This window comes from Schistocerca gregaria, unplaced genomic scaffold, assembly GCF_023897955.1.
Source record: "Schistocerca gregaria isolate iqSchGreg1 unplaced genomic scaffold, iqSchGreg1.2 ptg000169l, whole genome shotgun sequence".
Classification (NCBI taxonomy): domain Eukaryota; kingdom Metazoa; phylum Arthropoda; class Insecta; order Orthoptera; family Acrididae; genus Schistocerca; species Schistocerca gregaria.
The window spans coordinates 8,010,159-8,082,247 of NW_026061724.1; positions in this window are offsets into that span (position 1 = coordinate 8,010,159).

The following is a 72,089-nucleotide window of genomic DNA, read 5'->3' on the forward strand; positions in this document are numbered from 1 at the left end:
CGCATTGGTGACTGTTGTATTCAATGGCGATACACTTTCTGGGTTTCATCAACACCCGGATAGACCACAGATTACAGAGTGCATCCAGATGTGCATCGAAAATTACGACTGGTCTTCAGGGAACGTTCAAATCGATGACAGTTGAGACATTACTCCCATGGAGGAAAGGGCGCATGGTGACCATTGTATTCAATCCTGATATAATTTCTGTGTTTCATCAACACTCTGATAGTCCACAGATTACAGAATGCCTCCAGATGTGCATCGGAAACTACTACTGTTCTTCCAGGCAACGATCAAAGCGTAGACTGTTTGAGACATTACTCCCGTGGAGGAAAGTGCGCATGGTGACTGTTGTATTCAATCCCGAGGCAAATTCTGTGTTTCATCAACACTTTGAAGGTCCACAGATTACAGAATGCCTCAAGATGTTCATCGGAAACTACTATTGGTCTTATAGGGAACGATCAAAGCGTAGACTGAGATATTACTCCCATGGAGGAAAGTGCGCATGGTTACTGTTGTATTCAATCCCAATGCAATTTCTGTGTTTCATCAACACCCGGATGGACCACAGATTACAGTATGCATCCAGATGTGCATCGGAAACTACTACTGGTCTTCAGGGGACGATCAAACCGATGACAGTTTGAGACATTACTCCCATGGAGGATAGTGCGCATGGTGACCGTTGTATTAAACCCCGATGTAAGTTCTGTGTTTCATCAACACTCTGATAGTCCACAGATTACAGAATGCCTCCAGATGTGCATAGGAAACTACTACTGTTCTTCCAGGGAACGATCAAAGCGTAGACTGTTTGAGACATTACTCCCATAGAGGAAAGTGCGCATGGTGACTGTTGTATTCAATCCCGAGGCAAATTCTGTGTTTCATCAACACTTTGAAGGTCCACAGATTACAGAATGCCTCAAGATGTTCATCGGAAACTACTAATGGTCTTCCAGGGAACGATCAAAGCGTAGACTGAGATATTACTCCCATGGAGGAAAGTGCTCATGGTTACTGTTGTATTCAATCCTGATGCAATTTCTGTGTTTCAACAACACTCTGATAGTCCACAGACTACAGAATTCCTCCTGATGGGCATCGGAAACAACTACTGGTCTTCCAGGGACGATGAAACCGTAGACTGGTTGAGATAATACTCCCATGGAGGAAAGTGCGCATGGTGACTGTTGTATTCAATCCCAATGCAATTTCTGTGTTTCATCAACACTCAGATATTCATCAGATTACAGAATGCCTGCAGATGTGCATCGGAAACTACTACTGGTCTTCCAGGGAACGATAAAAGAGTAGACTGTTTGAGACATTACTCCCATGGAGGAAAGTACCCATGGTGACTGTTGTATTCAATCACGATGCAATTTCTGGGTTTCATCAACACTTTGATGAACCACAGATTACAGAATGCCTCCAGATGTGCATCGAAAAATACTACTGGTCTTCGAGGGAACGATCAAATCATAGACTGTATGAGACATTACTCCCATGGGGGAAAGTGTGCATGGTAACTGTTGTATTCAATCACGACGCAATTTCTGTGTTTCATCAACACTCTGACAGTCCACAGATTACAGAATGCTTCCAGATGAGCATCGGAAACTACTACTGGTCTTCCAGGGAACGATCAAAGCGTAGACTGTTTGAGACATTACTCCTATGTAGGAAAGTGGGCATGGTGACTGTTGTATACAATCCCGATGTAATTTATGTGTTTCATCAACACTCTGATATTCCACAGATTACAGAATGCCTCCAGATGTGCATCGGAAACTACTATTGGTCTTCCAGGGAACGATCAAACCGTAGACTGTTTGAGACATTACTCCCATGGAGGAAAGAGCGCATGGTGACTGTTGTATTCAATCCCGAGGCAAATTCTGTGTTTCATCAACACTTTGAAGGTCCGCAGATTACAGAATGCCTCAAGATGTTCATCGGAATCTACTAATGGTCTTCCAGGGAACGATCAAAGCGTAGACTGAGATATTACTCCCATGGAGGAAAGTGCACATGGTTACTGTTGTATTCAATCCTGATGCAATTTCTGTGTTTCAACAACACTCTGATAGTCCACAGACTACAGAATGCCACCTGATGTGCATCGGACACAACTACTGGTCTTCCAGGGACGATGAAACCGTAGACTGGTTGAGATATTACTCCCATGGAGGAAAGTGCGCATGGTGACTGTTGTATTCAATCCCAATGCAATTTCTGTGTTTCATCAACACTCAGATATTCATCAGATTACAGAATGCCTCCAGATGTGTATCGGAAACTACTACTGGTCTTCCAGGGAACGATCAAATCGTAGACTGTTTGAGTCATTACTCCCATGGAGGAAAGTGCACATGGTATGTGTTGTATTAAATCGCGATTCATTTTCTGTGTTTCAACAACACTCTGATAGTCCACAGTTTACAGAATGGCTCCAGATGTGCATCGGAAACTACTACTGGTCCTCCAGGGAACGATCAAGGAGTAGACTGTTTGAGACATTACTCCAAGGAGGAAAGATCGCATTGGTGACTGTTGTATTCAATGGCGATACACTTTCTGGGTTTGATCAACACCCGGATAGACCACAGATTACAGAGTGCTTCCAGATGTGCATCGGAAACTACGACTGGTCTTCAGGGAACGTTCAAATCGATGACAATAGAGACATTACTCCCATGGAGGAAAGGGCGCATGGTGACCGTTGTATTCAATCCCGATATAATTTCTGTGTTTCATCAACACTCTGATAGTCCACAGATTACAGAATGCCTCCAGATGTGCATCGGAAACTACTACTGTTCTTCCAGGCTACGATCAAAGCGTAGACTGTTTGAGACATTACTCCCGTGGAGGAAAGTGCGCATGGTGACTGTTGTATTCAATCCCGAGGCAAATTCTGTGTTTCATCAACACTTTGAAGGTCCGCAGATTACAGAATGGCTCAAGATGTTCATCGGAATCTACTAATGGTCTTCCAGGGAACGATCAAAGCGTAGACTGAGATATTACTCCCATCGAGGAAAGTGCACATGGTTACTGTTGTATTCAATCCTGATGCAATTTCTGTGTTTCAACAACACTCTGATAGTCCACAGACTACAGAATGCCACCTGATGTGCATCGGACACAACTACTGGTCTTCCAGGGACGATGAAACCGTAGACTGGTTGAGATATTACTCCCATGGAGGGAAGTGCGCATGGTGACTGTTGTATTCAATCCCAATGCAATTTCTGTGTTTCATCAACACTCAGATATTCATCAGATTACAGAATGCCTCCAGATGTGCATCGGAAACTACTACTGGTCTTCCAGGGAACGATCAAATCGTAGACTGTTTGAGTCATTACTCCCATGGAGGAAAGTGCACATGGTATGTGTTGTATTAAATCGCGATTCATTTTCTGTGTTTCAACAACACTCTGATAGTCCACAGTTTACAGAATGGCTCCAGATGTGCATCGGAAACTACTACTGGTCCTCCAGGGAACGATCAAGGAGTAGACTGTTTGAGACATTACTCCAAGGAGGAAAGATCGCATTGGTGACTGTTGTATTCAATGGCGATACACTTTCTGGGTTTGATCAACACCCGGATAGACCACAGATTACAGAGTGCTTCCAGATGTGCATCGGAAACTACGACTGGTCTTCAGGGAACGTTCAAATCGATGACAATAGAGACATTACTCCCATGGAGGAAAGGGCGCATGGTGACCGTTGTATTCAATCCCGATATAATTTCTGTGTTTCATCAACACTCTGATGGTCCACAGATTACAGAATGCCTCCAGATGTGCATCGGAAACTACTACTGTTCTTCCAGGCTACGATCAAATCGTAGACTGTTTGAGACATTACTCCCATGGAGGAAAGTGCGCATGGTGACTGTTGTATTCAATCCCGAAGCAAATTCTGTGTTTCATCAACACTTTGAAGGTCCACAGATTACAGAATGCCTCAAGATGTTCATCGGAAACTACTGTTGGTCTTCCAGAGAACGATCAAACCGATGACAGTTTGAGACATTACTCCCATGGAGGATAGTGCGCATGGTGACCGTTGTATTCAATCCCGATATAATTTCTGTGTTTCATCAACACTCTGATAGTCCACAGATTACAGAATGCCTCCAGATGTGCATCGGAAACAACTACTGGTCTTCCAGAGAACGATCAAATCGTAGACTGTTTGAGTCATTACTCCCATGGAGGAACGTGCACATGGTGTGTGTTGTATTAAATCGCGATTCAATTTCTGTGTTTCAACAACACTCTGATAGTCCACAGTTTACAGAATGGCTCCAGATGTGCATCGGAAACTACTACTGGTCCTCCAGGGAACGATCAAGGAGTAGACTGTTTGAGACATTACTCCAAGGAGGAAAGATCGCATTGGTGACTGTTGTATTCAATGCCGATACACTTTCTGGGTTTCATCAACACTCGGATAGACCACAGATTACAGAGTGCTTCCAGATGTGCATCGGAAACTACTACTGGTCTTTAGGGAACGATCAAATCGATGACAATTGAGACATTACTGCCATGGAGGAAAGTGCGCATGGTGACCGTTGTATTCAATCCCGATGTAATTTCTGTGTTTCGTCAACACTCTGATTGTCCACAGATTACAGAATGCCTCCAGATGTGCATCGAAAACTACCACTGTTCTTCCAGGGACCGATCAAAGCGTAGACTGTTTGAGACATTACTCCCATGGAGGAAAGTGCGCATGGTGACTCTTGTATTCAATCCCGCTGCTATTTCTGTGTTTCAACAACACTCTGATAGTCCACAGATTACACAATGCCTCCAGATGTGCATCGGAAACTACTACTGGTCCTCCAGGGAACGATAAAAGAGTAGACTGTTTGAGACATTACTCCCATGGAGGAAAGTACCCATGGTGCCTGTTGTATTCAATCACGATGCAATTTCTGGGTTTCATCAACACTTTGATGAACCACAGATTACAGAATGCCTCCAGATGTGCATCGAAAAATACTACTGGTCTTCGAGGGAACGATCAAATCATAGACTGTATGAGACATTACTCCCATGGGGGAAAGTGTGCATGGTAACTGTTGTATTCAATCACGATGCAATTTCTGTGTTTCATCAACACTCTGACAGTCCACAGATTACAGAATGCTTCCAGATGAGCATCGGAAACTGATACCGGTCTTCCAGGGAACGATCAAAGCGTAGACTCTTTGAGACATAACTCCTATGTAGGAAGGTGCGCATGGTGACTGTTGTATTCAATCCCGATGTAATTTCTGTGTTTCATCAACACTCTGATAGTCCACAGATTACACAATGCCTCCATATGTGCATCGGAAACTACTACTGGTCTTCCAGGGTACGATCAAAGCGTAGACTGTTTGAGACATTTCTCCCATGGAGGAAAGTGCGCATGGTGACTGTTGTATTCAATCCCGATGCAATTTCTTTGCTTCATCAACACTCTGATAGTCCACAGATTACAGAATGCCTCCAGATGTGCATCGGAAACTGCTACTGGTCTTCCAGGGAGCGATCAAAGCGTAGACTGTTTGAGACATTACTCCCATGGATGAAAGTGCGAATGGTGACTGTTGTATTCAATCCCGATGTAATTTCTGTGTTTCATCAACACTCTGATAGTCCACAGATTACAGAATGCCTCCAGATGTGCATCGGAAACTACTACTGGTCATCGAGGAAACGATCAAAGCATAGACTGTTTGAGACATTACTCCCATGGAAGAAAGTGCGCGTGGTGACTGTTGTATTCAATCCCTATGCAATTTCTATGTTTCATCAACACTCAGTTAGTCCACAGATTACAGAATGCCTCCAGATGTGCATCGGAAACTACTACTGGTCTTCCAGGGAACGATCAAAGCGTAGACTGTTTGAGAATGCTCCCATGGAGGAAAGTGGGCATGGTGACTGTTGTATTCAATCCCGATGCAATTTCTGTGTTCATCAACACTTTGAAGGTCTACAGATTACAGAATGCCTCCAGATGTGCATCGGAAACTACTACTGGTGTTCGAGGGAACGATCAAAGCATAGACTGTTCAGACATTACTCCCATGGGGGAAAGTGCGCATGGTAACTGTTGTATTCAATCCCGATGCATTTTCTGTGTTCATCAAAACTCTCATAGTCCACAGATTACAGAATGCTTCCAGATGTGCATCGGAAACTACTACTGGTCTTCCAGGGAACGATCAAAGCGTAGACTGTTTGAGACATTACTCCTATGTAGGAAAGTGGGCATGGTGACTGTTGTATACAATCCCGATGTATTTTCTGTGTTTCAACAACACTCTGATATTCCACAGATTACAGAATGCCTCCAGATGTGCATCGGAAACTACTATTGGTCTTCCAGGGAACGATCAAACCGTAGACTGTTTGAGACATTACTCCCATGGAGGAAAGAGCGCATGGTGACTGTTGTATTCAATCCCGAGGCAAATTCTGTGTTTCATCAACACTTTGAAGGTCAACAGATTACAGAATGCCTCAAGATGTTCATCGGAAACTACTAATGGTCTTCCAGGGAACGATCAAAGCGTAGACTGAGATATTACTCCCATGGAGGAAAGTGCACATGGTTACTGTTGTATTCAATCCTGATGCAATTTCTGTATTTCATCAACACTCTGATAGTCCACAGACTACAGAATGCCACCTGATGTGCATCGGACACAACTACTGGTCTTCCAGGGACGATGAAACCGTAGACTGGTTGAGATATTACTCCCATGGAGGAAAGTGCGCATGGTGACTGTTGTATTCAATCCCAATGCAATTTCTGTGTTTCATCAACACTCAGATATTCATCAGATTACAGAATGCCTCCAGATGTGCATCGGAAACTACTACTGGTCTTCCAGGGAACGATCAAATCGTAGACTGTTTGAGTCATTACTCCCATGGAGGAAAGTGCACATGGTGTGTGTTGTATTAAATCGCGATTCAATTTCTGTGTTTCAACAACACTCTGATAGTCCACAGTTTACAGAATGGCTCCAGATGTGCATCGGAAACTACTACTGGTCCTCCAGGGAACGATAAAGGAGTAGACTGTTTGAGACATTACTCGAAGGAGGAAAGATCGCATTGGTGACTGTTGTATTCAATGGCGATACACTTTCTATGTTTGATCAACACCCGGATAAACCACAGATTACAGAGTGCTTCCAGATGTGCATCGGAAACTACGACTGGTCTTCAGGGAACGTTCAAATCGATGACAATTGAGACATTACTCCCATGGAGGAAAGGGCACATGGTGACTCTTGTATTCAATCCCGCTGCTATTTCTGTGTTTCAACAACACTCTGATAGTCCACAGATTACAGAATGCCTCCAGATGTGCATCGGAAACTACTACTGGTCTTCCAGGGAACGATAAAAGAGTAGACTGTTTGAGACATTACTCCCATGGAGGAAAGTAACCATGGTGACTGTTGTATTCAATCACGATGCAATTTCTGGGTTTCATCAACACTTTGATGAACCACAGATTACAGAATGCCTCCAGATGTGCATCGAAAAATACTACTGGTCTTCGAGGGAACGATCAAATCATAGACTGTATGAGACATTACTCCCATGGGGGAAAGTGTGCATGGTAACTGTTGTATTCAATCACGATGCAATTTCTGTGTTTCATCAACACTCTGACAGTCCACAGATTACACAATGCCTCCATATGTGCATCGGAAACTGCTACTGGTCTTCCAGGGTGCGATCAAAGCGTAGACTGTTTGAGACATTACTCCCATGGATGAAAGTGCGAATGGTGACTGTTGTATTCAAGCCCGATGCAATTTCTATGTTTCATCAACACTCAGTTACTCCACAGATTACAGAATGCCTCCAGATGTGCATCGGAAACTACTACTGGTCTTCCAGGGAACGATCAAGTCGTAGACTGTTTGAGAATTACTCCAAGGGAGGAAAGTGGTCATGGTGACTGTTGTATTCAATCCCGATGCAATTTCTGTGTTCATCAACACTTTGAAGGTCTACAGATTACAGAATGCCTCCAGATGTGCATCGGAAACTACTACTGGTCTTCGAGGGAACGATCAAAGCATAGACTGTTCAGACATTACTCCCATGGGGGAAAGTGCGCATGGTAACTGTTGTATTCAATCCCGATGCATTTTCTGTGTTCATCAAAACTCTCATAGTCCACAGATTACAGAATGCTTCCAGATGTGCATCGGAAACTACTACTGGTCTTCCAGGGAACGATCAAAGCGTAGACTGTTTGAGACATTACTCCTATGTAGGAAAGTGGGCATGGTGACTGTTGTATACAATCCCGATGTAATTTCTGTGTTTCATCAACACTCTGATATTGCACAGATTACAGAATGCCTCCAGATGTGCATCGGAAACTACTATTGGTCTTCCAGGGAACGATCAAACCGTAGACTGTTTGAGACATTACTCCCATGGAGGAAAGAGCGCATGGTGACTGATGTATTCAATCCCGAGGCAAATTCTGTGTTTCATCAACACTTTGAAGGTCCACAGATTACTGAATGCCTCAAGATGTTCATCGGAAACTACTAATGGTCTTCCAGGGAACGATCAAAGCGTAGACTGAGATATTACTCCCATGGAGGAAAGTGCACATGGTTACTGTTGTATTCAATCCTGATGCAATTTCTGTGTTTCAACAACACTCTGATAGTCCACAGACTACAGAATGCCACCTGATGGGCATCGGAAACAACTACTGGTCTTCCAGGGACTATGAAACCGTAGACTGGTTGAGATAATACTCCCATTTAGGAAAGTGCGCATGGTGACTGTTGTATTCAATCCTAATGCAATTTCTGTGTTTCATCAACACTCAGATATTCATCAGAATACAGAATGCCTCCAGATGTGCATCGGAAACTACTACTGGTCTTCCAGGGAACGATCAAGTCGTAGACTGTTTGAGTCATTACTCCCATGGAGGAACGTGCACATGGTGTGTGTTGTATTAAATCGCGATTCAATTTCTGTGTTTCAACAACACTCTGATAGTCCACAGTTTACAGAATGGCTCCAGATGTGCATCGGAAACTACTACTGGTCCTCCAGGGAACGATCAAGGAGTAGACTGTTTGAGACATTGCTCCAAGGAGGAAAGATCGCATTGGTGACTGTTGTATTCAATGCCGATACACTTTCTGGGTTTCATCAACACTCGGATAGACCACAGATTACAGAGTGCTTCCAGATGTGCATCGGAAACTACTACTGGTCTTTAGGGAACGATCAAATCGATGACAATTGAGACATTACTGCCAAGGAGGAATGTGCGCATGGTGACCGTTGTATTCAATCCCGATGTAATTTCTGTGTTTCATCAACACTCTGATAGTCCACAGATTACAGAATGCCTCCAGATGTGCATCGGAAACTACTACTGTTCTTCCAGGGAACGATCAAAGCGTAGACTGTTTGAGACATTACTCCCATGGAAGAAAGTGGGCATGGTGACTGTTGTATTCAATCCCGAGGCAAATTCTGTGTTTCATCAACACTTCGAAGGTCCACAGATTACAGAATGCCTCAAGATGTTCATCGGAAACTACTATTGGTCTTCCAGGGAACGATCAAAGCGTAGACTGAGATATTACTCCCATGGAGGAAAGTGCACATGGTTACTTTTGTATTCAATCCTGATGCAATTTCTGTGTTTCAACAACACTCTGATAGTCCACAGACTACAGAATGCCACCTGATGTGCATCGGAAACAAATACTGGTCTTCCAGGGACGATGAAACCGTAGATTGTTTGAGACATTACTCCCATGGAGGAAAATGCGCATGGTGACTCTTGTATTCAATCCCGCTGCTATTTCTGTGTTTCAACAACACTCTGATAGTCCACAGATTACAGAATGCCTCCAGATGTGCATCGGAAACTACTACTGGTCTTCCAGGGAACGATAAAAGAGTGGACTGTTTGAGAAATTACTCCCATGGAGGAAAGTACCCATGGTGACTGTTGTATTCAATCACGATGCAATTTCTGGGTTTCATCAACACTTTGATGAGCCACAGATTACAGAATGCCTCCAGATGTGCATCGAAAAATACTACTGGTCTTCGAGGGAACGATCAAATCATAGACTGTATGAGACATTACTCCTATGGGGGAAAGTGCGCATGGTAACTGTTGTATTCAATCACGATGCAATTTCTGTGTTTCATCAACACTCTGACAGTCCACAGATTACAGAATGCTTCCAGATGAGCATCGGAAACTAATACTGGTCTTCCAGGGAACGATCAAAGCGTAGACTGTTTGAGACATAACTCCTATGTAGGAAGGTGCGCATGGTGACTGTTGTATTCAATCCCGATGTAATTTCTGTGTTTCATCAACACTCTGATAGTCCACAGATTACACAATGCCTCCATATGTGCATCGGAAACTACTACTGGTCTTCCAGGGTACGATCAAAGCGTAGACTGTTTGAGACATTTCTCCCATGGAGGAAAGTGCGCATGGTGACTGTTGTATTCAATCCCGATGCAATTTCTTTGCTTCATCATCACTCTGATAGTCCACAGATTACAGAATGCCTCCAGATGTGCATCGGAAACTGCTACTGGTCTTCCAGGGAGCGATCAAAGAATGGACTGTTTGAGACTTTACTCCCGTGGAAGAAAGTGCGCGTGGTGACTGTTGTATTCAATCCCGATGCACTTTCTATGTTTCATCAACACTCAGTTAGTCCACAGACTACAGAATGCCTCCAGATGTCCATCGGAAACTACTACTGGTCTTCCAGGGAACGATCAAGTCGTAGACTGTTTGAGAATTACTCCCATGGAGGAAAGTGGTCATGGTGACTGTTGTATTCAATCCCGATGCAATTTCTGTGTTCATCAACACTTTGAAGGTCTACAGATTACAGAATGCCTCCAGATGTGCATCGGTAACTACTACTGGTCTTCGAGGGAACGATCAAAGCATAGACTGTTCAGACATTACTCCCATGGGGGAAAGTGCGCATGGTAACTGTTGTATTCAATCCCGATGCATTTTCTGTGTTCATCAAAACTCTCATAGTCCACAGATTACAGAATGCTTCCAGATGTGCATCGGAAAATACTACTGGTCTTCAAGGGAACGATCAAGGCGTAGACTGTTTGAGACATTACTCTTATGTAGGAAAGTGGGCATGGTGACTGTTGTATACAATCCCGATGTAATTTCTGTGTTTCATCAACACTCTGATAGTCCACAGATTACAGAATGCCTCCAGATGTGCATCGTAAACTACTATTGGTCTTCCAGGGAACGATCAAACCGTAGACTGTTTGAGACATTACTCCCATGGAGGAAAGTACGCATGGTGACTGTTGTATTCAATCCCGAAGCAATTTCTGTGTTTCATCGACACTCTGATAGTCCACAGATTACAGAATGCCTCCAGTTGTGCATCGGAATCCACTACTGGTCTAACAGGGAACGAACAAATCGCAGAATGTTTGAGACATTACTCCCATGGATGAAAGTGCGCATGGTGACTGTTGTATTCAATCCAGATGCAATTTCTGAGTTTCATCAACACTCTGATACTCCACAGATTGCAGATTGCCTCCAGATGTTCATCGGAAACTACTACTGGTCTTCCTGGGAACGATCAAAGCGTAGACTGTTTGAGACATTACTCCCATGGAAGAAAGTGCGCATGGTGACTGTTGTATTCAATTCCAATGCAATTTCTGTGTTTCATCAACACTCAGATATTCATCAGATTACAGAATGCCTCCAGATGTGCATCGGAAACTACTACTGGTCTTCCAGGGAACGACCAAATCGTAGACTGTTTGAGTCATTGCTCCCATGGAGGAAAGTGCGCATGGTGTGTGTAGTATTAATTCGCGATGCAATTTCTGTGTTTCAGTCCACAGTTTACAGAATGGCTCCAGATGTGCATCGGAAACTACTACTGATCCTCCAGGGAACGATCAAGGAGTAGACTGTTTGAGACATTACTCCAAGGAGGAAAGATCGCATTGGTGACTGTTGTATTCAATGCCGATACACTTTCTGTGTTTCATCAACACCCGGATAGAAAACAGATTACATAGTGCTTCCAGATGTGCATCGGAAACTACTACTGGTCTTCGAGGAAACGATCAAATCGATGACAATTGAGACATTACTCCCATGGAGGAAAGTGCGCATGGTGACCGTTGTATTCAATCCCGATGTAATTTCTGTGTTTCATCAACACTCTGATAGTCCACTGATTATAGAATGCCTCCAGATGTGCATCGTAAACTACTACTGTTCTTCCAGGCAACAATCAAAGCGTAGACTGTTTGAGACATTACTCCCATGGAGGAAAGTGCGCATGGTGACTGTTGTTTTCAATCCCGAGGCAAATTCTGTGTTTCATCAACACTTTGAAGGTCCACAGATTACAGAATGCCTCAAGATGTTCATCGGAAACTACTATTGATCTTCCAGGGAACGATCAAAGCGTAGACTGAGATATTACTCCCATGGAGGAAAGTGCGCATGGTTACTGTTGTATTCAATCCCAATGCAATTTCTGTGTTTCATCAACACCCGGGTAGACCACAGTTTACAGAATGCTTCCAGATGTGCATCGGAAACTACTACTGGTCTTCAGGGGACGATCAAACCGATGACAGTTTGAGACATTACTCCCATGGAGGAAAGTGCGCATGCTGACTCTTGTATTCAATCCCGCTGCTATTTCTGTGTTTCAACAACACTCTGATAGTCCACACATTACAGAATGCCTCCAGATGTGCATCGGAAACTACTACTGGTCTTCCAGGGAACGATAAAAGAGTAGACTGTATGAGACATTACTCCCATGGAGGAAAGTACCCATGGTGACTGTTGTATTCAATCACGATGCAATTTCTGGGTTTCATCAACACTTTGATGAACCACAGATTACAGAATGCCTCCAGATGTGAATCGAAACTACTACTGGTCTTCCAGGGAACGATCAAAGCGTAGACTGTTTGAGACATTACTCCCATGGAGGAAAGTGCGCATGGTGACTGTTGTATTCAATCCCGATTCAATTTCTGTCTTTTATCAACACCCGGATAGACCACAGATTACAGAATACCTCTAGATGTGCATCGGAAACCACTACTGGTCTTCGAGGGAACGATCAAATCATAGACTGTTTCAGACATTACTCCCATGGAGGAAAGTGCGCATGGTGACTGATGTATTCAATCACGATGCAATTTCTGTGTTTCATCAACACTCTGACAGTGCACAGATTACAGAATGCTTCCAGATGTGCATCGGAAACTAATACTGGTCTTCCAGGGAACGATCAAAGCGTAGACTGTTTGAGACATAACTCCTATGTAGGAAGGTGCGCATGGTGACTTTTGTATTCAATCCCGATGTAATTTCTGTGTTTCATCAACACTCTGGTAGTCCACAGATTACACAATGCCTCCAGATGTGCATCGGAAACTACTACTGGTCCTCCAGGGTACGATCAAAGCGTAGACTGTTTGAGACATTTCTCCCATGGAGGAAAGTGCGCATGGTGACTGTTGTATTCAATCCCGATGCAATTTCTTTGCTTCATCAACACTCTGATAGTCCACAGATTACAGAATGCCTCCAGATGTGCATCGGAAACTGCTACTGGTCTTCCAGGGAACGATCAAAGCGTAGACTGTTTGAGACATTACTCCCATGGATGAAAGTGCGAATGGTGACTGTTGTATTCAATCCCGATGTAATTTCTGTGTTTCATCAACACTCTGATAGTCCACAGATTACAGAATGCCTCCAGATGTGCATCGGAAACTACTACTGGTCATCGAGGAAACGATCAAAACATAGACTGTTTGAGACATTACTCCCGTGGAAGAAAGTGCGCGTGGTGACTGTTGTATTCAATCCCGATGCAATTTCTATGTTTCATCAACACTCAGTTAGTCCACAGATTACAGAATGCCTCCAGATGTGCATCGGAAACTACTACTGGTCTTCCAGGGAACGATCAAGGCGTAGACTGTTTGAGAATTACTCCCATGGAGGAAAGTGGTCATGGTGACTGTTGTATTCAATCCCGGTGCAATTTCTGTGTTCATCAACACTTTGAAAGTCTCAGATTACAGAATGCCTCCATATGTGCATCCGAAACTACTACTGGTCTTCGAGGGAACGATCAAATCATAGACTGTTTCAGACATTACTCCCATGGGGGAAAGTGCGCATGGTAACTGTTGTATTCAATCCCGATGCAATTTCTGCGTTCATAAACACTCTCATAGTCCACAGATTACAGAATGCTTCCAGATGCGCATCGGAAACTACTACTGGTCTTCCAGGGAACGATCAAAGCGTAGACTGTTTGAGACATTACTCCTATGTAGGAAAGTGCGCATGGTGACTGTTGTATACAATCCCGATGTAATTTCTGTGTTTCATCAACACTCTGATAGTCCACAGACTACATAATGCCACCTGATGTGCATCGGAAACAACTACTGGTCTTCCAGGGGAAGATGAAACCGTAGACTGTTTGAGACATTACTCCCATGGAGGAAAGTGCGCATGGTGACTCTTGTATTCAATCCCGCTGCAATTTTATGTGTTTCAACAACACTCTGATAGTCCACAGATTACAGAATGAATCCAGATGTGCATCGGAAACTACTACTGGTCTTCCAGGGAACGATAAAAGAGTAGACTGTTTGAGACATTACTCCCATGGAGGAAAGTGCGCATGGTGACTGTTGTATTCAATCCCGATGTAATTTCTGTGTTTCATCAACACTCTGATAGTCCACAGATTACAGAATGCCTCCTGATGTGCATCGGAAACTACTATTGGTCTACCAGGGAACGATCAAAGCGCAGACGGTTTGAGACATTACTCCCATGGAGGAAAGTGCGCATGGTGACTGTTGTATTCAATCCCGATGCAATTTCTTTGTTTCATCAACACTCTGATAGTCCACAGATTACAGAATGCCTCCAGATGTGCATCGGAAACTACTACTGGTCTTCCAGGTAACGATCAAAGCGTATACTCTTTGAGACATTACTCCCATGGAGGGAAGTGCGCATGGTGACTGTTGTATTCAATCCCGAAACAATTTCTGTGTTTCATCAACACTCTGATAGTCCACAGATTACAGAATGCCTCCAGATGTGCATCGGAAACTACTACTGGTCTAACAGGGAACGATCAAAACGTAGAATGTTTGAGACATTACGCCCATAGGGGAAAGTGCGCTTGGTGACTGTTGTATTCAATCCCGATGCAATTTCTGAGTTTCATCAACACTCTGATAGTCCACAGATTACAGATTGCCTCCAGATGTGCATCGGAAACTGCTACTGGTCTTCCTGGGAACGATCAAAGAATAGACTGTTTGAGTCATTACTCCCATGGAGGAAAGAGCGAATGGTGGCTGTTGAATTAAATTGCGATGCAATTTCTGTGTTTCAGCAACACTCTGATAGTCCACAGATTACCGAATGCCTCCAGATGTGCATCGGAAAGTACTACTGGTCTTCCAGGGAACGATCAAAGCGTAGACTGTTTGAAACATTACTCCCATGGAGGAAAGTGCGCATGGTGACTGTTGTATCCAATCCCCATTCAATCTCTGTGTTTCATCAACACTCTGATAGTCCACAGATTACAGAATGCCTCCAGATGTACATCGCAAACTACTACTGGTCTTCCAGGGAACGATCAAAGCGTAATCTGTTTGAGACATAACTGCCTTGGAGGGAAGTGCGCATGGTGACTGTTGTATTCAGTCCCCATTCAATCTCTGTGTTTCATCAACACTCTGATAGTCCACAGATAACAGAATGACTCCAGATGTGCATCGGAAACTACTACTCGTCTTCCAGGGAACGATCAAAGCGTATACTCTTTGAGACATTACTCCCATGGAGGGAAGTGCGCATGGTGACTGTTGTATTCAATCCCGAAGCGATATCTGTGTTTCATCAACACTCTGATAGTCCACAGATTACAGAATGCCTCCAGATGTGCATCGGAAACTACTACTGGTCTTCCAGGGAACGATCAAGGCGTAGACTGTTTGAGAATTACTCCCATGGAGGAAAGTGGTCATGGTGACTGTTGTATTCAATCCCGAAGCAATTTCTGTCTTTCATCAACACTCTGATAGTCCACAGATTACAGATTGCCTCCAGATGTGCATCGGAAACTGCTACTGGACTTCGAGGGAACGATCAAAGCGTAGACTGTTTGAGACATTACTCCCATGGAGGAAAGTGTGCATGGGGACTGTTGTATTCAATCCCCATTCAATCTTTGTGTTTCATCAACACTCAGATACTCATCAGATAACAGAATGCCTCCAGATGTGCATCTGAAACTACTACTGGTCTTCCAGGGAACGATCAAAGCGTAGACTGTTTGAGTCATTACTCCCATGGAGGAAAGAGCGCATGGTGTCTGTTGAATTAAATCGCGTTGCAATTTCTGTGTTTCAACAACACTCTGATAGTCCACAGATTACCGAATGCCTCCAGATGTGCATCGGAAAGTACTACTGGTCTTCCAGGGAACGATCAAAGCGTAGACTGTTTGAGACATTACTCCCATGGAGGAAAGTGCGCATGGGGACTGTTGTATTCAATCCCCATTCAATCTCTGTGTTTCATCAACACTCTGATAGTCCACAGATTACAGAATGACTCCAGATCTGCATCGGAAACTACTACTGTCATCGAGGAAACGATCAAAGCATAGACTGTTTGAGAAATTACTCCCGTGGAAGAAAGTGCGGATGGTGACTGTTGTATTCAATCCCGAAGCAATTTCTGTGTTTCATCGACACTCTGACAGTCCACTGATTACAGAATGCTTCCAGATGTGCATCGGAAACCATTACTGGTCTAACTGGGAACGATCAAAGCATAGAATGTTTGAGACATTACTCTCATGGGGGAAAGTGTGCATGATGACTGTTGTTTCAATCCCGATGCAATTTCTGTATCTCATCAACACTAAGATAGTCTACAGATTACAGAATGCCTCAAGATGTGCATCGGAAACTACTACTGGTCTTCCTGGGAACGATCAAAGCGTAGACTGTTTGTGACATTACTCCCACGGAGGAAAGTGCGCATGGTGACTGTTGTATTCAATCCCGATGCAATGTCTGAGTTTCATCAACACTCTGATAGTCCACAGATTACAGATTGCCTCCAGATGTGCATCGGAAACTACTACTGGTCTTCCTGGGAACGATCAAAGAATAGACTGCTTGAGACATTACTCCCATGGAGCAAAGTGTGCATGGTGACTGTTGCATTCAATCTCAATGCAATTTCTGTGTTTCATCAACACTCAGATAATCATCAGATTACAGAATGCCTCCAGATGTGCAACGGAAACTACTACTGGTCTTCCAGGGAACGATCAAAGCGTAGACTGAGATATTACTCCCAAGGAGGAAAGTGCCGTTTCTAACTGTTGTATTCAATCCTGATGCAATTTCTGTGTTTCAACAACACTCTGATAGTCCACAGACTACAGAATGCCACCAGATGTGCATCGGAAACAACTACTGGTCTCCCAGGGAACGATCTACCGTAGACTGTTTGAGACATTACTCCCATGGAGGAAAGTGCGCATGGTGACTGTTGTATTCAATCCCGATGTAATTTCTTTGTTTCATCAACACTCTGAACGTCCACAGATTACAGAATGCCTCCAGATGTGCATCGGAAACTACTACTGGTCTTCCAGGGAACGATCAAAGCGTATACTCTTTGAGACATTACTCCCATGGAGGGAAGTGCGCATGGTGACTGTTGTATTCAATCCCGCAGCGATTTCTGTGTTTCATCAACACTCTGATAGTCCACAGATTACAGAATGCCTCCAGATGGGCATCGGAAACTACTACTGATCTTCCAGGGAACGATCAAGGCCTAGACTGTTTGAGAATTACTCCCATGGAGGAAAGTGGTCATGGTGACTGTTGTATTCAATCCCGAAGCAATTTCTGTCTTTCATCAACACTCTGATAGTCCACAGATTACAGATTGCCTCCAGATGTGCATCGGAACTGCTACTGGTCTTCGAGGGAACGATCAAAGCGTAGACTGTTTGAGTCATTACTCCCATGGAGGAAAGAGCGCATGGTGTCTGTTGAATTAAATCGCGGTGCAATTTCTGTGTTTCAACAACACCCTGTTAGTCCACAGAATACCGAATGCCTCCAGATGTGCATCGGAAAGTACTACTGGTCTTCCAGGGAACGATCAAAGCGTAGACTGTTTGAGACATTACTCCCATGGAGGAAAGTGCGCATGGGGACTGTTGTATTCAATCCCCATTCAATCTCTGTGTTTCATCAACACTCTGATAGTCCACAGATTACAGAATGCCACCAGATGTGCATCGGAAACTACTACTGGTCATCGAGGAAACGATCGAAGCATAGACTGTTTGAGAAATTACTCCCGTGGAAGAAAGTGCGGATGGTGACTGTTGTATTCAATCCCGATGCAATTTCTGTGTTTCATCAACACTCTGATAGTCCACAGATTACAGATTGCCTCCAGATGTGCATCGGAAACTAATACTGGTCTTCGAGGGAACGATCAAAGCATAGACTGTTTGAGAAATTACTCCCGTGGAAGAAAGTGCGGATGGTGACTGTAGTATTCAATCCCGAAGCAATTTCTGTGTTTCATCGACACTCTGACAGTCCACAGATTACAGAATGCTTCCAGATGTGCATCGGAAACCACTACTGGTCTAACTGGGAACGATCAAAGCATAGAATGTTTGAGACATTACTCTCATGGGGGAAAGTGTGCATGATGACTGTTGTTTCAATCCCGATGCAATTTCTGTATCTCATCAACACTAAGATAGTCTACAGATTACAGAATGCCTCATGATGTGCATCGGAAACAACTACTGGTCTCCCAGGGAACGATCTACCGTAGACTGTTTGAGAATTACTCCCATGGAGGAAAGTGGGCATGGTGACTGTTGTATTCAATCCCGATGCAATTTCTTTGTTTCTTCAACACTCTGAATGTCCACAGATTACAGAATGCCTCCAGATGTGTATCGGAAACTACTACTGGTCTTCCAGGGAACGATCAAAGCGTATACTCTTTGAGACATTACTCCCATGGAGGGAAGTGCGCATGGTGACTGTTGTATTCAATCCCGAAGCGATTTCTGTGTTTCATCAACACTCTGATAGTCCACAGATTACAGAATGCCTCATGATGTGCATCGGAAACTACTACTGGTCTTCCAGGGAACGATCAAGGCGTAGACTGTTTGAGAATTACTCCCATGGAGGAAAGTGGTCATGGTGACTGTTGTATTCAATCCCGAAGCAATTTCTGTCTTTCATCAACACTCTGATAGTCCACAGATTACAGGTTGCCTCCAGATGTGCATCGGAAACTGCTACTGGTCTTCCTGGGAACGATCAAAGAATAGACTGTTTGAGACATTACTCCCATCGAGGAAAGTGCGCATAGTGACTGTTGTTTTCAATCCCAATGCAATTTCTGTGTTTCATCAACACTCAGATATTCATCAGATAACAGAATGCCTCCAGATGTGCATCTGAAACTACTACTGGTCTTCCAGGGAACGATGAAAGCGTAGACTGTTTGAGTCATTACTCCCATGGAGGAAAGAGCGCATGGTGTCTGTTGAATTAAATCGCGGTGCAGTTTCTGTGTTTCAACAACACTCTAATAGTCCACAGATTACCGAATGCCTCCAGATGTGCATCGGAAAGTACTACTGGTCTTCCAGGGAACGATCAAAGCGTAGACTGTTTGAGACATTACTCCCATGAGGAAAGTGCGCATGGGGACTGTTGTATTCAATCCCCATTCAATCTCTGTGTTTCATCAACACTCTGATAGTCCACAGATTACAGAATGCCACCAGATGTGCATCGGAAACTACTACTGGTCATCGAGGAAACGATCAAAGCATAGACTGTTTGAGAAATTACTCCCGTGGAAGAAAGTGCGGATGGTGACTGTTGTATTCAATCCCGATGCAATTTCTGTGTTTCATCAACACTCTGATAGTCCACAGATTACAGATTGCCTCCAGATGTGCATCGGAAACTAATACTGGTCTTCGAGGGAACGATCAAAGCATAGACTGTTTGAGAAATTACTCCTGTGGAAGAAAGTGCGGATGGTGACTGTTGTATTCAATCCCGATGCAATTTCTGTGTTTCATCAACACTCTGATAGTCCACAGATTACAGATTGTCTCCAGATGTGCATCGGAAACTACTGCTAGGCTTCCTGGGAACGATCAAAGCATAGACTGTTTGAGGTATTACTCCCATGGAAGAAATTGCGCATGGTGACTGTTGTATTCAATCACGATGCAATTTCTGTGTTTCATCAACACTTTGAAGGTCCACAGATTACAGAATGCCTCCAGATGTGCATCGGAAACTACTACTGGTCTTCGAGGAAACGATCAAAGCATAGACTGTTTTAGACATTACTCCCGTGGAAGAAAGTGCGCATGGTGACTGTTGTATTCAATCCCGATGCAATTTCTGTGTTTCATCAACACTCTGTTAGTCCACAGATTTCAGAATGCCGGCTGATGTGCATCGGAAACTACTACTGGTCTTCCAGGGAACGATCAAAGCGTAGACTGTTTGCGACTTTACTCCCATGGAGGAAAGTGCGAATGGTGACTGTTGTATTCAATCCCGATGCAATTTCTGTGTTTCATCAACACTCTGATAGTGCACAGATTACAGAATGATACCAGTAGTGCATCGGAAACAACTACTGGTCTTCCAGGGAACGATCAAACCGTAGACTGTTTGAGATATTACTCCCATGGTGGAAAGTGCGCATTCTGACTGTTGTATTCAATCCCGATGCAATTTCTGTGTTTCATCAACACCCAGATAGACCACAGATTACACAATGCCTCCAGATGTGCATCGGAAACTACTACTGGTCTTCAGGGAACGATCAAATCGATGACAGTTGAGATATTACTCCCATTGAGGAAAGTGCGTATGGTGACTGTTGTATTCAATCCCGATGCAATATCTGTGTTTCTCAACACTTTGAGGAACCACAGATTACAGAATGACTCCAGATGTGAATCGAAACTACTACTGGTCTTCCAAGGAACGATCAAAGCGTAGACTCTTTGAGACATTACTCCCATGGAGGAAAGTGCGCATGGGGACTGTTGTATTCAATCCCGATGCAATTTCTGTCTTTTATCAACACCCGGATAGGCCACAGATTACAGAATACCTCCAGACGTGCATCGGAAACTACTACTGGCCTTCCAGGGAACGATCAAAGCGTAGACTGTTTGAGACATTACTCCCATGGAGGAATGTGAGCATGGTCACTGTTGTATTCAATCACGATGCAATTTCTGTGTTTCATCAACACTTTGAAGGTCCACTGATTACAGAATGCCTCCAGATGTGCATCGGGAACTACTACTGGTCATCGAGGAAACGATCAAAACATAGACTGTTTGAGACATTACTCCCGTGGAAGAAAGTGCTCATGGTGACTGTTGTATTCAATCACGATGCAATTTTGTGTTTCATCAACACTCAGTTAGTCCACAGATTACAGAATGCCTCCAGATGTGCATCGGAAACTACTACTGGTCTTCCTGGGAACGATCAAAGCATAGACTGTTTGAGACATTACTCCCATGGAGGAAAGTGCGCATGGTGACTGTTGCATTCAATCACGATGCGACTTCTGTGTTTCATCAACACTTTGAAGGTTTACAGATTACACAATGCCTCCAGATGTGCATCGGAAACTACTACTGGTTCTCCAGACATACATTAAGGCGCAGACTGTTTGAGACATTACTCCCATGGAGGAATGTTCGCATGGTGACTGTTGTATTCAATGCCGATACAATTTCTGTGTTTCATCAACACCCGGATGGACCACAGATTACAGAATGCCTCCAGATGTGCATCGGAAACTACTACTGGTCTTCAGGGAGCGATCAAATCGATGACAGTTTGTGATATTACTCCCATGGAGAAAGTGCGCATGGTGACTGTTGTATTCAATCCCGATGCAATTTCAGTGTTTCATCAACACTCTGATAGTCCACAGATTACAGAATTCCTCCAGATGTGCATCGGAAACTGCTACTGGTCTCCCAGGGAACGATCAAAACGTAGACTGTTTGAGACATTACTCCCATGGAGGAAAGTGCGAATGGTGACTGTTGTATTCAATCCCGATGCAATTTCTGTGTTTCATCATCACTCTGGTAGTCCACAGATTACAGATTGCTTCCAGATGTGCATCGGAAACTACTACTGGTCTTCCTGGAACGATCAAAGCATAGACTGTTTGAGACATTACTCCCATGGAGGAAAGTGCGCATGGTGACTGTTGTATTCAATCCCGATGCAATTTCTGTGTTTCATCAACACTCTGATAGTCCACAGATTACACATTGCCTCCAGATGTGCATCGGAAACTACTGCTAGGCTTCCTGGGAACGATCAAAGCATAGACTGTTTGAGGTATTACTCCCATGGAAGAAATTGCGCATGGTGACTGTTGTATTCAATCACGATGCAATTTCTGTGTTTCATCAACACTTTGAAGGTCCACAGATTACAGAATGCCTCCAGATGTGCATCGGAAACTACTACTGGTCTTCGAGGAAACGATCAAAGCATAGACTGTTTTAGACATTACTCCCGTGGAAGAAAGTGCGCATGGTGACTGTTGTATTCAATCCCGATGCAATTTCTGTGTTTCATCAACACTCTGTTAGTCCACAGATTTCAGAATGCCGGCTGATGTGCATCGGAAACTACTACTGGTCTTCCAGGGAACGATCAAAGCGTAGACTGTTTGCGACTTTACTCCCATGGAGGAAAGTGCGAATGGTGACTGTTGTTCTCAATCCCGATGCAATTTCTGTGTTTCATCAACACTCTGATAGTGCACAGATTACAGAATGATACCAGATGTGCATCGGAAACAACTACTGGTCTTCCAGGGAACGATCAAACCGTAGACTGTTTGAGATATTACTCCCATGGTGGAAAGTGCGCATTCTGACTGTTGTATTCAATCCCGATGCAATTTCTGTGTTTCATCAACACCCAGATAGACCACAGATTACACAATGCCTCCAGATGTGCATCGGAAACTACTACTGGTCTTCAGGGAACGATCAAATCGATGACAGTTTGAGATATTACTCCCATTGAGGAAAGTGCGTATGGTGACTGTTGTATTCAATCCCGATGCAATATCTATGTTTCATCAACACTTTGAGGAACCACAGATTACAGAATGACTCCAGATGTGAATCGAAACTACTACTGGTCTTCCAAGGAACGATCAAAGCGTAGACTCTTTGAGACATTACTCCCATGGAGGAAAGTGCGCATGGGGACTGTTGTATTCAATCCCGATGCAATTTCTGTCTTTTATCAACACCCGGATAGGCCACAGATTACAGAATACCTCCAGACGTGCATCGGAAACTACTACTGGCCTTCCAGGGAACGATCAAATCGTAGACTGTTTGAGACATTACTCCCATGGAGGAATGTGAGCATGGTCACTGTTGTATTCAATCACGATGCAATTTCTGTGTTTCATCAACACTTTGAAGGTCCACTGATTACAGAATGCCTCCAGATGTGCATCGGGAACTACTACTGGTCATCGAGGAAACGATCAAAACATAGACTGTTTGAGACATTACTCCCGTGGAAGAAAGTGCTCATGGTGACTGTTGTATTCAATCACGATGCAATTTTGTGTTTCATCAACACTCAGTTAGTCCACAGATTACAGAATGCCTCCAGATGTGCATCGGAAACTACTACTGGTCTTCCTGGGAACGATCAAAGCATAGACTGTTTGAGACATTACTCCCATGGAGGAAAGTGCGCATGGTGACTGTTGCATTCAATCACGATGCGACTTCTGTGTTTCATCAACACTTTGAAGGTTTACAGATTACACAATGCCTCCAGATGTGCATCGGAAACTACTACTGGTCTTCGAGGGAACCATCAAATCATAGACTGTTTGAGACATTAGTCCCATGGAGGAAAGTGCGCATGGTGACTGTTGTATTCAATCACGATGCAATTTCTGTGTTTCATCAACACTTTGAAGGTCCACAGATTACATAGTGACTCCAGATGTGCATCGGAAACTACTACTGGTCCTCCAGGGATAGATTAAGGCGCAGACTGTTTGAGACATTACTCCCATGGGGGAATGTTCGCATGGTGACTGTTGTATTCAATGCCGATACAATTTCTGTGTTTCATCAACACCCGGATGGACCACAGATTACAGAATGCCTCCTGATGTGCATCGGAAACTACTACTGGTCTTCAGGGAGCGATCAAATCGATGACAGTTTGTGACATTACTCCCATGGAGAAAGTGCGCATGGTGACTGTTGTATTCAATCCCGATGCAATTTCAGTGTTTCAACAACACTCTGATAGTCCACAGATTACAGAATTCCTCCAGATGTGCATCGGAAACTGCTACTGGTCTTCCAGGGAACGATCAAAACGTAGACTGTTTGAGACATTACTCCCATGGAGGAAAGTGCGAATGGTGACTGTTGTATTCAATCCCGATGCAATTTCTGTGTTTCATCATCACTCTGGTAGTCCACAGATTACAGATTGCCTCCAGATGTGCATCGGAAACTACTACTGGTCTTCCTGGAACGATCAAAGCATAGACTGTTTGAGACATTACTCCCATGGAGGAAAGTGCGCATGGTGACTGTTGCATTCAATCACGATGCAACTTCTGTGTTTCATCAACACTTTGAAGGTTTACAGATTACACAATGCCTCCAGATGTGCATCGGAAACTACTACTGGTCTTCGAGGGAACGATCAAATCATAGACTGTTTGAGACAAGACTAACGTGGGGGAAAGTGCGCATGGTGACTGTTGTATTCAATCCCGATGCAATTTCTGTGTTCATCAACACTCTCATAGTCCTCAGATTACAGAATGCCTCCAGATGTGCATCGGATACTACTACTGGTCTTCTAGGGAACGATCAAAGCGTAATCTGTTTGAGACATTACTCTCATGGAGGAAAGTGCGCGTGGTGACTGTTGTATTCAATCTCGATGCAGTTTCTGTGTTTCATCAACACTCTGATAGTCCACAGATTACAGAATGCCTACAGATGTGCATCGGAAACTACTACTGGTCTTCCAGCTAACGACTAAAGCGTAGACTGTTTGAGCCATTACTATCATAGATGAAAGTACGCTTGGTGACTGTTGTATTAAATAGCGATGCAATTTCTGTGTTTCAACAAAACTCTGATAGTCCACAGATTACAGAATGCCTCCAGATGTGCATGGGAAACTCCTACTTTTCTTCCAGGGAACGATCAAGGAATACACTGTTTGAGAAATTACTCCCATGGAGGAAAGTGCGCATGGTGGCTGTTGTATTCAATCCCGATACAATTTCTGTCTTTCATCAACACTCTGATAGTCCACACATTACAGAATGGCTCCAGATGTGCATGGGAAACTACTACTTTTCTTCCAAGGAACGATCAAGTCGTAGACTGTTTGAGACATTACTCCCATGGAGGAAAGTGCGCATGGTGACTGTTGTATTCAATCACGATGCAATTTATGTGTTTCATCAACACTTTGAAGGTCCACAGATTACAGAATGTCTCAAGATGTGCATCGGTAACTACTACTGGTCTTCGAGGAAACGATCAAAGCATAGACTGTTTGGGACATTACTCCCATGGAAGAAAATGCGCATGGTGACTGTTGTATTCAATCCCGATGCAATTTCTGTGTTTTATCATCACTCAATTAGTCCACAGATTACAGAATGCCTCCAGATGCGCATCGGAAACTACTACTGGTCTTCCAGGGAACGATCAAAGCGTAGACTGTTTGAGACATTACTCCATGGAGGAAAGTGCGAATGGTGACTGTTGTATTCAATCCCGATGCAACTTCGGTGTTTCATCAACACTCTGATAGTCCACAGATTACAGAAAGCCACCAGATGTGCATCGGAAACTACTACTGGTCTTCCAGGGAACGATCAACGCGTAGACTGTTTAAGATATTACTCCCATGGAGGAAAGTGCGCATGGTGACTGTTGTATTCAATCCCGATGCAATTTCTGTGTTTCATCAACACTCTGATAGTCCACAGATTACAGATTGCCTCCAGATGTGCATCGGAAACTACTGCTAGGCTTCCTGGGAACGATCAAAGCATAGACTGTTTGAGGTATTACTCCCATGGAAGAAATTGCGCATGGTGACTGTTGTATTCAATCACGATGCAATTTCTGTGTTTCATCAACACTTTGAAGGTCCACAGATTACAGAATGCCTCCAGATGTGCATCGGAAACTACTACTGGTCTTCGAGGAAACGATCAAAGCATAGACTGTTTTAGACATTACTCCCGTGGAAGAAAGTGCGCATGGTGACTGTTGTATTCAATCCCGATGCAATTTCTGTGTTTCATCAACACTCTGTTAGTCCACAGATTTCAGAATGCCGGCTGATGTGCATCGGAAACTACTACTGGTCTTCCAGGGAACGATCAAAGCGTAGACTGTTTGCGACTTTACTCCCATGGAGGAAAGTGCGAATGGTGACTGTTGTTCTCAATCCCGATGCAATTTCTGTGTTTCATCAACACTCTGATAGTGCACAGATTACAGAATGATACCAGATGTGCATCGGAAACAACTACTGGTCTTCCAGGGAACGATCAAACCGTAGACTGTTTGAGATATTACTCCCATGGTGGAAAGTGCGCATTCTGACTGTTGTATTCAATCCCGATGCAATTTCTGTGTTTCATCAACACCCAGATAGACCACAGATTACACAATGCCTCCAGATGTGCATCGGAAACTACTACTGGTCTTCAGGGAACGATCAAATCGATGACAGTTTGAGATATTACTCCCATTGAGGAAAGTGCGTATGGTGACTGTTGTATTCAATCCCGATGCAATATCTGTGTTTCATCAACACTTTGAGGAACCACAGATTACAGAATGACTCCAGATGTGAATCGAAACTACTACTGGTCTTCCAAGGAACGATCAAAGCGTAGACTCTTTGAGACATTACTCCCATGTAGGAAAGTGCGCATGGGGACTGTTGTATTCAATCCCGATGCAATTTCTGTCTTTTATCAACACCCGGATAGGCCACAGATTACAGAATACCTCCAGACGTGCATCGGAAACTACTACTGGCCTTCCAGGGAGCGATCAAAGCGTTGACTGTTTGAGACATTACTCCCATGGAGGAATGTGAGCATGGTCACTGTTGTATTCAATCACGATGCAATTTCTGTGTTTCATCAACACTTTGAAGGTCCACTGATTACAGAATGCCTCCAGATGTGCATCGGGAACTACTACTGGTTATCGAGGAAACGATCAAAACATAGACTGTTTGAGACATTACTCCCGTGGAAGAAAGTGCTCATGGTGACTGTTGTATTCAATCACGATGCAATTTTGTGTTTCATCAACACTCAGTCAGTCCACAGATTACAGAATGCCTCCAGATGTGCATCGGAAACTACTACTGGTCTTCCTGGGAACGATCAAAGCATAGACTGTTTGAGACATTACTCCCATGGAGGAAAGTGCGCATGGTGACTGTTGCATTCAATCACATTGCGACTTCTGTGTTTCATCAACACTTTGAAGGTTTACAGATTACACAATGCCTCCAGATGTGCATCGGAAACTACTACTGGTCTTCGAGGGAACGATCAAAGCATAGACTGTTTGAGACATTAGTCCCATGGAGGAAAGTGCGCATGGTGACTGTTGTATTCAATCACGATGCAATTTCTGTGTTTCATCAACACTTTGAAGGTCCACAGATTACATAGTGACTCCAGATGTGCATCGGAAACTACTACTGGTCCTCCAGGGATAGATTAAGGCGCAGACTGTTTGAGACATTACTCCCATGGGGGAATGTTCGCATGGTGACTGTTGTATTCAATGCCGATACAATTTCTGTGTTTCATCAACACCCGGATGGACCACAGATTACAGAATGCCTCCAGATGTGCATCGGAAACTACTACTGGTCTTCAGGGAGCGATCAAATCGATGACAGTTTGTGACATTACTCCCATGGAGAAAGTGCGCATGGTGACTGTTGTATTCAATCCCGATGCAATTTCAGTGTTTCATCAACACTCTGATAGTCCACAGATTACAGAATTCCTCCAGATGTGCATCGGAAACTGCTACTGGTCTTCCAAGGAACGATCAAAACGTAGACTGTTTGAGACATTACTCCCATGGAGGAAAGTGCGAATGGTGACTGTTGTATTCAATCCCGATGCAATTTCTGTGTTTCATCATCACCCTGGTAGTCCACAGATTACAGATTGCCTCCAGATGTGCATCGGAAACTACTACTGGTCTTCCTGGAACGATCAAAGCATAGACTGTTTGAGACATTACTCCCATGGAGGAAAGTGCGCATGGTGACTGTTGCATTCAATCACGATGCAACTTCTGTGTTTCATCAACACTTTGAAGGTTTACAGATTACACAATGCCTCCAGATGTGCATCGGAAACTACTACTGGTCTTCGAGGGAACGATCAAATCATAGACTGTTTGAGACAAGACTAACGTGGGGGAAAGTGCGCATGGTGACTGTTGTATTCAATCCCGATGCAATTTCTGTGTTCATCAACACTCTCATAGTCCTCAGATTACAGAATGCCTCCAGATGTGCATCGGATACTACTACTGGTCTTCTAGGGAACGATCAAAGCGTAATCTGTTTGAGACATTACTCTCATGGAGGAAAGTGCGCGTGGTGACTGTTGTATTCAATCTCGATGCAGTTTCTGTGTTTCATCAACACTCTGATAGTCCACAGATTACAGAATGCCTACAGATGTGCATCGGAAACTACTACTGGTCTTCCAGCTAACGACTAAAGCGTAGACTGTTTGAGCCATTACTATCATAGATGAAAGTACGCTTGGTGACTGTTGTATTAAATAGCGATGCAATTTCTGTGTTTCAACAAAACTCTGATAGTCCACAGATTACAGAATGCCTCCAGATGTGCATGGGAAACTACTACTTTTCTTCCAGGGAACGATCAAGGCGTACACTGTTTGAGAAATTACTCCCATGGAGGAAAGTGCGCATGGTGGCTGTTGTATTCAATCCCGATACAATTTCTGTCTTTCATCAACACTCTGATAGTCCACACATTACAGAATGCCTCCAGATGTGCATGGGAAACTACTACTTTTCTTCCAAGGAACGATCAAGGCGTAGACTGTTTGAGACATTACTCCCATGGAGGAAAGTGCGCATGGTGACTGTTGCATTCAATCACATTGCGACTTCTGTGTTTCATCAACACTTTGAAGGTTTACAGATTACACAATGCCTCCAGATGTGCATCGGAAACTACTACTGGTCTTCGAGGGAACGATCAAAGCATAGACTGTTTGAGACATTAGTCCCATGGAGGAAAGTGCGCATGGTGACTGTTGTATTCAATCACGATGCAATTTCTGTGTTTCATCAACACTTTGAAGGTCCACAGATTACATAGTGACTCCAGATGTGCATCGGAAACTACTACTGGTCCTCCAGGGATAGATTAAGGCGCAGACTGTTTGAGACATTACTCCCATGGGGGAATGTTCGCATGGTGACTGTTGTATTCAATGCCGATACAATTTCTGTGTTTCATCAACACCCGGATGGACCACAGATTACAGAATGCCTCCAGATGTGCATCGGAAACTACTACTGGTCTTCAGGGAGCGATCAAATCGATGACAGTTTGTGACATTACTCCCATGGAGAAAGTGCGCATGGTGACTGTTGTATTCAATCCCGATGCAATTTCAGTGTTTCATCAACACTCTGATAGTCCACAGATTACAGAATTCCTCCAGATGTGCATCGGAAACTGCTACTGGTCTTCCAAGGAACGATCAAAACGTAGACTGTTTGAGACATTACTCCCATGGAGGAAAGTGCGAATGGTGACTGTTGTATTCAATCCCGATGCAATTTCTGTGTTTCATCATCACCCTGGTAGTCCACAGATTACAGATTGCCTCCAGATGTGCATCGGAAACTACTACTGGTCTTCCTGGAACGATCAAAGCATAGACTGTTTGAGACATTACTCCCATGGAGGAAAGTGCGCATGGTGACTGTTGCATTCAATCACGATGCAACTTCTGTGTTTCATCAACACTTTGAAGGTTTACAGATTACACAATGCCTCCAGATGTGCATCGGAAACTACTACTGGTCTTCGAGGGAACGATCAAATCATAGACTGTTTGAGACAAGACTAACGTGGGGGAAAGTGCGCATGGTGACTGTTGTATTCAATCCCGATGCAATTTCTGTGTTCATCAACACTCTCATAGTCCTCAGATTACAGAATGCCTCCAGATGTGCATCGGATACTACTACTGGTCTTCTAGGGAACGATCAAAGCGTAATCTGTTTGAGACATTACTCTCATGGAGGAAAGTGCGCGTGGTGACTGTTGTATTCAATCTCGATGCAGTTTCTGTGTTTCATCAACACTCTGATAGTCCACAGATTACAGAATGCCTACAGATGTGCATCGGAAACTACTACTGGTCTTCCAGCTAACGACTAAAGCGTAGACTGTTTGAGCCATTACTATCATAGATGAAAGTACGCTTGGTGACTGTTGTATTAAATAGCGATGCAATTTCTGTGTTTCAACAAAACTCTGATAGTCCACAGATTACAGAATGCCTCCAGATGTGCATGGGAAACTACTACTTTTCTTCCAGGGAACGATCAAGGCGTACACTGTTTGAGAAATTACTCCCATGGAGGAAAGTGCGCATGGTGGCTGTTGTATTCAATCCCGATACAATTTCTGTCTTTCATCAACACTCTGATAGTCCACACATTACAGAATGCCTCCAGATGTGCATGGGAAACTACTACTTTTCTTCCAAGGAACGATCAAGGCGTAGACTGTTTGAGACATTACTCCCATGGAGGAAAGTGCGCATGGTGACTGTTGTATTCAATCACGATGCAATTTATGTGTTTCATCAACACTTTGAAGGTCCACAGATTACAGAATGTCTCAAGATGTGCATCGGTAACTACTACTGGTCTTCGAGGAAACGATCAAAGCATAGACTGTTTGGGACATTACTCCCATGGAAGAAAATGCGCATGGTGACTGTTGTATTCAATCCCGATGCAATTTCTGTGTTTTATCATCACTCAATTAGTCCACAGATTACAGAATGCCTCCAGATGCGCATCGGAAACTACTACTGGTCTTCCAGGGAACGATCAAAGCGTAGACTGCTTGAGACATTACTCCATGGAGGAAAGTGCGAATGGTGACTGTTGTATTCAATCCCGATGCAACTTCGGTGTTTCATCAACACTCTGATAGTCCACAGATTACAGAAAGCCACCAGATGTGCTTCGGAAACTACTACTGGTCTTCCAGGGAACGATCAACGCGTAGACTGTTTAAGATATTACTCCCCTGGAGAAAGTGCGCATGGTGGCTGTTGTATTCAATCCCGATGCAATTTCTGTGTTTCATCAACACTCTGTTAGTCCACAGATTTCAGAATGCCGGCTGATGTGCATCGGAAACTACTACTGGTCTTCCAGGGAACGATCAAAGCGTAGACTGTTTGCGACTTTACTCCCATGGAGGAAAGTGCGAATGGTGACTGTTGTTCTCAATCCCAATGCAATTTCTGTGTTTCATCAACACTCTGATAGTGCACAGATTACAGAATGATACCAGATGTGCATCGGAAACAACTACTGGTCTTCCAGGAAACGATCAAACCGTAGACTGTTTGAGATATTACTCCCATGGTGGAAAGTGCGCATTCTGACTGTTGTATTCAATCCCGATGCAATTTCTGTGTTTCATCAACACCCAGATAGACCACAGATTACACAATGCCTCCAGATGTGCATCGGAAACTACTACTGGTCTTCAGGGAACGATCAAATCGATGACAGTTTGAGATATTACTCCCATTGAGGAAAGTGCGTATGGTGACTGTTGTATTCAATCCCGATGCAATATCTGTGTTTCATCAACACTTTGAGGAACCACAGATTACAGAATGACTCCAGATGTGAATCGAAACTACTACTGGTCTTCCAAGGAACGATCAAAGCGTAGACTCTTTGAGACATTACTCCCATGGAGGAAAGTGCGCATGGGGACTGTTGTATTCAATCCCGATGCAATTTCTGTCTTTTATCAACACCCGGATAGGCCACAGATTACAGAATACCTCCAGACGTGCATCGGAAACTACTACTGGCCTTCCAGGGAACGATCAAAGCGTAGACTGTTTGAGACATTACTCCCATGGAGGAATGTGAGCATGGTCACTGTTGTATTCAATCACGATGCAATTTCTGTGTTTCATCAACACTTTGAAGGTCCACTGATTACAGAATGCCTCCAGATGTGCATCGGGAACTACTACTGGTTATCGAGGAAACGATCAAAACATAGACTGTTTGAGACATTACTCCCGTGGAAGAAAGTGCTCATGGTGACTGTTGTATTCAATCACGATGCAATTTTGTGTTTCATCAACACTCAGTTAGTCCACAGATTACAGAATGCCTCCAGATGTGCATCGGAAACTACTACTGGTCTTCCTGGGAACGATCAAAGCATAGACTGTTTGAGACATTACTCCCATGGAGGAAAGTGCGCATGGTGACTGTTGCATTCAATCACATTGCGACTTCTGTGTTTCATCAACACTTTGAAGGTTTACAGATTACACAATGCCTCCAGATGTGCATCGGAAACTACTACTGGTCTTCGAGGGAACGATCAAATCATAGACTGTTTGAGACATTAGTCCCATGGAGGAAAGTGCGCATGGTGACTGTTGTATTCAATCACGATGCAATTTCTGTGTTTCATCAACACTTTGAAGGTCCACAGATTACATAGTGACTCCAGATGTGCATCGGAAACTACTACTGGTCCTCCAGGGATAGATTAAGGCGCAGACTGTTTGAGACATTACTCCCATGGGGGAATGTTCGCATGGTGACTGTTGTATTCAATGCCGATACAATTTCTGTGTTTCATCAACACCCGGATGGACCACAGATTACAGAATGCCTCCAGATGTGCATCGGAAACTACTACTGGTCTTCAGGGAGCGATCAAATCGATGACAGTTTGTGACATTACTCCCATGGAGAAAGTGCGCATGGTGACTGTTGTATTCAATCCCGATGCAATTTCAGTGTTTCATCAACACTCTGATAGTCCACAGATTACAGAATTCCTCCAGATGTGCATCGGAAACTGCTACTGGTCTTCCAAGGAACGATCAAAACGTAGACTGTTTGAGACATTACTCCCATGGAGGAAAGTGCGAATGGTGACTGTTGTATTCAATCCCGATGCAATTTCTGTGTTTCATCATCACCCTGGTAGTCCACAGATTACAGATTGCCTCCAGATGTGCATCGGAAACTACTACTGGTCTTCCTGGAACGATCAAAGCATAGACTGTTTGAGACATTACTCCCATGGAGGAAAGTGCGCATGGTGACTGTTGCATTCAATCACGATGCAACTTCTGTGTTTCATCAACACTTTGAAGGTTTACAGATTACACAATGCCTCCAGATGTGCATCGGAAACTACTACTGGTCTTCGAGGGAACGATCAAATCATAGACTGTTTGAGACAAGACTAACGTGGGGGAAAGTGCGCATGGTGACTGTTGTATTCAATCCCGATGCAATTTCTGTGTTCATCAACACTCTCATAGTCCTCAGATTACAGAATGCCTCCAGATGTGCATCGGATACTACTACTGGTCTTCTAGGGAACGATAAAAGCGTAATCTGTTTGAGACATTACTCTCATGGAGGAAAGTGCGCGTGGTGACTGTTGTATTCAATCTCGATGCAGTTTCTGTGTTTCATCAACACTCTGATAGTCCACAGATTACAGAATGCCTACAGATGTGCATCGGAAACTACTACTGGTCTTCCAGCTAACGACTAAAGCGTAGACTGTTTGAGCCATTACTATCATAGATGAAAGTACGCTTGGTGACTGTTGTATTAAATAGCGATGCAATTTCTGTGTTTCAACAAAACTCTGATAGTCCACAGATTACAGAATGCCTCCAGATGTGCATGGGAAACTACTACTTTTCTTCCAGGGAACGATCAAGGCGTACACTGTTTGAGAAATTACTCCCATGGAGGAAAGTGCGCATGGTGGCTGTTGTATTCAATCCCGATACAATTTCTGTCTTTCATCAACACTCTGATAGTCCACACATTACAGAATGCCTCCAGATGTGCATGGGAAACTACTACTTTTCTTCCAAGGAACGATCAAGGCGTAGACTGTTTGAGACATTACTCCCATGGAGGAAAGTGCGCATGGTGACTGTTGTATTCAATCACGATGCAATTTATGTGTTTCATCAACACTTTGAAGGTCCACAGATTACAGAATGTCTCAAGATGTGCATCGGTAACTACTACTGGTCTTCGAGGAAACGATCAAAGCATAGACTGTTTGGGACATTACTCCCATGGAAGAAAATGCGCATGGTGACTGTTGTATTCAATCCCGATGCAATTTCTGTGTTTTATCATCACTCAATTAGTCCACAGATTACAGAATGCCTCCAGATGCGCATCGGAAACTACTACTGGTCTTCCAGGGAACGATCAAAGCGTAGACTGCTTGAGACATTACTCCATGGAGGAAAGTGCGAATGGTGACTGTTGTATTCAATCCCGATGCAACTTCGGTGTTTCATCAACACTCTGATAGTCCACAGGTTACAGAAAGCCACCAGATGTGCATCGGAAACTACTACTGGTCTTCCAGGGAACGATCAACGCGTAGACTGTTTAAGATATTACTCCCCTGGAGAAAGTGCGCATGGTGGCTGTTGTATTCAATCCCGATGCAATTTCTGTGTTTCATAAACACCCGGATAGAAAACAAATTACAGAATGCCTTTAGATGTGCATCGGAAATTACTACTGTTCTTCAGGGAACGATCAAATCGATGACTGTTTGAGACATTACTCCATGGAGGAAAGTGCGAATGGTGACTGTTGTATTCAATCCCGATGCAACTTCGGTGTTTCATCAACACTCTGATAGTCCACAGATTACAGAAAGCCACCAGATGTGCATCGGAAACTACTACTGGTCTTCCAGGGAACGATCAACGCGTAGACTGTTTAAGATATTACTCCCATGGAGGAAAGTGCGCATGGTGACTGTTGTATTCAATCCCGATGCAATTTCTGTGTTTCATCAACACTCTGATAGTCCACAGATTACAGATTGCCTCCAGATGTGCATCGGAAACTACTGCTAGGCTTCCTGGGAACGATCAAAGCATAGACTGTTTTGAGGTATTACTCCCATGGAAGAAATTGCGCATGGTGACTGTTGTATTCAATCACGATGCAATTTCTGTGTTTCATCAACACTTTGAAGGTCCACAGATTACAGAATGCCTCCAGATGTGCATCGGAAACTACTACTGGTCTTCGAGGAAACGATCAAAGCATAGACTGTTTTAGACATTACTCCCGTTTAAGAAAGTGCGCATGGTGACTGTTGTATTCAATCCCGATGCAATTTCTGTGTTTCATCAACACTCTGTTAGTCCACAGATTTCAGAATGCCGGCTGATGTGCATCGGAAACTACTACTGGTCTTCCAGGGAACGATCAAAGCGTAGACTGTTTGCGACTTTACTCCCATGGAGGAAAGTGCGAATGGTGACTGTTGTTCTCAATCCCGATGCAATTTCTGTGTTTCATCAACACTCTGATAGTGCACAGATTACAGAATGATACCAGATGTGCATCGGAAACAACTACTGGTCTTCCAGGGAACGATCAAACCGTAGACTGTTTGAGATATTACTCCCATGGTGGAAAGTGCGCATTCTGACTGTTGTATTCAATCCCGATGCAATTTCTGTGTTTCATCAACACCCAGATAGACCACAGATTACACAATGCCTCCAGATGTGCATCGGAAACTACTACTGGTCTTCAGGGAACGATCAAATCGATGACAGTTTGAGATATTACTCCCATTGAGGAAAGTGCGTATGGTGACTGTTGTATTCAATCCCGATGCAATATCTGTGTTTCATCAACACTTTGAGGAACCACAGATTACAGAATGACTCCAGATGTGAATCGAAACTACTACTGGTCTTCCAAGGAACGATCAAAGCGTAGACTCTTTGAGACATTACTCCCATGGAGGAAAGTGCGCATGGGGACTGTTGTATTCAATCCCGATGCAATTTCTGTCTTTTATCAACACCCGGATAGGCCACAGATTACAGAATACCTCCAGACGTGCATCGGAAACTACTACTGGCCTTCCAATGAACGATCAAAGCGTAGACTGTTTGAGACATTACTCCCATGGAGGAATGTGAGCATGGTCACTGTTGTATTCAATCACGATGCAATTTCTGTGTTTCATCAACACTTTGAAGGTCCACTGATTACAGAATGCCTCCAGATGTGCATCGGGAACTACTACTGGTCATCGAGGAAACGATCAAAACATAGACTGTTTGAGACATTACTCCCGTGGAAGAAAGTGCTCATGGTGACTGTTGTATTCAATCACGATGCAATTTTGTGTTTCATCAACACTCAGTTAGTCCACAGATTACAGAATGCCTCCAGATGTGCATCGGAAACTACTACTGGTCTTCCTGGGAACGATCAAAGCATAGACTGTTTGAGACATTACTCCCATGGAGGAAAGTGCGCATGGTGACTGTTGCATTCAATCACGATGCGACTTCTGTGTTTCATCAACACTTTGAAGGTTTACAGATTACACAATGCCTCCAGATGTGCATCGGAAACTACTACTGGTCTTCGAGGGAACGATCAAATCATAGACTGTTTGAGACATTAGTCCCATGGAGGAAAGTGCGCATGGTGACTGTTGTATTCAATCACGATGCAATTTCTGTGTTTCATCAACACTTTGAAGGTCCACAGATTACATAGTGACTCCAGATGTGCATCGGAAACTACTACTGGTCCTCCAGGGATAGATTAAGGCGCAGACTGTTTGAGACATTACTCCCATGGGGGAATGTTCGCATGGTGACTGTTGTATTCAATGCCGATACAATTTCTGTGTTTCATCAACACCCGGATGGACCACAGACTACAGAATGCCTCCAGATGTGCATCGGAAACTACTACTGGTCTTCAGGGAGCGATCAAATCGATGACAGTTTGTGACATTACTCCCATGGAGAAAGTGCGCATGGTGACTGTTGTATTCAATCCCGATGCAATTTCAGTGTTTCATCAACACTCTGATAGTCCACAGATTACAGAATTCCTCCAGATGTGCATCGGAAACTGCTACTGGTCTTCCAGGGAACGATCAAAACGTAGACTGTTTGAGACATTACTCCCATGGAGGAAAGTGCGAATGGTGACTGTTGTATTCAATCCCGATGCAATTTCTGTGTTTCATCATCACTCTGGTAGTCCACAGATTACAGATTGCCTCCAGATGTGCATCGGAAACTACTACTGGTCTTCCTGGAACGATCAAAGCATAGACTGTTTGAGACATTACTCCCATGGAGGAAAGTGCGCATGGTGACTGTTGCATTCAATCACGATGCAACTTCTGTGTTTCATCAACACTTTGAAGGTTTACAGATTACACAATGCCTCCAGATGTGCATCGGAAACTACTACTGGTCTTCGAGGGAACGATCAAATCATAGACTGTTTGAGACAAGACTAACGTGTGGGAAAGTGCGCATGGTGACTGTTGTATTCAATCCCGATGCAATTTCTGTGTTCATCAACACTCTCATAGTCCTCAGATTACAGAATGCCTCCAGATGTGCATCGGATACTACTACTGGTCTTCTAGGGAACGATCAAAGCGTAATCTGTTTGAGACATTACTCTCATGGAGGAAAGTGCGCGTGGTGACTGTTGTATTTAATCTCGATGCAGTTTCTGTGTTTCATCAACACTCTGATAGTCCACAGATTACAGAATGCCTACAGATGTGCATCGGAAACTACTACTGGTCTTCCAGCTAACGACTAAAGCGTAGACTGTTTGAGCCATTACTATCATAGATGAAAGTACGCTTGGTGACTGTTGTATTAAATAGCGATGCAATTTCTGTGTTTCAACAAAACTCTGATAGTCCACAGATTACAGAATGCCTCCAGATGTGCATGGGAAACTACTACTTTTCTTCCAGGGAACGATCAAGACGTACACTGTTTGAGAAATTACTCCCATGGAGGAAAGTGCGCATGGTGGCTGTTTTATTCAATCCCGATACAATTTCTGTCTTTCATCAACACTCTGATAGTCCACACATTACAGAATGCCTCCAGATGTGCATGGGAAACTACTACTTTTCTTCCAAGGAACGATCAAGGCGTATACTGTTTGAGACATTACTCCCATGGAGGAAAGTGCGCATGGTGACTGTTGTATTCAATCACGATGCAATTTATGTGTTTCATCAACACTTTGAAGGTCCACAGATTACAGAATGTCTCAAGATGTGCATCGGTAACTACTACTGGTCTTCGAGGAAACGATCAAAGCATAGACTGTTTGGGACATTACTCCCATGGAAGAAAATGCGCATGGTGACTGTTGTATTCAATCCCGATGCAATTTCTGTGTTTTATCATCACTCAATTAGTCCACAGATTACAGAATGCCTCCAGATGCGCATCGGAAACTACTACTGGTCTTCCAGGGAACGATCAAAGCGTAGACTGTTTGAGACATTACTCCATGGAGGAAAGTGCGAATGGTGACTGTTGTATTCAATCCCGATGCAACTTCGGTGTTTCATCAACACTCTGATAGTCCACAGATTACAGAAAGCCACCAGATGTGCATCGGAAACTACTACTGGTCTTCCAGGGAACGATCAACGCGTAGACTGTTTAAGATATTACTCCCCTGGAGAAAGTGCGCATGGTGACTGTTGTATTCAATCCCGATGCAATTTCTGTGTTTCATAAACACCCGGATAGAAAACAAATTACAGAATGCCTTTAGATGTGCATCGGAAATTACTACTGTTCTTCAGGGAACGATCAAATCGATGACAGTTTGAGACATTACTCCCATGTAGGAAAGTGCGCATGGTGACTGTTGTATTCAATCACGATGCAATTTCTGTGTTTCATCAACACTTTGAAGGTCCACAGATTACAGAATGCCTCGAGATGTGCATCGGAAACTACTACTGGTCTTCCAGGGAACGATCAAATCGTAGACTGTTTGAGATATTACTCCCATGGAGAAAAGTGCGCATGGTCACTGTTGTATTCAATCCCGGTGCAATTTCAGTGTTTCAACAACACTCTGATAGTCCACAGATTACAGATTGCCTCCAGATGTGCATCGGAAACTAATACTGGTCTTCGAGGGAACGATCAAAGCATAGACTGTTTGAGACATTACTCCCGTGGAGGGAAGTGGGCATGGTGACTTTTGTATTCAGTCCCGATGCAATTTCTGTGTTTCGTCAACACTCAGTTAGTCCACAGATTATAGAATGCCTCCAGATGTGCATCGGAAACTACTACTGGTCTCTCAGGAAACGATCAAAGCGTAGACTGTTTGAGACATTACTCCCATGGAGGAAAGTGCGCATGGTGACTGTTGTACTCCATCCCGATGCAATTTCTGTGTTTCATCAACACTCTGATAGTCCACAGATTACAGATTGCCTCCAGATGTGCATCGGAAACTAATACTGGTCTTCGAGGGAACGATCAAAGCATAGACTGTTTGAGACATTACTCCCGTGGAGGAAAGTGCGCATGGTGACTTTTGTATTCAGTCCCGATGAAATTTCTGTGTTTCGTCAACACTGAGTTAGTCCACAGATTACAGAATGCCTCCAGATGAGCATCGGAAACTACTACTGGTCTTCCAGGAAACGATCAAAACGTAGACTGTTTGAGAGATTACTCCCATGGAGGAAAGTGCGCATGGTGACTGTTGTATTCCATCCCGATGCTATTTCTGTGTTTCATCAACACTCTGATAGTAAACAGATTACAGAATGCCGCCACATGTGCATCGGAAACTACTACTGGTCTTCGAGGGAACGATCAAGGCATAGACTGTTTGAGACATTACTGCCATGGAGGAAAGCGCGCATGGTGACTGTTGTTTTCAATCCCGATGCAATTTCTGTGTTTCATCAACACTCAGATACTCATCAGATTACAGAATGTCTCCAGATGTACATCGGAAACTACTACTGGTCTTCCTGGGAACGATCAAAGAGTAAACTGTTTGAGACATTACTCCCATGGAGGAAAGTGCGCATGGTGACTGTTGTTTTCAATCCCCATGCAATTTCTGTGTTTCGTCAACACTCAGATACTCATCAGATTAGAGAATGCCTCCAGATGTGCATCGGAAACTACTACTGGTCTTCCAGGGAACGATCAAAGCGTAGACTGTTTGAGTCATTACTCCCATGGAGGAAATTGCGCGAGGTGACTGTTGTATTAAATCGCGATGCAATTTCTGTGTTTCAAGAACACTCTGCTAGTCCACAGACTACAGAATGCCTCCAGACGTTCATCGGACGCTACTACTGGTCTTCCAGGGAACGATCAAAGGGTAGAATGTTTCAGACAAAACTCCCATGGGGGAAAGTGTGCATGGTGACTGTTGTTTTCAATCCCGATGCAACTTCTGTGTTTCATCAACACCCAGATATTCCACAGATTACAGAATGCCTCCAGATGTGCATCGGAAAATACTACTGGTCTTCCTGGGAACGATCAAAGAGTAGACTGTTTGAGATATTACTCCCATGGAGGAAAGTGCGCATGGTGGCTGTTGTTTTCAATCCCGATGCAATTTCTGTGTTTCATCAACACTCAGATACTCATCAGATTACAGAATGCCTCCAGATGTGCATCTGAAACTACTACTGGTCTTCCAGGGAACGATCAAAGCGTAGACTGTTTGAGTCATTACTCCCATGGAGGAAATTGCGCGTGGTGACTGTTGTATTAAATCGCGATGCAATTTCTGTGTTTCAAGAACACTCTGCTAGTCCACAGACTACAGAATGCCTCCAGATGTGCATCGGACGCTACTACTGGTCTTCCAGGGAACGATCAAAGCGTAGACTGTTTGAGACATTACTCCCATGGAGGAAAGTGCGCATGGTGACTGTTGAATTCAATCCCGATGCAATTTCGGTGTCTCATCAACACTCTGATAGTTAACAGGTTACAGAATGCCTCCAGATGTGCATCGGAAACTACTACTGGTCTTCCAGTGAACGATCAAAGCGTAGACTGTTTGAGACATTACTCCCATGGAGGAAAGTGCGAATGGTGACTGTTGTATTCAATCCCGATGCAATTTCTGTGTTTCAACAACACTCTGATAGTAAACAGATTACAGAATGCCTCCAGATATGCATCGGAAACTACTACTGACCTTCCAGGGAACGATCAAAGCGTAGACTGTATGAGACTTTACTCCCATGGAGGAAAGTGCGCATGGTGACTGTTGTATTCCATCCCGATGCAGTTTCTGTGTTTCATCAACACTCTGATAGTCCACAGATTACACAATGCCTCCAGATGTGCATCGGAAACTTCTACTGGTCTTCCAGGGAACGATCAAAGCGTAAACTCTTTGGGACATTACTCCCATGGAGGAAAGTGCTCATGGTGACTGTTGTATTCAATCCCGATTCAATTTCCGTGTTTTATCAACACTCTGATAGTCCACAGATAACAGAATGACTAAAGATGTGCATCGGAAACTACTATCGGTCTTCCAGGGAACGATCAAAGCGTAGACTGTTTGAGACATTACTCCCATGGAGGGAAGTGCGCATGGTGACTGTTGTATTCAATCCCGAAGCAATTTCTGTGTTTCATCAACACTCTGATAGTCCACAGTTTACAGAATGCCTCCAGATGTGCATCGGAACCTACTACTGGTCTAACAGGGAACGATCAAAGGGTAGAACGTTTCAGACAATACTCCCATGGGGGAAAGTGTGCATGGTGACTGTTGTTTTAAATCCCGATGCAATTTCTGTGTTTCATCAACACTCAGATAGTCCACAGATTACAGAATGCCTCCAGATGTGCATCTGAAACTACTACTGGTCTTCCTGGGAACGATCAAAGAGTAGTTTGTGACATTACTCACATGGAGGGAAGTGCGCATGGTTACTGTTGTATTCAATCCCGATGCAATTTCTCTGTTTCATCAACACTCAGTTAGTCCACAGATTACAGAATGGCTCCAGATGTGCATCGGAAACTACTACTGGTCTTCCAGGGAACGATCAAAGCATAGACTGTTTGAGGTATTACTCCCATGGAGGGAAGTGCGCTTGGTGACTGTTGTATTAAATCGCGATGCAATTTCTGTGTTTCATCAACACTTTGAAGCTCCACAGATTACAGAATGCCTCCTGATGTGCAATGGAATCTTCCACTGGTCTTCCAGGGAACGATCAAGCCGTAGACTGTTTGAGATATTACTCCCATGGAGGAAAGTGCGCATGGTTACTGTTGTATTCAATCCCGATGCAATTTCTGTGTTTCAACAACACTCTGATAGTCCACAGCTTACAGAATGCCTCCAGATGTGCATTGGAAACTACTACTGGTCTTCCAGGGAACGATCAAAGTGTAGACTGTTTGAGACATTACTCCTGTGGAGGAAAGTGCGAATGGTGACTGTTGTATTCAATTCCGATGCAATTTCTGTGTTTCATCAACACTCTGATAGTCCACAGATTACAGAATGCCTCCAGATGTGCATCGGAAACTAATACTGGTCTTCGAGGGAACGATCAAAGCATAGATTGTTAGAGACATTACTCCCGTGGAGGAAAGTGCGCATGGTGACTTTTGTATTCAATCCCGATGCAATTTCTGTGTTTCGTCAACACTCAGTTAGTCTACAGATTACAGAATGCCTCCGGATGTGCATCGGAAACTACTAATGGTCTTCCAGGAAACGATCAAAGCGTAGACTGTTTGAGACATTACTCCCATGGAGGAAAGAGCGCATGGTGACTGTTGTATTCCATCCCGATGCAGTTTCTGTGTTTCATCAACACTCTGATAGTCCACAGATTACACAATGCCTCCAGATGTGCATCGGAAACTTCTACTGGTCTTCCAGGGAACGATCAAAGCGTAAACTCTTTGAGACATTACTCCCATGGAGGAAAGTGCGCATGGCGACTGTTGTATTCAATCCCGATTCAATTTCCGTGTTTTATCAACACTCTGATAGTCCACAGATATCAGAATGACGAAAGATGTGCATCGGAAACTACTACTGGTCTTCCAGGGATCGATCAAAGCGTAGACTGTTTGAGACATTACTCCCATGGAGGGAAGTGCGCATGGTTACTGTTGTATTCAATCCCGAAGCAATTTCTGTGTTTCATCAACACTCTGATAGTCCACAGTTTACAGAATGCCTCCAGATGTGCATCGGAACCTACTACTGGTCTAACAGGGAACGATCAAAGGGTAGAACGTTTCAGACAATACACCCATGGGGGAAAGTGTGCATGGTGACTGTTGTTTTCAATCCCGATGCAATTTCTGTGTTGCATCAACACTCAGATAGTCCACAGGTTACAGAATGCCTCCAGATGTGCATCTGAAACTACTACTGGTCTTCCTGGGAACGATCAAAGAGTAGACTGTTTGTGACACTACTCCCACGGAGGAAAGTGGCATGGTGACTGTTGTATTCAATCCCGATGCAATTTCTGAGTTTCATCAACACTCTGATAGTCCACAGATTACAGATTGCCTCCAGATGTGCATCGGAAACTGCTACTGGTCTTCCTGGGAACGATCAAACAATAGACTGTTTGAGACATTACTCCCATGGAGGGAAATGCGCATGGTGACTTGTATTCAATCGCGATGCAATTTCTGTGTTTCATCAACACTTTGAAGGTCCACAGATTACTGAATGCCTCCAGATGTGCATCGGAAACTACTACTGGTCTTCCTGGGAACGATCAAAGCATAGACTGTTTGAGGTATTACTCAAATGGAATGAAGTGCGCTTGGTGACTGTTGTATTAAATCGCGATGCAATTTCTGTGTTTCATCAACACTTTGAAGCTCCACAGATTACAGAATGCCTCGAGATGTGCATCGGAATCATCTACTGGTCTTCCAGGAACGATCAAACCGTAGACTGTTTGAGACATTACTCCCATTGAGGAAAGTGCGCATGGTGACTGTTGTATTCAATCCCGATGCAATTTCTGTGTTTCATCAACACACTTATAATCCACAGATTACAGAATGCTTCCAGACGTGCATCGGAAACTAATACTGGTCTTCGAGGGAACGATCAACGCATAGACTGTTTGAGACATTACTCCCATGGAGGAAAGTGCGCATGGTGACTCTTGTATGCAATCCCGATGCAATTTCTGTGTTTCGTCAACACTCAGTTAGTCCACAGATTACAGAATGCCTCCAGATGTGCATCGGAAACTACTACTGGTCTTCTAGGGAACGATTAAAGCGAAGATTGTTTGAGGCACTACTCCCATGGAGAAAATTGCGCATGGTTACTGATGTACTAAATCCCGATGCAAATTCTGTGTTTCATCAACACTTTGAAGGTCCACGGATTACAGAAGCCTCGAGATGTGCATCGGAACCTTCTACTGGTCTTCCAGGGAACGATCAAACCGTAGACTGTTTGAGACATTACTCCCATTGAGGAAAGTGCGCATGATGACTGTTGTATTCAATCCCGATGCAATTTCTGTGTTTCAACAACACTCTGATAGTCCACAGATTAGAGAACGCCTCGAGATGTGCATCGGAAAGCACTACTGGTCTTCCAGGGACCGAACAAAGGGTACCCTCTTTGAGACATTACTCCCAAGGAGGAAAGTGCGAATGGTGACTGTTGTATTCAATCCCGATGCAATTTCTGTGTTTCATTAGCACTCGGATAGTCCACAGATTACAGAATGCCTCCAGATGTGCATCGGAAACTACTACTGGTCTTCCAGGGAACGATCAAAGCGTAGACTGTTTGAGACATTACTCCTGTGGAGGAAAGTGCGAATGGTGACTGTTGTATTCAATCCCGATGCAATTTCTGTGTTTCATCAACACTCTGATAGTCCACAGATTACAGAATGCCTCCAGATGTGCATCGGAAACTAATACTAGACTTCGAGGGGACGATCAAAGCATACACTGTTTGAGACATTACTCCCATGGAGGAAAGTGCGCATGGTGACTTTTGTATTCAATCGCGATGCAATTTCTGTGTTTCATCAACACTCTGATAGTCCACAGATTACACAATGCCTCCAGCTGTCCATCGGAAACTTCTACTGGTCTTCCAGGGAACGATCAAAGCGTAAACTCTTTGAGACATTACTCCCATTGAGGAAAGTGCGCATGGTGACTGTTGTATTCAATCCCGATTCAATTTCCGTGTTTTATCAACACTCTGATAGTCCACAGATAACAGAATGACTAAAGATGTGCATCGGAAACTACTACTGGTCTTCCAGGGAACGATCAAAGCGTAGACTGTTTGAGACATTACTCCCATGGAGGGAAGTGCGCATGGTGACTGTTGTATTCAATCCCGAAGCAATTTCTGTGTTTCATTAACACTCTGATAGTCCACAGTTTACAGGATGCCTCCAGATGCACATCGGAACCTACTACTGGTCTAACAGGAAACGATCAAAGGGTAGAACGTTTCAGACAATACTCCCATGGGGGAAAGTGCGCATGGTGACTGTTGTTTTCAATCCCGATGCAATTTCTGTGTTTCATTAACACTCAGATAGTGCACAGATTACATAATGCCTCCAGATGTGCATCTGAAACTACTACTGGTCTTCCTGGGAACGATCAAAGAGTAGACTGTTTGTGACATTACTCCCACGAAGGAAAGTGCGCATGGTGACTGTTGTATTCAATCCCGATGCAATTTCTGTGTTTCATCAACACTCTGATAGTCCACAGATTACAGAGTGCCTCCAGATGTGCATCGGAAACTAATACTAGACTTCGAGGGGACGATCAAAGCATACACTGTTTGAGACATTACTCCCATGGAGGAAATTGCGCGTGGTGACTGTTGTATAAAATCGCGATGCAATTTCTGTGTTTCAAGAACACTCTGCTAGTCCACAGACTACAGAATGCTTCCAGATGTGCATCGGACGCTACTACTGGTCTTCCAGGGAACGGTCAAAGCGTAGACTGTTTGAGACATTACTCCCATGGAGGAAAGTGCGCATGGTGACTGTTGAATTCAATCCCGATGCAATTTCGGTGTTTCATCAACACTCTGATAGTTAACAGGTTACAGAATGCCTCCAGATGTGCATCGGAAACTACTACTGGTCTTCCAGTGAACGATCAAAGCGTAGACTGTTTGAGACATTACTCCCATGGAGGAATGTGCGAATGGTGACTGTTGTATTCAATCCCGATGCAATTTCTGTGTTTCAACAACACTCTGATAGTAAACAGATTACAGAATGCCTCCAGATATGCATCGGAAACTACTACTGACCTTCCAGGGAACGATCAAAGCGTAGACTGTTTGAGACATTACTCCCATGGAGGAAAGTGCGCATGGTGACTGTTGTATTCCATCCCGATGCAGTTTCTGTGTTTCATCAACACTCTGATAGTCCACAGATTACACAATGCCTCCAGATGTGCATCGGAAACTTCTACTGGTCTTCCAGGGAACGATCAAAGCGTAAACTCTTTGAGACATTACTCCCATGGAGGAAAGTGCGCATGGTGACTGTTGTATTCAATCCCGATTCAATTTCCGTGTTTTATCAACACTCTGATAGTCCACAGATAACAGAATGGCTACAGATGTGCATCGGAAACTACTATCGGTCTTCCAGGGAACGATCAAAGCGTAGACTGTTTGAGACATTACTCCCATTGAGGGAAGTGCGCATGGTGACTGTTGTATTCAATCCCGATCCAATTTCTCTGTTTCATCAACACTCAGTTAGTCCCCAGATTACAGAATGGCTCCAGATGTGCATCGGAAATTACTACTGGTCTTCCATGGAACGATCAAAGCATAGACTGTTTGAAGTATTACTCCCATGGAGGGAAGTGCGCTTGGTGACTGTTGTATTAAATCGCGATGCAATTTCTGTGTTTCATCAACACTTTGAAGCTCCACAGATTACAGAATGCCTCCAGATGTGCATTGGAATCTTCTACTGGTCTTCCAGGGAACGATCAAGCCGTAGACTGTTTGAGATATTACTCCCATGGAGGAAAGTGCGCATGGTTACTGTTGTATTCAATCCCGATGCAATTTCTGTGTTTCAACAACACTCTGATAGTCCACAGCTTACAGAATGCCTCCAGATGTGCATTGGAAACTACTACTGGTCTTCCAGGGAACGATCAAAGTGTAGACTGTTTGGGACATTACTCCTGTGGAGGAAAGTGCGAATTGTGACTGTTGTATTCAATCCCGATGCAATTTCTGTGTTTCATCAACACTCTGATAGTCCACAGATTACAGAATGCCTCCAGATGTGCATCGGAAACTAATACTGGTCTTCGAGGGAACGATCAAAGCATAGATTGTTAGAGACATTACTCCCGTGGAGGAAAGTGCGCATGGTGACTTTTGTATTCAATCCCGATGCAATTTCTGTGTTTCGTCAACACTCAGTTAGTCCACAGATTACAGAATGCCTCCAGATGTGCATCGGAAACTACTACTGGTCTTCCAGGAAACGATCAAAGCGTAGACTGTTTGAGACATTACTCCCATGGAGGAAAGAGCGCATGGTGACTGTTGTATTCCATCCCGATGCAGTTTGTGTGTTTCATCAACACTCTGATAGTCCACAGGTTACACAATGCCTCCAGATGTGCATCGGAAACTTCTACTGGTCTTCCAGGGAACGATCAAAGCGTTAACTCTTTGAGACATTACTCCCATGGAGGAAAGTGCGCATGGTGACTGTTGTATTCAATCCCGATTCAATTTCCGTGTTTTATCAACACTCTGATAGTCCACAGATATCAGAATGACTAAAGATGTGCATCGGAAACTACTACTGGTCTTCCAGGGATCGATCAAAGCGTAGACTATTTGAGACATTACTCCCATGGAGGGAAGTGCGCATGGTGACTGTTGTATTCAATCCCGAAGCAATTTCTGTGTTTCATCAACACTCTGATAGTCCACAGTTTACAGAATGCCTCCAGATGTGCATCGGAACCTACTACTGGTCTAACAGGGAACGATCAAAGGGTAGAACGTTTCAGACAATACACCCATGGGGGAAAGTGTGCATGGTGACTGTTGTTTTCAATCCCGATGCAATTTCTGTGTTGCATCAACACTCAGATAGTCCACAGGTTACAGAATGCCTCCAGATGAGCATATGAAACTACTACTGGTCTTCCTGGGAACGATCAAAGAGTAGTCTGTTTGTGACACTACTCCCACGGAGGAAAGTGGCATGGTGACTGTTGTATTCAATCCCGATGCAATTTCTGAGTTTCATCAACACTCTGATAGTCCACAGATTACAGATTGCCTCCAGACGTGCATCGGAAACTGCTACTGGTCTTCCTGGGAACGATCAAACAATGGACTGTTTGAGACATTACTCCCATGTAGGGAAATGCGCATGGTGACTTGTATTCAATCGCGATGCAATTTCTGTGTTTCATCAACACTTTGAAGGTCCACAGATTACAGAATGCCTCCAGATGTGCATCGGAAACTACTACTGGTCTTCCTGGGAACGATCAAAGCATAGACTGTTTAAAGGTATTACTCCCATGGAGGGAAGTGCGCTTGGTGACTGTTGTATTAAATCGCGATGCAATTTCTGTGTTCATCAACACTTTGAAGCTCCACAGATTACAGAATGCCTCGAGATGTGCATCGGAATCTTCTACTGGTCTTCCAGGAACGATCAAACCATAGACTGTTTGAGACATTACTCCCATTGAGGAAAGTGCGCATGGTGACTGTTGTATTCAATCCCGATGCAATTTCTGTGTTTCATCAACACTCTGATAGTCCACAGATTACAGAATGCTTCCAGACGTGCATCGGAAACTAATACTGGTCTTCGAGGGAACGATCAACGCATAGACTGTTTGAGACATTACTCCCATGGAGGAAAGTGCGCATGGTGACTTTTGTATGCAATCCCGTTGCAATTTCTGTGTTTCGTCAACACTCAGTTAGTCCACAGATTACAGAATGCCTCCAGATGTGCATCGGAACCTACTACTGGTCTAACAGGGAACGATCAAAGGGTAGAACGTTTCAGACAATATTCCCATGTGGGAAAGTGTGCATGGTGACTGTTGTTTTAAATCCCGATGCAATTTCTGTGTTTCATCAACACTCAGATAGTCCACAGATTACACAATGCCTCCAGATGAGCATCGGAAACTTCTACTGGTCTTCCAGGGAACGATCAAAGCGTAAACTCTTTGAGACATTACTCCCCTTGAGGAAAGTGCGCATGGTGACTGTTGTATTCAATCCCAATTCAATTTCCGTGTTTTATCAACACTGAGATAGTCCACAGATAACAGAATGACTAAAGATGTGCACCGGAAACTACTACTGGTCTTCTAGGGAACGATTAAAGCGAAGATTGTTTGAGGCACTACTCCCATGGAGAAAATTGCGCATGGTTACTGATGTACTAAATCCCGATGCAAATTCTGTGTTTCATCAACACTTTGAATGTCCACGGATTACAGAATGCCTCGAGATGTGCATCGGAATCTTCTACTGGTCTTCCAGGGAACGATCAAACCGTAGACTGTTTGAGACATTACTCCCATTGAGGAAAGTTCGCATGGTGACTGTTGTTTTCAATCCCGATGCAATTTCTGTGTTTCAACAACACTCTGATAGTCCACAGATTAGAGAACGCCTCCAGATGTGCATCGGAAAGCACTACTGGGCTTCCAGGGACCGAACAAAGGGTACCCTCTTTGAGACATTACTCCCAAGGAGGAAAGTGCGAATGGTGACTGTTGTATTCAATCCCGATGCAATTTCTGTGTTTCATTAGCACTCGGATAGTCCACAGATTACAGAATGCCTCCAGATGTGCATCGGAAACTACTACTGGTCTTCCAGGGAACGATCAAAGCGTAGACTGTTTGAGACATTACTCCTGTGGAGGAAAGTGCGAATGGTGACTGTTGTATTCAATCCCGATGCAATTTCTGTGTTTCATCAACACCCTGATAGTCCACAGATTACACAATGCCTCCATATGTGCATCGGAAACTAATACTAGATTTCGAGGGGACGATCAAAGCATACACTGTTTGAGACATTACTCCCATGGAGGAAAGTGCGCATGGTGACTTTTGTATTCAATCGCGATGCAATTTCTGTGTTTCATCAACACTCTGATAGTCCACAGATTACACAATGCCTCCAGCTGTCCATCGGAAATTTCTACTGGTCTTCCAGGGAACGATCAAAGCGTAAACTCTTTGAGACATTACTCCCATTGAGGAAAGTGCGCATGGTGACTGTTGTATTCAATCCCGATTCAATTTCCGTGTTTTATCAACACTCTGATAGTCCACAGATAACAGAATGACTAAAGATGTGCATCGGAAACTACTACTGGTCTTCCAGGGAACGATCAAAGCGTAGACTGTTTAAGACATTACTCCCATGGAGGGAAGTGCGCATGGTGACTGTTGTATTCAATCCCGAAGCAATTTCTGTGTTTCATCAACACTCTGATAGTCCACAGTTTACAGGATGCCTCCAGATGCACATCGGAACCTACTCCTGGTCTAACAGGAAACGATCAAAGGGTAGAACGATTCAGACAGTACTCCCATGGGGGAAAGTGCGCATGGTGACTGTTGTTTTCAATCCCGATGCAATTTCTGTGTTTCATCAACACTCAGATAGTCCACAGATTACAGAGTGCCTCCAGATGTGCATCTGAAACTACTACTGGTCTTCCTGGGAACGATCAAAGAGTAGACTGTTTGTGACATTACTCCCACGGAGGAAAGTGCGCATGGTGACTGTTGTATTCAATCCCGATGCAATTTCTGAGTTTCATCAACACTCTGATAGTCCACAGATTACAGATTGCCTCCAGATGTGCATCGGAAACTGCTACTGGTCTTCCTGGGAACGATCAAACAATAGACTGTTTGAGACATTACTCCAATGGAGAGATGTGCGCATGGTGACTTGTATTCAATCACAATGCAATTTCTGTGTTTCATCAACACTTTGAAGGTCCACAGATTACAGAATGCCTCCAGACGTGCATCGGAAACTACTACTGGTCTTCCTGGGAACGATCAAAGCATAGACTGTTTGAGGTATTACTCCCATGGAGGAAAGTGCGCATGGTGACTGTTGTATTCAATTCCGATGCAATTTCCGTGTTTCACCAACACTCAGTTAGTCCACAGATTACAGAATGACTCCAGATGTGCATCGGAATCTACTACTGGACTTCCAGGGAACGATCAAAGCATAGACTGTTTGAGGTATTACTCCCATGGAGGGAAGTGCGCTTGATGACTGTTGTATTAAATCGCGATGCAATTTCTTTGTTTCATCAACACTTTGAAGCTCCACAGATTACAGAATGCCTCCAGATGTGCATTGGAATCTTCTACTGGTCTTCCAGGGAACGATCAAGCCGTAGACTGTTTGAGATATTACTCCCATGGAGGAAAGTGCGCATTGTTACTGTTGTATTCAATCCCGATGCAATTTCTGTGTTTCATCAACACTCTGATAGTCCACAGATTACAGAATGCCTCCAGATGTGCATCGGAAACTAATACTGGTCTTCGAGGGAACGATCAAAGCATAGACTGTTTAAGACATTACTCCCGTGGAGGAAAGTGCGCATGGTGACTTTTGTATTCAATCCCGATGCAATTTCTGTGTTTCGTCAACACTCAGTTAGTCCACAGATTACAGAATGCCTCCAGATGTGCATCGGAAACTACTACTGGTCTTCCAGGAAACGATCAAAGCGTAGACTGTTAGAGACATTACTCCCATGGATGAAAGTGCGCATGGTGACTGTTGTATTCCATCCCGATGCAGTTTCTGTGTTTCATCAACACTCTGATAGTCCACAGATTACACAATGCCTCCAGATGTGCATCGGAAACTTCTACTGGTCTTCCAGGGCCCGATCAAAGCGTAAACTCTTTGAGACATTACTCCCATGGAGGAAAGTGCGCATGGTGACTGTTGTATTCAATCCCGATTCAATTTCCGTGTTTTATCAACACTCTGATAGTCCACAGATAACAGAATGACTAAAGATGTGCACTGGAAACTACTACTGGTCTTCCAGGGAACGATCAAATCGTAGACTGTTTGAGACATTAGTCCCATGGAGGAAAGTGCGCATGGTGACTGTTGTATTCTATCCCGAAGCAATTTCTGTGTTTCATCAACACTCTGATAGTCCACAGTTTACAGAATGCCTCCAGATGTGCATCGGAACCTACTACTGGTCTAACAGGGAACGATAAAATGGTAGAACGTTTCAGACAATATTCCCATGTGGGAAAGAGTGCATGGTGACTGTTGTTGTAAATCCCGATGCAATTTCTGTGTTTCATCAACACTCAGATGGTCCACAGATTACAGAATGATTCCAGATGTGCATCTGAAACTACTACTGGTCTTCCTGGGAACGATCAAAGAGTAGACTGTTGTGACATTACTCCCACGGAGGAAAGTGCGCATGGTGACTGTTGTATTCAATCCCGATTCAATTTCCGTGTTTTATCAACACTCTGATAGTCCACAGATAACAGAATGACTAAAGATGTGCATCGGAAACTGCTACTGGTCTTCCTGGGAACGATCAAACAATAGACTGTTTGAGACATTACTCCCATGGAGGGAGGTGCGCATGGTGACTTGTATTCACTCACGATGCAATTTCTGTGTTTCATCAACACTTTGAAGGTCCACAGATTACAGAATGCCTCCAGATGTGCATCGGAAACTACTACTGGTCTTCCTGGGAACGATCAAAGCATAGACTGTTTGAGGTATTACTCCCTTGGAGGAAAGTGCGCATGGTGACTGTTGTATTCAATCCCGATGCAATTTCTGTGTTTCATCAACACTCAGTTAGTCCACAGATTACAGAATGACTCCAGATGTGCATCGGAAACTACTACTGGTCTTCCAGGGAACGATCAAAGCATAGACTGTTTGAGGTATTACTCCCATGGAGGGAAGTGCGCTTGGTGACTGTTGTATTAAATCGCGATGCAATTTCTGTGTTTATCAACACTTTGAAGCTCCACAGATTACAGAATGCCTCCAGATGTGCATTGGAATCTTCTACTGGTCTTCCAGGGAACGATGAAGCCGTAGACTGTTTGAGATATTACTCCCATGGAGGAAAGTGCGCATGGTTACTGTTGTATTCAATCCCGATGCAATTTCTGTGTTTCAACAACACTCTGATGGTCCACAGCTTACAGAATGCCACCAGATGTGCATCGGAAACAACTACTGGTCTTCTACGGAGCGATTAAAGCGAAGATTGTTTGAGGCACTACTCCCATGGAGAAAATTGCGCATGGTTACTGATGTATTAAATCCCGATGCAAATTCTGTGTTTCATCAACACTTTGAAGGTCCACGGATTACAGAATGCCTCGAGATGTGCATCGGAATCTTCTACTGGTCTTCCAGGGAACAATCAAACCGTAGACTGTTTGAGACATAACTCCCATTGAGGAAAGAGCGCATGGTGACTTTTGTATTCAATCCCGATGCAATTTCTGTGTTTCAACAACACTCTGATAGTCCACAGATTACAGAACGCCTCCAGATGTGCATCGGAAAGCACTACTGGTCTTCCAGGGACCGAACAAAGGGAACCCTCTTTGAGACAATACTCCCAAAGAGGAAAGTGCGCATGGTGACTGTTGTATTCAATCCCGATGCAATTTCTGCCTTTCATCAACATTTTGAAGGTCCACAGATTACAGAATGACTCCAGATGTGCATCGGAATCTACTACTGGTCTTCCAGGGAACGATCAAAACGTAGACTGTTTGAGACATTACTCCCATGGAGGAAAGTGCGCATGGTGACTGTTGTATTCAATCCCGATGCAATTTCAGTGTTTCAACAACACGCTGATAGTCCACAGTTTACAGAATGCCTCCCGATGTGCATCGGAAACCACTACTGGTCTTCCAGTGAACGATCAAAGCGTAGACTGTTTGAGACACTACTCCCATGGAGGAAAGTCCGAATGGTGACTGTTGTATTCAATCGCGAGGCAATTTCTGTGTTTCAACACCACTCCGATGGTAAACAGATAACAGAATGCCTACAGATGTGCATCGGAAACTACTACTGGTCTTCCAGGGAACGATCAAAGCGTTGACTGTTTGAGACATTACTCCCATGCAGGAAAGTGCGGACAGTGACTGTTGTATTCAATCCCGATGCAATTTCAGTGTTTCATCAACATTCTGATAGTCCTCAGATTACAGAATGCCTCCAGATGTCCATCGAATACTACTACTGGTCTTCCAGGGAACGATCAAAGCGTAATCTGTTTGAGACATTACTCTCATGGAGGAAAGTGCGCATGGTGACTGTTGTATTCAATCCCGATGCAATTTCTGTGTTTCATCAACACTCTGATAGTCCACAGATTTCAGAATGCCTCCAGATGTGCATGGGAAACTACCACTTTTCTTCCAGGGAACGATCATGGCGTAGACTGTTTGAGACATTACTCCCATGGAGGAAAGTGCGCATGGTGGCAGTTATATTCAATCCCGATACAGTTTCTGTCTTTCATCAACACTCTGATAGTCCACACAGTACAGAATGCCTCCAGATGTGCATGGGAAACTACTACTTTTCTTCCAGGGATCGATCAAGGCGTAGACTGTTTGAGACATTACATCCATGGAGGAAAGTGCGCATGGTGACTGTTGTATTCAATCACGATGCAATTTTTGTGTTTCATCAACACTTTGAAGGTCCACAGATTACAGAATGCTTTAAGATGTGAATCGGAAACTACTACTGGTCTTCCAGGGAACGATCAAAGCGTATACTGTTTGAGACATTACTCCCATGGAGGGAAGTGCGCATGGTGACTGTTGTATTCAATCCCGAAGCAATTTCTGTGTTTCATCAACACTCTGATAGTCCACAGATTACACAATGCCTCCAGCTGTCCATCGGAAACTTCTACTGGTCTTCCAGGGAACGATCAAAGCGTAAACTCTTTGAGACATTTCTCCCATTGAGGAAAGTGCGCATGGTGATTGTTGTATTCAACCCCGATTCAATTTCCGTGTTTTATCAACACTCTGATAGTCCACAGATAACAGAATGACTAAAGATGTGCATCGGAAACTACTACTGGTCTTCCAGGGAACGATCAAAGCGTAGACTGTTTGAGACATTACTCCCATGGAGGGAAGTGCGCATGGTGACTGTTGTATTCAATCCCGAAGCAATTTCTGTGTTTCATCAACACTCTGATAGTCCACAGTTTACAGGATGCCTCCAGATGCGCATCGGAACCTACTACTGGTCTAACAGGAAACGATCAAAGGGTAGAGCGTTTCAGACAATACTCCCATGGGGGAAAGTGCGTATGGTGACTGTTGTTTTCAATCCCGATGCAATTTCTGAGTTTCATCAACACTCAGATAGTCCACAGATTACAGAATGCCTACAGATGTGCATCTGAAACTACTACTGGTCTTCCTGGGAACGATCAAAGAGTAGACTGTTTGTGACATTACTCCCACGGAGGAAAGTGCGCATGGTGACTGTGGTATTCAATCCCGATGCAATTTCTGAGTTTCATCAACACTCTGATAGTCCACAGATTACAGATTGCCTCCAGATGTGCATGGGAAACTGCTACTGGTCTTCCTGGGAACGATCAAACAATAGACTGTTTGAGACATTACTCCAATGGAGGGATGTGCGCATGGTGACTTGTATTCAATCCCGATGCATTTTCTGTGTTTCATCAACACTCAGTTAGTCCACAGATTACAGAATGCCTCCAGATGTGCATCGGAAACTAATACTGGTCTTCGAGGGAACGATCAAATCATAGACTGTTTGAGACATTACTCCCGTGGAGGAAAGTGCGCATGGTGACTTTTGTATTCAATCCCGATGCAATTTCTGTGTTTCGTCAACACTCAGTCCACAGATTACAGAATGCCTCCAGATGTGCATCGGAAACTACTACTGGTCTTCCAGGGAACGATCAAAGCATAGACTGTTTGAGGTATTACTCCCATGGAGGGAAGTGCGCTTGGTGACTGTTGTATTAAATCGCGATGCAATTTCTGTGTTTCATCAACACTATGAAGCTCCACAGATTACAGAATGCCTCCAGATGTGCATTGGAATCTTCTACTGGTCTTCCAGGGAACGATCAAGCCGTAGACTGTTTGAGATATTACTCCCATGGAGGAAAGTGCGCATGGTTACTGTTGTATTCAATCCCGATGCAATTTCTGTGTTTCATCAACACTCTGATAGTCCACAGATTACAGAATGCCTCCAGATGTGCATCGGAAACTAATACTGGTCTTCGAGGGACGATCAAAGCATAGACTGTTTAAGACATTACTCCCGTGGAGGAAAGTGCGCATGGTGACTTTTGTATTCAATCCCGATTCAATTTCCGTCTTTTATCAACACTCTGATAGTCCACAGATAACAGAATGACTAAAGATGTGCATCGGAAACTACTACTGGTCTTCCAGGAAACGATCAAAGCGTAGACTGTTTGGGACATTACTCCCATGGAGGAAAGTGCGCATGGTGACTGTTGTATTCAATCCCGATGCAATTTCTGTGTTTCATCAACACTCAGTTAGTCCACAGATTACAGAATGACTCCAGATGTGCATCGGAAACTACTACTGGTCTTCCTGGGAACGATCAAAGCATTGACTGTTTGAGGTATTACTCCCATGGAGGGAAGTGCGCTTGGTGACTGTTGTATTAAACCGCGATGCAATTTCTGTGTTTCATCAACACTTTGAAGCTCCACAGATTACAGAATGCCTCCAGATGTGCATTGGAATCTTCTACTGGTCTTCTAGGGAACGATCAAGCCGTAGACTGTTTGAGATATTACTCCCATGGAGGAAAGTGCGCATGGTTACTGTTGTATTCAATCCCGACGCAATTTCTGTGTTTCATCAACACTCTGATAGTCCACAGATTACAGAATGCCTCCAGATGTGCATCGGAAACTACTACTGGTCTTCCAGGAAACGATCAAAGCGTAAACTGTTTGAGACATTACTCCCATGGAGGAAAGTGCGCATGGTGACTGTTGTATTCCATCCCGATGCAGTTTCTGTGTTACATCAACACTCTGATAGTCCACAGATTACACAATGCCTCCAGATGTGCATCGGAAACTTCTACTGGTCTTCCAGGGAACGATCAAAGCGTAAACTCTATGAGACATTACTCCCATGGAGGAAAGTGCGCATGGTGACTGTTGTATTCATTCCCGATTCAATTTCCGTGTTTTATCAACACTCTGATAGTCCACAGATAACAGAATGACTAAAGATGTGCATCGGAGACTACTAATGGTCTTCCAGGGAACGATCAAATCGTAGACTGTTTGAGACATTACTCCCATGGAGGAAAGTGCGCATGGTGACTGTTGTATTCAATCCCGATGCAATTTCTGTGTTTCATCAACACTCTGATAGTCCACAGTTTACAGAATGCCTCCAGATGTGCATCGGAACCTACTACTGGTCTAACAGGGAACGATCAAAGGGTAGAACGTTTCAGACAATATTCCCATGTGGGAAAGTGTGCATGGTGACTGTTGTTTTCAATCCCGATGCAATTTCTGTGTTTCATCAACACTCAGATAGTCCACAGATTACAGAATGCCTCCAGATGTGCATCTGAAACTACTACTGGTCTTCCTGGGAACGATCAAAGAGTAGACTGTTGTGACATTACTCCCACGGAGGAAAGTGTGCATGGTGACTGTTGTATTCAATCCCGATGCAATTTCTGAGTTTCATCAACACTCTGATAGTCCATAGATTACAGATTGCCTCCAGATGTGCATCGGAAACTGCTACTGGTCTTCCTGGGAACGATCAAACAATAGACTGTTTGAGACATTACTCCCATGGAGGGAGGTGCGCATGGTGACTTGTATTCACTCACGATGCAATTTCTGTGTTTCATCAACACTTTGAAGGTCCACAGATTACAGAATGCCTCCAGATGTGCATCGGAAACTACTACTGGTCTTCCAGGGAACGATAAAAGAGTAGACTGTTTGAGACATTACTCCCATGGAGGAAAGTGCGCATGGTGACTGTTGTATTCAATCCCGATGCAATTTCTGTGTTTCATCAACACTCAGTTAGTCCACAGATTACAGAATGACTCCAGATGTGCATCGGAAACTACTACTGGTCTTCCTGGGAACGATCAAAGCATAGACTGTTTGAGCTATTACTCCCATGGAGGGAAGGGCGCTTGGTGACTGTTGTATTAAACCGCGATGCAATTTCTGTGTTTCATCAACACTCTGAAGCTCCACAGATTACAGAATGCCTCCAGATGTGCATTGGAATCTTCTACTGGTCTTCCAGGGAACGATGAAGCCGTAGACTGTTTGAGATATTACTCCCATGGAGGAAAGTGCGCATGGTTACTGTTGTATTCAATCCCGATGCAATTTCTGTGTTTCAACAACACTCTGATAGTCCACAGCTTACAGAATGCCACCAGATGTGCATCGGAAACAACTACTGGTCTTCTAGGGAACGATTAAAGCGAAGATTGTTTGAGGCACTACTCCCATGGAGAAAATTGCACATGGTTACTGATGTATTAAATCCCGATGCAAATTCTGTGTTTCATCAACACTTTGAAGGTCCACGGATTACAGATTGCCTCGAGATGTGCATCGGAATCTTCTACTGGTCTTCCAGGGAACGATCAAACCGTAGATTGTTTGAGACATAACTCCCATTGAGGAAAGAGCGCGTGGTGACTTTTGTATTCAATCCCGATGCAATTTCTGTGTTTCAACAACACTCTGATAGTCCACAGATTACAGAATGCCTCCAGATGTGCATCGGAAACCACTACTGGTCTTCCAGTGAACGATCAAAGCGTAGACTGTTTGAGACACTTTTCCCATGGAGGAAAGTCCGAATGGTGACTGTTGTATTCAATCGCGAGGCAATTTCTGTGTTTCAACACCACTCCGATGGTAAACAGATAACAGAATGCCTACAGATGTGCATCGGAAACTACTACTGGTCTTCCAGGGAACGATCAAAGCGTTGACTGTTTGAGACATTACTCCCATGCAGGAAAGTGCGGACAGTGACTGTTGTATTCAATCCCGATGCAATTTCTGTGTTTCATCAACATTCTGACAGTCCACAGATTACAGAATGCCTCCAGATGTGCACCGGAAAATACTACTGGTCTTCCAGGGAGCGATCAAAGCGTATACTGTTTGAAACAATACTCCCATGGGGGAAAGTGCCCATGGTAACTGTTGTATTCCATCCCGATGCAATTTCTGTGTTCATCAACACTCTCATAGTCCTCAGATTACAGAATGCCTCCAGATGTCCATCGGATACTACTACTGGTCTTCCAGGGAACGATCAAAGCGTAATCTGTTTGATACATTACTCTCATGGAGGAAAGTGCGCATGGTGACGGTTGTATTCAATCCCGATGCAATTTCTGTGTTTCATCAACACTCTGATAGTCCACAGATTACAGAATGCCTCCAGATGTGCATGGGAAACTACTACTTTTCTTCCAGGGAACGATCATGGCGTAGACTGTTTGAGACATTACTCCCATGGAGGAAAGTGCGCATGGTGGCAGTTATATTCAATCCCGATACAGTTTCTGTCTTTCATCAACACTCTGATAGCCCACACAGTACAGAATGCCTCCAGATGTGCATGGGAAACTACTACTTTTCTTCCAGGGATCGATCAAGGCATAGACTGTTTGAGACATTACTCCCATGGAGGAAAGTGCGCATGGTGACTGTTGTATTCAATCACGATGCAATTTTTGTGTTTCATCAACACTTTGAAGGTCCACAGATTACAGAATGCCTCAAGATGTGCATCGGAAACTACTACTGGTCTTCGAGGAAACGATCAAAGCATAGACTGTTTGAGACACTACTCCCGTGGAAGAAAGTGCGCATGGTGACTGTTGTATTCAATCCCGATGCAATTTCTGTGTTTCATCAACACTCTGATATTGCACAGATTACAGAATGACACCAGATGTGCATGGGAAATAACTACTGGTCTTCCAGGGAACAATCAAATCGTAGACTGTTTGAGACATTACTCCCGTTGAGGAAAGTGCGCATGGTGACTGTTGTATTCAATCCCGATGCAATTTCTGTGTTTCATAAACACCCGGATAGAAAACAAATTACAGAATTCCTTTAGATGTGCATCGGAAACTACTACTGTTCTTCAGGGAACGATCAAAGCGTAGACTGTTTAAGATATTACTCCAGTGGAGGAAAGTGCACATGGTAACTGTTGTATTCAATCCCGATGCAATTTCTGTGTTTCATCAACACTCTGATATTGCACAGATTACAGAATGACACCAGATGTGCATCGGAAATAACTACTGGTCTTCCAGGGAACGATCAAATCGTAGACTGTTTGAGACATTACTCCCGTTGAGGAAAGTGCGCATGGTGACTGTTGTATTCAATCCCGATGCAATTTCTGTGTTTCATAAACACCCGGATAGAAAACAAATTACAGAATTCCTTTAGATGTGCATCGGAAACTACTACTGTTCTTCAGGGGTCGATCAAATCGATGACAGTTTGAGATATTACTCGCATGTAGGAAAGTGCGCATATTGACTGTTGTATTCAATCACGATGCAATTTCTGTGTTTCATCAACACTTTGAACGTCCACAGATTACAGAATGCCTCCAGATGTGCATCGGAAACTACTACTGGTCTTCCAGGGAACGATGAAAGCGTAGACTGTTTGAGACATTACTCCCATGGACGAAAGTCCGTCATAGTGACTGTTGTATTCAATCCCGATGCAATTTCTGTGTTTCAACAACACTCTGATAGTAAACAGATTACAGAATGCCTCCAGATATGCATCGGAAACTACTACTGGCCTTCCAGGGAACGATCAAAGCGTAGACTGTTTGAGACATTACTCCCATGGAGGGAAGTGCGCATGGTGACTGTTGTATTCCATCGCGATGCAGTTTCTGTGTTTCATCAACACTCTGATAGTCCACAGATAACAGAATGACTAAAGATGTGCATCGGAAACTACTACTGGTCTTCCAGGGAACGATCAAAGCGTAGACTATTTGAGACATTACTCCCATGGAGGGAAGTGCGCATGGTGACTGTTGTATTCCATCCCGATGCAGTTTCTGTGTTTCATCAACACTCTGATAGTCCACAGATTACACAATGCCTCCAGATGTGCATCGGAAACTTCTACTGGTCTTCCAGGGAACGATCAAAACGTAAACTCTTTGAGACATTACTCCCATGGAGGGAAGTGCGCATGGTGACTGTTGTATTCAATCCCGATTCAATTTTAGTGTTTTATCAACACTCTGATAGTCCACAGATAACAGAATGACTAAAGATGTGCATCGGAAACTACTACTGGTCTTCCAGGGAACGATCAAAGCGTAGACTGTTTGAGACATTACTCCCATGGAGGGAAGTGCGCATGGTGACTGTTGTATTCAATCCCGAAGCAATTTCTGTGTTTCATCAACCCTCTGATAGTCCACAGTTTACAGAATGCCTCCAGATGTGCATCGGAACCTACTACTGGTCTAACAGAGACGATCAAAGGGTAGAATGTTTCAGACAATACTCCCATGGGGGAAAGTGTGCATGGTGACTGTTGTTTTCAATCCCGATGCAATTTCTGTGTTTCATCAACACTCAGATAGTCCACAGATTACAGAATGCCTCCAGATGTGCATCTGAAACTACTACTGGTCTTCCTGGGGACGATCAAAGCGTAAACTGTTTGAGACATTACTCCCATGGAGGAAAGTGCGCATGGTGACTTTTGTATTCAATCCCGATTCAATTTCCGTGTTTTATCAACACTGAGATAGTTCACAGATAACAGAATGACTAAAAATGTGCATTGGAATCTACAACTGGTCTTCCAGGGAACGATCAAAGCGTAGACTGTTTAAGATATTACTCCAGTGGAGGAAAGTGCGCATGGTGACTGTTGTATTCAATCCCGATGCAATTTCTGTGTTTCGTCAACACTTTGAAGGTCTACAGATTACAGAATGCCTCAAGATGTGCATCGGAAACTACTACTGGTCTTCCAGGGAACGATCAAAAGCGTAGACTGTTTGAGATATTTCTCTCATGGAGGAAAGTGCGCATGGTGACGGTTGTATTCAATCCCGATGCAATTTCTGTGTTTCATCAACACTCTGATAGTCCACAGATTACAGAATGCCTCCAGATGTGCATGGGAAACTACTACTTTTCTTCCAGGGAACGATCATGGCGTAGACTGTTTGAGACATTACTCCCATGGAGGAAAGTGCGCATGGTGGCAGTTATATTCAATCCCGATACAGTTTCTGTCTTTCATCAACACTCTGATAGTCCACACAGTACAGAATGCCTCCAGATGTGCATGGGAAAATACTACTTTTCTTCCAGGGATCGATCAAGGCATAGACTGTTTGAGACATTACTCCCATGGAGGAAAGTGCGCATGGTGACTGTTGTATTCAATCACGATGCAATTTTTGTGTTTCATCAACACTTTGAAGGTCCACAGATTACAGAATGCCTCAAGATGTGCATCGGAAACTACTACTGGTCTTCGAGGAAACGATCAAAGCATAGACTGTTTGAGACACTACTCCCGTGAAAGAAAGTGCGCATGGTGACTGTTGTATTCAATCCCGATGCAATTTCTGTGTTTCATCAACACTCTGATATTGCACAGATTACAGAATGACACCAGATGTGCATGGGAAATAACTACTGGTCTTCCAGGGAACAATCAAATCGTAGACTGTTTGAGACATTACTCCCGTTGAGGAAAGTGCGCATGGTGACTGTTGTATTCAATCCCGATGCAATTTCTGTGTTTCATAAACACCCGGATAGAAAACAAATTACAGAATTCCTTTAGATGTGCATCGGAAACTACTACTGTTCTTCAGGGAACGATCAAAGCGTAGACTGTTTAAGATATTACTCCAGTGGAGGAAAGTGCACATGGTAACTGTTGTATTCAATCCCGATGCAATTTTTGTGTTTCATCAACACTCTGATATTGCACAGATTACAGAATGACACCAGATGTGCATCGGAAATAACTACTGGTCTTCCAGGGAACGATCAAATCGTAGACTGTTTGAGACATTACTCCCGTTGAGGAAAGTGCGCATGGTGACTGTTGTATTCAATCCCGATGCAATTTCTGTGTTTCATAAACACCCGGATAGAAAACAAATTACAGAATTCCTTTAGATGTGCATCGGAAACTACTACTGTTCTTCAGGGGTCGATCAAATTGATGACAGTTTGAGATATTACTCGCATGTAGGAAAGTGCGCATATTGACTGTTGTATTCAATCACGATGCAATTTCTGTGTTTCATCAACACTTTGAACGTCCACAGATTACAGAATGCCTCCAGATGTGCATCGGAAACTACTACTGGTCTTCCAGGGAACGATGAAAGCGTAGACTGTTTGAGACATTACTCCCATGGACGAAAGTCCGTCATAGTGACTGTTGTATTCAATCCCGATGCAATTTCTGTGTTTCAACAACACTCTGATAGTAAACAGATTACAGAATGCCTCCAGATATGCATCGGAAACTACTACTGGTCTTCCAGGGAACGATCAAAACGTAAACTCTTTGAGACATTACTCCCATGGAGGGAAGTGCGCATGGTGACTGTTGTATTCAATCCCGATTCAATTTTAGTGTTTTATCAACACTCTGATAGTCCACAGATAACAGAATGACTAAAGATGTGCATCGGAAACTACTACTGGTCTTCCAGGGAACGATCAAAGCGTAGACTGTTTGAGACATTACTCCCATGGAGGGAAGTACGCATGGTGACTGTTGTATTCAATCCCGAAGCAATTTCTGTGTTTCATCAACCCTCTGATAGTCCACAGTTTACAGAATGCCTCCAGATGTGCATCGGAACCTACTACTGGTCTAACAGAGACGATCAAAGGGTAGAATGTTTCAGACAATACTCCCATGGGGGAAAGTGTGCATGGTGACTGTTGTTTTCAATCCCGATGCAATTTCTGTGTTTCATCAACACTCAGATAGTCCACAGATTACAGAATGCCTCCAGATGTGCATCTGAAACTACTACTGGTCTTCCTGGGGACGATCAAAGCGTAAACTGTTTGAGACATTACTCCCATGGAGGAAAGTGCGCATGGTGACTTTTGTATTCAATCCCGATTCAATTTCCGTGTTTTATCAACACTGAGATAGTTCACAGATAACAGAATGACTAAAAATGTGCATTGGAATCTACAACTGGTCTTCCAGGGAACGATCAAAGCGTAGACTGTTTAAGATATTACTCCAGTGGAGGAAAGTGCGCATGGTGACTGTTGTATTCAATCCCGATGCAATTTCTGTGTTTCATCAACACTTTGAAGGTCTACAGATTACAGAATGCCTCAAGATGTGCATCGGAAACTACTACTGGTCTTCCAGGGAACGTTAAAAGCGTAGACTGTTTGAGATATTTCTCCCATGGAGAAAAGTGCGCATGGTTACTGTTGTATTCAATCCCGATGCAATTTCTGTGTTTCAACAACACTCTGATAGTCCACAGATTACAGAATGATACCAGATGTGCATCGGAAACTACTACTGGTCTTCCAGGGAACGATCAAAGCGCAGACTGTTTGAGACATTACTCTCATGGAGGAAAGTGCGAATGGTGACTGTTGTAATCAATCCCGATGCAATTTCTGTGTTTCATCAACACTCTGATAGTCCACAGATTACAGAATGCCACCAGATGTGCATCGGAAACTACTACTGGTCTTCCAGGGAACGATCAAAGCGTAGACTGTTTAAGATATTACTCCAGTGGAGGAAAGTGCGCATGGTGACTGTTGTATTCAATCCCGATGCAATTTCTGTGTTTCGTCAACACTTTGAAGGTCTACAGATTACAGAATGCCTCAAGATGTGCATCGGAAACTACTACTGGTCTTCCAGGGAACGATCAAAGCGTAGACTGTTTGAGATATTTCTCCCATGGAGAAAAGTGCGCATGGTTACTGTTGTATTCAATCCCGATGCAATTTCTGTGTTTCAACAACACTCTGATAGTCCACAGATTACAGAATGATACCAGATGTGCATCGGAAACTACTACTGGTCTCCCAATGAACGATCAAAGCGTAGACTGTTTGAGACATTACTCCCATTGACGAAAGTCCGCATAGTGACTGTTGTATTCAATCCCGATGCAATTTCTGTGTTTCAACAACACTCTGATAGTAAACAGATTACAGAATGCCTCCAGATATGCATCGGAAACTACTACTGGCCTTCAAGGGAACGATCAAAGCGTAGACTGTTTGAGACATTACTCCCGTGGAGGAAAGTGGTCATGGTGACTGGTGTATTCAATCCCGATGCAATTTCTGTGTTTTATTAGCACTCGGATAGTCCACAGATTACAGAATGCCTCCAGATGTGCATCGGAAACTACTACTGGTCTTCCAGGGAACGATCAAAGCGTAGACTGTTTGAGACATTACTCCTGTGGAGGAAAGTGCGAATGGTGACTGTTCTATTCAATCCCGATGCATTTTCTGTGTTTCATCAACACTCAGTTAGTCCACAGATTACAGAATGCCTCCAGATGTGCATCGGAAACTAATACTGGTCTTCGAGGGAACGATCAAATCATAGACTGTTTGAGACATTACTCCCGTGGAGGAAAGTGCGCATGGTGACTTTTGTATTCAATCCCGATGCAATTTCTGTGTTTCGTCAACACTCAGTTAGTCCACAGATTACAGAATGCCTCCAGATGTGCATCGGAAACTACTACTGGTCTTCCAATAAACGATCAAAGCGTAGACTGTTTGAGACATTACTCCCATGGAGGAAAGTGCGCATGGTGACTGTTGTATTCCATCCCGATGCAGTTTCTGTGTTTCATCAACACTCTGATAGTCCACAGATTACACAATGCCTCCAGATGTGCATCGGAAACTACTACTGGTCTTCCAGGGAACGATCAAAGCGTAAACTCCTTGAGACATTACTCCAATGGAGGAAAGTGCGTATGGTAACTGTTGTTTCAATCCCGATATAATTTCTGTGTTTCATTAATACTCTGATAGTCCACAGGTTACAGAATGCCTCCAGATGTGCATCGTAAACTACTAGTGGTCTAACAGGGAACGATCAAAGCGTAGACTGTTTGAGACATTACTCCCATGGAGGAAAGTGCGCATGGTGACTGTTCTATTCAATCCCATTGCAATTTATGTGTTTCATCAACACTCAGTTAGTCCACAGATTACAGAATACCTCCAGATGTGCATCGGAAACTACTACTGGTCTTCCAGGGAACGATCAAATCGTAGACTGTTTGAGACATTACTCCCATGGAGGAAAGTGCGCATGGTGACTGTTGTATCCAATCCCGATTCAATTTCCGTGTTTTATCAACACTCTGATAGTCCACAGATAACAGAATGAGTAAAGATGTGCATCGGAAACTACTACTGGTCTTCCAGGGAACGATCAAAGCGTAGACTGTTTGAGACATTACTCCCATGGAGGGAAGTGCGCATGGTGACTGTTGTATTCAATCCCGAAGCAATTTCTGTGTTTCATCAACACTCTGATAGTCCACAGTTTACAGAATGCCTCCAGATGTGCATCGGAACCTACTACTGGTCTAACAGAGAACGATCAAAGGGTAGAATGTTTCAGACAATACTCCCATGGGGGAAAGTGTGCATGGTGACGGTTGTTTTCAATCCCGATGCAATTTCTGTGTTTCATCAACACTCAGATAGTCCACAGATTACAGAATGCCTCCAGATGTGCATCTGAAACTACTACTGGTCTTCCTGGGAACGATCAAAGAGTAGACTGTTTGTGACATTACTCCCACGGAGGAAAGTGCGCATGGTGACTGTTGTATTCAATCCCGATGCAATTTCTGAGTTTCATCAACACTTTGATAGTCTACAGATTACAGATTGCCTCCAGATGTAAATCGGAAACTGCTACTGGTCTTCCTGGGAACGATCAAACAAGAGACTCTTTGAGACTTTACTCCTATGGAGGAAAGTGCGCATGTTGACTGTTGTATTCAATCCCGATGCAATTTGTGTGTTTTATCAACACTCTGATAGTCCACAGGTTACAGAATGCCTCCAGATGTGCATAGGAAACTACTACTGGTCTTCCAGGGAACGATCAAAGCGTAAACTGTTTGAGACATTACTTCCGTTGAGGAAAGTGGGCATGGTGACTGTTGTATTCAATCCCGATGCAATTTCTGCGTTTCATCAACACACTGATAGTCCACAGATTACAGAATGCCACCAGATGTGAATCGGAAACTACTACTGGTCTTCGAGGGAACGATCAAAGCATAGACTGTTTGAGACATTACTCCCTTGGAGGAAAGTGCGCATGGTGACTGTTGTATTCAATAGCGATGCAATATCTGTGTTTCAACAACACTCAGTTAGTCCACAGATTACGGAATGCCTCCAGATGTGCATCGGAAACTACTACTGGTCTTCCAGGAAACGATCAAAGCGTAGACTGTTGGAGACATTACTCCCTAGGAGGAAAGTGCGCATTGTGACTGTTGTTTTCCATCCCGATGCGGTTTCTGTGTTTCATTAACACTCTGATAGTCCACAGATTATACATTGCCTCCAGATGTGCATCGGAAACTACTACTGGTCTTCCTGGGAACGATCAAAGCGTAAACTGTTTGAGACATTACTCCCATGGAGGAAAGTGCGCATGGTGACTTTTGTATTCAATCCCGATTCAATTTCCGTGTTTTATCAACACTGAGATAGTTCACAGATAACAGAATGACTAAAAATGTGCATCGGAATCTACTACTGGTCTTCCAGGGAACGATCAAATCGTAGACTGTTTGAGACATTACTCCCATGGAGGAAAGTGCGCATGGTGACTGTTGTTTTCAATCCCGATGCAATTTCTGTGTTTCATCAACACTCAGATACTCATCAGATTACAGAATGCCTCCAGATGTGAATCGGAAACTACTACTGGTCTTCCAGGGAACGATCAAAGCGTAGACTGTTTGAGTCATTACTCCCATGGAGAAAATTGCGCGTGGTGACTGTTGTATTAAGTCGCGATGCAATTTCTGTGTTTCAAGAACACTCTGCTAGTCCACAGACTGCAGAATGCCGCCAGATGTGCATCGGACGCTACTACTGGTCTTCCAGGGAACGATCAAAGCGTAGACTGTTTGAGACATTACTCCCATGGAGGAAAGTGCGCATGGTGACTGTTGAATTCAATCCCGATGCAATTTCGGTGTTTCATCAACACTCTGATAGTCCACAGGTTTCAGAATGCCTCCAGATGTGCATCGGAAACTACTACTGGTCTTCCAGGGAACGATCAAAGCGTAGACTGTTTGAGACATTACTCCCATGGAGGAAAGTGCGAATGGTGACTGTTGTAATCAATCCCGATGCAATTTCTGTGTTTCATCAACACTCTGATAGTCCACAGATTACAGAATGCCACCAGATGTGCATCGGATACTACTACTGGTTTTCCAAGGAACGATCAAAGCGTAGACTGTTTAAGATATTACTCCAGTGGAGGAAAGTGCGCATGGTGACTGTTGTATTCAATCCCGATGCAATTTCTGTGTTTCGTCAACACTTTGAAGGTCTACAGATTACAGAATGCCTCAAGATGTGCATCGGAAACTACTACTGGTCTTCCAGGGAACGATCAAAGCGTAGACTGTTTGAGATATTTCTCCCATGGAGAAAAGTGCGCATGGTTACTGTTGTATTCAATCCCGATGCAATTTCTGTGTTTCAACAACACTCTGATAGTCCACAGATTACAGAATGATACCAGATGTGCATCGGAAACTACTACTGGTCTCCCAATGAACGATCAAAGCGTAGACTGTTTGAGACATTACTCCCATTGACGAAAGTCCGCATAGTGACTGTTGTATTCAATCCCGATGCAATTTCTGTGTTTCAACAACACTCTGATAGTAAACAGATTACAGAATGCCTCCAGATATGCATCGGAAACTACTACTGGCCTTCCAGGGAACGATCAAAGCGTAGACTGTTTGAGACATTACTCCCATGGAGGAAAGTGGTCATGGTGACTGATGTATTCAATCCCGATGCAATTTCTGTGTTTCATTAGCACTCGGATAGTCCACAGATTACAGAATGCCTCCAGATGTGCATCGGAAACTACTACTGGTCTTCCAGGGAACGATCAAAGCGTAGACTGTTTGAGACATTACTCCTGTGGAGGAAAGTGCGAATGGGGACTGTTCTATTCAATCCCGATGCAATTTCTGTGTTTCATCAACACTCTGATAGTCCACAGATTACAGAATGCCTCCAGATGTGCATCGGAAACTAATACTGGTCTTCGAGGGAACGATCAAAGCATAGACTGTTTGAGACATTACTCCCGTGGAGGAAAGTGCGCATGGTGACTTTTGTATTCAATCCCGATGCAATTTCTGTGTTTCGTCAACACTCAGTTAGTCCACAGATTACAGAATGCCTCCAGATGTGCATCGGAAACTACTACTGGTCTTCCAGGAAACGATCAAAGCGTAGACTGTTTGAGACATTACTCCCATGGAGGAAAGTGCGCATGGTGACTGTTGTATTCCATCCCGATGCAGTTTCTGTGTTTCACCAACACTCTGATAGTCCACAGATTACAGAATGCCTCCAGATGTGCATCGGAAACTACTACTGGTCTAAAAGGGAACGATCAAAGCGTAAACTCCTTGAGACATTACTCCAATGAAGGAAAGTGCGTATGGTAACTGTTGTTTCAATCCCGATATAATTTCTGTGTTTGATTAATACTCTGATAGTCCACAGGTTACAGAATGCTTCCAGATGTGCATCGGAAACTACTACTGGTCTTCCAGGGAACGATCAAAGCGTAGACTGTTTGAGACATTACTCCCATGGAGGAAAGTGCGCATGGTGACTGTTCTATTCAATCCCATTGCAATTTCTGTGTTTCATCAACACTCAAATAGTCCACAGATTACAGAATGCCTCCAGATGTGCATCTGAAACTACTACTGGTCTTCCTGGGAACGATCAAAGCGTAGACTGTTTGAGACATTACTCCCATGGAGGAAAGTGCGCATGGTGACTGTTGCATTAAATCCCGATGCATTTTATGTGTTTAATGAACACTCAGTTAGTCCACAAATTACAGAATGCCTCCAGATGTTCAACGGTAACTACTACTGGTCTAACAGGGAACGATCAAAGCGTAGTCTGTTTGAGACATTACTCCCATGGAGGAAAGTGCGCATGGTGACTGTTCTATTCAATCCCATTGTAATTTCTGTGTTTCATCAACACTCAGTTAGTCCACAGATTACAGAATACCTCCAGATGTGCATCGGAAACTACTACTGGTCTTCCTGGGAACGATCAAAGCGTAGACTGTTTGAGACATTACTCCCATGGAGGAAAGTGCGCATGGTGACTGTTGCATTAAATCCCGATGCAATTTATGTGTTTAATCAACACTCAGTTAGTCCACAGATTACAGAATGCCTCCAGATGTGAATCGGAAACTACTACTGGTCTTCCAGGGAACGATCAAAGCGTAGACTGTTTGAGACGTTACTCCCATGGAGGAAAGTGCGCATGGTGACTGTTGTATTCAATCCCGAAGCAATTTCTGTGTTTCATCAACACTCTGATAGTCCACAGATTACAGAATGCCTCCAGATGTGCATCGGAAACTACTACTGGTCTAAAAGGGAACGATCAAAGGGTAGAATGTTTCAGACAATACTCTCATGGAGGAAAGTGCGCATGGTGACTGTTGTATTCCATCCCGATGCAATTTCTTTGTTTCATCAACACCCTGATAGTCCATCAGATTACAGAATGCCTCCAGATGAGCATCGGAAACTACTACTGGTCTTCCAGGGAACGATCAAAGCGCAAACTCTTTGAGACTTTACTCCCATGGAGGAAAGTGCGTATGGTGACTGTTGTATTCAATCCCGATGGAATTTCTGTGTTTCATTAATACTCTGATAGTCCACAGATTACAGAATGCCTCCAGATGTGCATCGGAAACCACTACTGGTCTTCCAGTTAACGATCAAAGCGTAGACTGTTTGAGACATTACTCCCATAGAGGAAAGTGCGCATGGCGACTGTTGTATTCAATCCCGAAGCAATTTCAGTGTTTCATCAACACTCTGATAGTCCACAGATTACAGAATGAAATCAGATGTGCATCGTAAACTACTACTGGTCTAACAAGGAACGATCAAAGCGTAGAATGTTTGACACATTACTCCCATGGGGGAAAGTGCGCATGGTGACTGTTGTATTCAATAATGATGCAATTTCCGTGTTTCATCAACACTCTGATAGTCCACAGATTACAGATTGCCTCCAGATGTACATCGAAAACTGCTAC